At 39.3% G+C, this 72,089-nt stretch overlaps 1 protein-coding gene across 1 annotated transcript; it reads left to right on the top strand.

Moving 5' to 3' along the window:
• The first annotated feature begins 17,797 nt into the window (after positions 1-17,797).
• LOC137503355 (uncharacterized) lies at positions 17,798-65,608 on the top strand. The gene is made up of 4 exons (XM_068230912.1): positions 17,798-17,864; positions 23,656-23,786; positions 25,662-25,757; positions 65,423-65,608. The coding sequence occupies exons 2-4, from the start codon at positions 23,721-23,723 to the stop codon at positions 65,606-65,608; spliced, it is 348 nt and encodes a 115-aa protein (XP_068087013.1). The 5' UTR covers positions 17,798-17,864; positions 23,656-23,720.
• The last annotated feature ends 6,481 nt before the right edge of the window (positions 65,609-72,089 follow it).

The raw sequence follows: 72,089 nt of genomic DNA, 5'->3' as shown, positions 1-72,089 counted from the left end.
TTTTCCGTGGTTTCCCATTTACACACCACGCAAATGCTTGAGCTGTACCTTAATTAAGGCCACGGCTGCTTCGTTCCCATTCCTAGACCTTTCTGGTCGCATCGTCGCCATAAGACCTATCTGTGTCGGTGCGACCTAAAGCTTACATAAAAAGAAATAAACTGCGTGCCTTCTATAAGGCCACCTATGTTATTGAACTTGAAATAATGTTATGCAAGTCACTTGGTTTTTCAACTATGAGATGTCTCTACCATCGGCCTAATTGCCACCTCTGGCGGGATTAAGGACAATTATTTCTAAAGAGAAAGCTAACTTACAGAGGTGGCTAACCTTAGTTTTGAAGATTGTTTTGTACTTGTGTCATGGTTGTCAACAATTCTGCCCCCCTCCCCTCTCAATTTCCTGCACTATCAACCGATTATAAATTATGTGAATGTTAATTTCTCCAGCCAAATAAAATTTGGGGTGTGTACAAGCATCCAGCCTATCTGTAAAGAGCTCTGGATCTTCCCCTCTAAATACTATAAACGCTGGGCGCTTCAAGGCCGTATTTTCATTGTTATGGCTCCAGTTTATTATGTGCGGCGTATACTAAAGCGGCAGGGGTCGCAAATCGGCGTTCGGAAGGCCCAACAACTCAAGGTAATGGTAGAACTTTCTTAACATGTGATAGCTCCGGCAGGTAGCTTGAGGGAAACCTTTCAAAGCTCTTTAATTTCATGTACATTTCTAATCCAGTTGGTTTAAATGTAAAATTTCCGCCAGTCTAAGGACTCTGCTTTATTCCCTACTGGGAAATATGTAATGTAAAGGGACAAGAATTATCACCCTCTGTTGATTACCATTCAACTCGGTATGGAGTGACTAAAGTTTTTATCCTCTAAAATTATAAACAGTTTTTGGTATTTAATGTTTATCATTTGGACACCCCGGCGCAAAATAGGCTTAGCCTCTGTATCTGTTTGCCATAAGCCCACTTAATGTTTCAAGAGATTTCTAGAAGGAGTGCTGTATTTTCGCCTCCCTGCATTTTGTTTTCCCCCGATGTTCATCAACCTTTTCCTTTTTACATTATGGCCATATAGTATGGGCACTTATTGCCCCTCTTTATATTTCCGAAAAAGGAAATGGAAATAATTGAGCAGAAGTGACTGTTAATACGTCATTACAAGATTGCCATTGTATAACCTTGTGCGCTATAAGAAATTTATGCCTCTGAGTGGCTGGACTGTATTACAGTTTGGAGCTCAGACTCTTAGGCTATGGAAGTTAATGGAAAAAACTTACTCTTATAAAATAGTGTGCCTGTTTCAGAGCTATAATACTCATCCCTCTACTTTTGGACCTGATTTTGGACTATAAGTCGTTGTTGCTGGAGATAATGAGTTCATTATTATATTGTTATTGCTTATTCAGATAATCTATTTACCAAATTTTGAATAAGAGAAACAAGAAGGAAGGAAAAAATTCTAAATTCTGTGCATTAAATTATGCTCTTGTCAATTCCTTGCCCATCATTCAGCCCAGCACCTTTTTACACCCCTGTGATCCAATAATAATAATAATAATAATAATAACAATAATAATAATAATAATAATAATAATAATAATAATAATAATAATAATAATAATAATAATAACAATAATAAGGCCGAGATTGTTCCAGGAATGCGAAAAATATCTGAGGCAGATTGGTATTTGAGACCAAGAAATTCCTGACAGGAGCGCATTCAGAAGTTTGGTGAACAGGGACGTATTTTCCTTGCATGCAAGGTATCCATTGCATGAGTTATAATAGCGCAAAGGACTGTATGAAGTATGATTTTAGATTGTTTCAAGGCAAGTGTTATTAATTTCATCTCTCAGAAGTGCAAAAGTTCCGCACAACTGCACTAGTTCCGTTGCTTGACACGTGTGGGGCTGGTGTAGTCTCGCCATCTAATTTATTGTAAAAAGAAAGAGACAGCAAATGGAGGAGTTAAGGACGTAACGCATTCAATTTTAAAATTGCGTTCAGTGGTAGACATAGTTCTGAAACCCTCCGCATGATGTCACTGCACTCGAACCTTTGTCACTCTTTACGTGCTACCCGCTGCCGTCTGTCAGCAGCTTCGGAGAAAGTCGGAACGCCCAAGGTATGAAGATAACGGTCAAGCGGCAAGCACGGATTACTTCCTGGCGAGATGAGCTCTCTTCGGTACGGATTCCATGTGGCTGCTCCATTTCCCAAGACTGGCCTTACGACGATAGCCAGCCGAAAGTTTTATGGAGGTTTTTTAAAATGTATAGGTTAATCCATTCAAATATTTGCCAGTATTTCTCTACCTTGTTATATACAGAGGAAGAAGGTCCTTTCAGCCAGCTGAACTTGGTGAAAATAAAATTGCGTACCAGGCTCCACGCCAGAACTGCTTCACGCTTCACGCCAGAAAACGCATTTAGAAATGTTAGGATGATCTGTTACACATAATTATGAATTCTCTGAAAGTACCTTGCGTAAGACAGGTGTTAGGGACCTATGCCTACCCGGTATAGGTATAACCAATTGATCACATAATAAACACTCACAACTGCTATAAAAGAAACACTATATTACGAAAATACAATTTCACACATTACAGTCCATCAGCCATATTTTTTTTCCAAAGATCATCATAACACCAGCCAATCACTCATAGTGTAAACATGACATACTCCAACCTTTTGATACCAATCAAAACACAATGTTTACAGACAGAGGCGAGAAGGTATTTTAACTCTTCTTTCACTCCTGGTGAAGTTGCGGCTGCCGAGGATTACTGTCTCAGGAACCGTATCACTGGGTAAGTCCATCTCCTCACTCCCACCATCAACCTCCAATGGATAAAGGTGCCTCGAAGGACGGATGAGTTCTTCTGAGGATGTTTTCACCCCCAACTACCCTGGTCAATTTGTCTTTATCTGGAAATATAGCTGTCACTCTCCCCAGTGGCGGTGATTCTTCTCTTGTCATCACTACCAATGATGACCACATCTCCTACTTTCCAATGCCGATCAGACTCCTTGCCCGGTGGACAACACAGAAGGCTACCCAGATATTCCAGGCGGAATCCTCTCCTCAGTTCATTCCTCAGCTGTTGAAGGTACTGAAACCTTCTTGAGAGACTGACCTGATCTAGTTTGTCTAAATCTGTAGTAGCAAGCACAGGAATGTCCTGAAGAAACATTGACGGAGTTAGAGGTACCAATGCATCACGACTTTCCGAAATGTAGGTGAGAGGTCTGGAGTTAATTACAGATTCACAATCAGCAATAACAGTCAACAGTTCCTCATATGTCAAGATAGCCTTGCCTAAAACACACCTTAATAGTTTCTTGACCATTTGCACAATGCGCTCCCAGAATCCACCCCACCAAGGAGCTGGAGGACTAAACTTCCACTCGATTCTAGTAACCGATGTTTCCCCACCTATTTTTTTTCCAATCAGTGTTGCCGAACAATTTGTTAACCCAAGCAATGTTGTCCCATTGTCACTATAGATCACATGAGGCCTGCCTCGTCGGGCTATGAAGCGCCTAAGGGCTAGTAAAAACCCTGTAGTCGACAAAGTCATTACTAGTTCAAAATGGACTGCTCTAACAACTGCACATGTAAATATCACAATCCAAGCCTTGCCTTTGGATTTTAGAAATAATAGTCCAGCAAGATCGACTCCTACCACTTCAAATACACCTGCATCTCTCACACGATCTTCTGGAAGGGCTGGCATTTCAGGAACTGATATTTTCATTTCGAATCTTCTACATTGTATACATTTCCTGACGACTTTACGAATTGTTCTTCTTCCCTTTGGTATCCAGTAGTGCTCCCACAGTATGGCGAGTAAAATCTGAACACCAGCATAAGAAGCCCTCAAATGGTGTTCTCTGATTATCACCTCAGTCAGAGGGTGATTTGATGGGAATAAAACAGGTGTACGGAAATCGTATTCATCCTTTCTGTTGGTGATTTTTGTCTTAAACCTGACGAGGTCCAGCTGGTCTTTGAAAAGGGCCAATGTTTGTTGGTTGTCCCTTTCAGTAAAGTTCTCTTCTTGAACAATTCTCAACAGTCGTCTCTCCGCCATTGAGATTTCAAAACAATCCAATTCAGAAGCAACATTCTGCTCTACGTCCTTTCTCGCATTGTTGATGAACCGCAGCATCCGGGCCACCATTCTGACGATTTTTGAATACTGAGAAAAGAATCTTTTCCTGGGAGACAAGCATAGTAGTCGTAACAAGGCTTTTTTTCTTTCTTCATTGACCTCCTCTTCATTAATTTCTACTGCGCGCGATGGCCAACTGTTCTCTTCCAACTTTAACCAAGCGGGTCCCTCCCACCAACGAGAAGAAATCAGCTGCGAAGTAGAGCAACCTCTCGAAGGTAAGTCTGCTGGGTTGTCTGTGCCTGGTAGATGAAACCAACGCTTAGGATTAGGTAATAATCTAATTTCTTTCACTCTGTTGGTGTCGAACACTCCCCAAGCTTCCTCTCTTCTTATCCAACATAGCACAGAAGAAGAGTCACTCGAATAGTACTCCGGGATGTCCGTCAGATTCGGACTTTCTTTCACAGAAAAAGCGAGACGTGAGCCTATAGTGCAGGCTAATAACTCCAGTCTCGGCATCGTTATTTTCTTTAAGGGGGCTACCCTTGATTTTGCTGCGACCAGTCGCACTTCAAACTCTTTTCCATTGAAAGATCTTAAGAAAATAACGGCTGCATAAGCCACTAGACTGGCATCACAAAATACATGCATACTCCATGACGATTTGTCCTCACAACTAGAAAATCTTCTAGGCACTTTAATTTCAGCAACAGAGGACAACTCATTCAACCACTTATTGAATTTGATTTGGGTGTCTTCACTTAACGGACTATCCCAACTTACTTTCTCTCTCCAACTTTCCTGTAGTAAAACCTTAGGTACAATGGAAACCGGACAAGTAAAACCAATAGGGTCAAAAATACTTTGAGTCATTGACAAAACTGTCCTCCTTGTGAGAACATCAGAGTCATTCAACTTCATCATTTTACATGACAAAACATCAGCTACGGGGTCCCACTACAAACCCAAAACAGGTGTCACTTTAGGTACTTCATCCTCCAGAGTCAACCTGGTGTACTCCCACCCTCTTAGGTCAAATTTTCCTTGCAACAATAGCTCCTTAGACTCATCCACAAATTGTTTAAGTTCTTCTTCTGTGTTCACGGAAGTGACGCAGTTGTCCACATACAGAGATGTTGTCAGTTTATCTGCGGTTTCACGGAAGCATGAACAGTTTTTAAATGAAGATCCAATACCGCTACAAGTAGCAACGGACTGCAGTTAACTCCAAAAACAACCCGTTTATGGCGGTAAATTTTGAGAGTTCCCTCAGCAAAATTCTCCCACCACAGGAATTTCAAAAAGTTTCGATCCCGAAGATCCAATACCGCTCCAAGTAGAGACGGACTGCAGTTAACTCAAAAACAACCCGCTTGTGGCGGTAAATTTTAAGAGTTCGCTCAGCAAAATTCTCCCACCACAGGAATTTCAAAAAGTTTCGATCCCTTTCCGCGACTGCCATTTGAAGAAAGGCCTTCTTTATGTCTGAGATCACGCCAATCCTGTTTAAACGGAACGGGTTCAAAATTGATGGAATTACTTCTAATAGATTAGGTCCCTTCTCCAGACAGTCGTTGAGTGAAAGTCCTCTTTTCGATTTACATGAAGCATTAAACACCGGCCTCACTGCTGTAGTCGATTCTTCCTCAAAAAACTCTTCGATACTTCTCAAAATTTTCTTCCCTGCTCAAGCGGTGTGTTGCAGAAACCAGTCTTTTTAATGCAACATCCTTGTTGTCTGACAATAGCTGTTGATCTTCTTTCCATTTAAGCGCGACTTCATATCGTCCTTCCTCATCTATCTTAACATTTTCTTGGAAATGTTTCAATATTGCTATTTCAAGTTCCTTCTTTGACAACGTTTCGGTCGGATCACAAATTCCTATGCTTTCCAAGTTCCATAGTTCACCCAAAGAAGCCTTTCTCACAAACAGAGAGCTCACCATAGACACTGTGTTAGAGTTCTCAGTTGTCTTCCAGAGCTGTCCCATCACTGTCCAACCAAATGTAGTTCTAACAGCAACCAAACCAGACCTCAACTTGATTGTTTCCCCGGTCAATAAACTTTCCACGTTGTCTGCACCAATGGGTAACTCAATCTCCGATGGCTCTGGACCACAATCAGAGAGCCAAATTTTCTTTTCTCTGATCTCATCCATCCAAGGACCCCCTTTTAAACGTGGGATTGTACCACAAATTACCTTTTGTCCCAGCACCTTAATGTTTTGTGAAATTGAATGACGTAGGTTGACAATAGCTCTCCTATACAGGTTATGATCGTTTGCACCGATTGAAGCACCTGCAAAAATCTTATGTCCATTTTTTTCAGTCTTTGATGGAATATACCCCATTTCCACGGCAGTTTTCTCCAATAGATAGGATCTCTGCGAGCCTGTATCCAGCAATGCCCGTACAGTTCTTTCTTTCCCTTTATGATTTAACCTAACTACAAGAGTTTGTAACAGTACTTCCGAAACACTGGTTTGGTGTTAAAGGTTACAGATGGGCCACCTGACAACTTTGAACCCCATTCTTGGTTCTTCTCATCACCCTTATAACCCCTTTTATTCACATCTAATTTGGGACATATAATTGCCTCATAATTATCACTGCACACGAGACATTTTTGTTTCGTAATGCAATTAGCAACCCTATGTCCCACCTTCAGAAATGAAAAACAAGCTTTATTCTCTGACAACCTTTTATGTTTATCCCTTAATTTCAATTCTTGAGCCAGATGACACCCTTTGCTGTCATGCGGTTTATTACAGAAGACACACTCCAAACTGTTTCCTTTTCCAGCAAAAAGTACACTAGCAGTAGCTAAACCTTGCTCCTCCCGCTCCCGTTCTTTAATCTTAGCACTCCTCGATTTATTAGAGAGTCCAAAACCAGCTTGAGCGAATGTAATTCTCTCTTCACTGTCTACTTCACCCTTCAGAAAACCAAGTAAAGCGGTCAGTTTGTCAGCATTATCCAGATCCGTTTTAGTCGTTGATGAACTCCTCATCCAGACACGTAGTACTGAACCCTTGGTTTACCATTCCATCGTTGGTCGACCACAGCTGCTACAATAGAGCAATATTGAACTCTTAAATCTAGGGGTCGTTGCGGGAATGTTTCGGTCACGATCTTAACCAAACGATGGGGTTCAAAAGAGAGCCTAACTACTTGAAATGAGGAGCAAATATGTGCTTACTAAATTTTATTAAATTCTTAATGGAACAAAAAAATATTTATATAAATATATATAAATCCCTGACAAAATTAAGGTTATCCACCAGTCGAATACCCTTTCGGATACGGAACACCCGCCGAATGGACCCTTAATCGAACCAAATTGATTGTCAGTTGCATTGGATAGGTTGCAAACTCTTATTGGAAAGCATGGTGTTCACTACAAGTTAACAGCAGCATTCACAATTGAAACCAAAATTCCACCATGTATTTGTCATTTCATGACACCCTTAAGTGATAAAATAATCCCGATTCTAAACGTGCATCACCCAAACAGCTGTTCAGAAGGAACCAACAACAACAGGGTCCGAGAGGATCTTACGTTACTTCGTTCTGAAGGAACAAAACTGCGAAATGCAGGAAACACTTATTTATCACGCATTTAGAAGAAATGCCAAACACTGAAGTTAATTAAAATGTGGTAAATCACTTGAAAAATATTATTATAAAACCGACTTTCAGGTTATGAATGGTTACGTTACGCTTAATAAAATTACAAGTCCACATGATTAAACAAAACAAATTTAAAGAATTATTTCCTATTTAACAATGACTACCATCACAGATCCATCTACTTATTGTTGTCCCAACACAGTACCTAGTAAGTTATCAATTGATCGAACTCGACTACGTATAAAAATGAAAGAACGACAATGATTGAAAATAAAATATATTACTCGCTGACGAATCGAATCCGCATTTGTAATTCAAGTCTCATACTAATTCGTTGAGTGTCAACATGCACACTATCAAAGCGAAACGGACATCATAACGACAAACAATTAGGTCCGTAAAATAAAACAAAATACCGAAGTTATTTGGACTCAAACTCGCATGGAGAACTGCAGTAAAATATTCAATCACCGTTAGCTCAGTACCCAATGTTGGATAACCCTCATTTTGCCGATAGCGGTTCCATAATCTTAGGCAAACACCTTCCAGCTGTTGAGGGATGCGCACAAGCTTGGCCTCGTTATTACCGAGCTAACTCTCTTCACATTTCGTATTCTACTGCAGATACTACCTTCGATCAGGTCACTTCGCAAAAACATCTAATCTACGACTTGAGTATGTACAGCTGACATCCCAGACCTATCGTCGGGCCTACTTAACGTCTGTACACCCTAACACTAACCTCTATGTACACGAACCTTCCTAATTCTATCGTTGAGCGTGAACTAGGAGTCTCATCATCAGTATACTCCTAGGATAACATGTGATGTCCTAAATCTATTGTCGGGCGGAAACTGGGTCGTATATCAGGCATATCAGGCGAAATCGTAATTTCAAACAAACTCTGATATTTCGGCTGTAAATCTGGTCGAAACTAATAACACACAGCGAAACAGCTCTTGCCACAGAAAGAACGCAAGTCGGGAAAATGCAACGAGTCCCTATCTTGTTACTAAACGTGACCATTGAAAAAATATCGCGTGGCGAACAATCCACGACTCAAACACGATCTCAGCATGCGCAATGAAGTTTAGAAAAGAGTAACACCTTCCAACACACGTCTAACATTTAGTGGAGGTCAAACAATCCACGACTCAAACACGATCTCAGCATGCGCAATGAAGTTTAGAAAAGAGTAACACCTTCCAACACACGTCTAACATTTAGTGGAGGTCGTCAAAAATAATAATCATTACCAGCGCAGAAATCCATACTATAATTTTAGGGTGAGGCCCTCAAATCGCCTACCGTCATTTTTTCCAAATATTCATATCCATGACTATCCAGTGAAACGAAATCCAATTAACCAATACAGCCAAGCATATCGCTTTAAAACGTCCAATATCTCATCCCACAATTTTTCCTATTTAATGATAAATTACCGCCTTGTAATTTATGAACTTTACTGATTGGAAACTTGTCATTACAGTCAAATAACATCAACCGTGTGTTCGAAATACTCTTCTATCCTTGAGGTCCTATTATTCTAATATTCATTATATTGACTTACGTAACTACTCACTTGAAATTTTACTACCAAGAGTTACCATCTTCACAAAATCGTTTTTTACTTGGGATCTTATTTGAAATTTACTGTGCTTCACACAATAATTATCTCGAACCGACCTTCTCCAGGTCCCAGCTTTCGGATCGTTAGCGGAATATACTACACCCTGCCACATAAATCTCACATTTAATATACAGCCTGTCTAAAAAATCCTTCCTTGGCAAATATAGCCTGTCTCAAAAATTCATTGACATCGCCTTCTCATGGGGTATTACGTAAAAATCCAGGCTCCCTTTTGCCTTCAACATTTCTACAACTCGTATCTCCACATATATAAATTCTTCGCTCTCAATCCATTTTTCTTATATATCAAGACCTTTCCAAACCTCAATCCTCTCGTGAAAAACAACATACATACATACATTATCATTATAGACTGTTATGCCTTTCAGCGTTCAGTCTGCAAGCCTCTGAGAATTTACTAAACGTCGCCACAATCTTCGATTTGCAACTCGTGTTGTGGCCTCATTTAGTTCTATACCTCTTATCTTTAAATCGTTAGAAACCGAGTCTAACCATCGTCGTCTTGGTCTCCCTCTACTTCTCTTACCCTCCCTAACAGAGTCCATTATTCTCCTAGGTAACCTATCCTCCTCCATTCGTCTCACATGACCCCACCACCGAAGCCGGTTTATGCGTACAGCTTCATCCATCGAGTTCATTCCTAAATTAGCCTTTATCTCCTCATTCCGAGTACCCTCCTGCAATTGTTCCCACCTGTTTGTACCAGCAATCATTCTGGCTACTTTCATGTCTGTTACTTCTAACTTATGAATAAGATATCCTGAGTCCACCCAGCTTTCGCTCCCGTAAAGCAAAGTTGGTCTGAAAACAGAGCGATGTAAAGATAGTTTCGTCTGGGAGCTCACTTCCTTCTTACAGAAAACTGCTGATCGCAACTGCGAGCTCACTGCATTAGCTTTACTACACCTTGATTCAATCTCACTTACTATATTACCATCCTGGGAGAACACACAACCTAAATACTTGAAATTATCGACCTGTTCTAGCTTTGTATCACCAATCTGACATTCAATTCTGTTGAATTTCTTACCTACTGACATCAATTTAATCTTCGAGAGGCTAATTTTCATACCATACTCATTGCACCTATTTTCAAGTTCCAAGATATTAGACTGCAGGCTTTCGGCACAGTCTGCCATTAAGACCAAGTCGTCAGCATAGGCCAAACAGCTTACTACATTTCCACCTAACTGAATCCCTCCCTGCCATTTTATACCCTTCAGCAGATGATCCATGTAAACTATGAACAGAAAAGGTGAAAGATTACAGCCTTGTCTAACTCCTGTAAGTACCCTGAACCAAGAACTCATTCTACCATCAATTCTCACTGAAGCCAATAGTCAACATAAATGCCTTTGATTGATTTTAATAATCTACCTTTAATTCCATAGTCCCCCAGTATGGCGAACATCTTTTCCCTCGGTACCCTGTCATATGCTTTCTCTAGATCTACGAAACATAAACACAACTGCCTACTCCTCTCGTAGCAGTTTTCAATTACCTGGCGCATACTGAAAATCTGATCCTGACAGCCTCTCTGTGGTCTGAAACCACACTGGTTTTCATCCAACTTCCTCTCAACGACTGATCGCACCCTCCCTTCCAAGATGCCAGTGAATACTTTGCCTGGTATACTAATCAATGAGATACCTCGATAGTTGTTGCAATCCTTACTGTTTCCTTGCTTGTAGATAGGAGCAATTACTGCTTTTGTCCAATATGAAGGTACCTTACCAACACTCCACGCTAATTTTACTAGTCTATGAAGCCATTTCATCCCTGCCTTCCCACTATACTTCACCATTTCAGGTCTAATTTCATCTAGTCCTGCTGCCTTATGACAATGGAGTTTATTTACTATCCTTTCCACTTCCTCAAGCGTAATTTCACCAACATCATTTTCCTCCTCCCCATGAGCTTGGCTGTTTGCAACACCACCAGGATGATTTCCTTTTACATTGAGAAGATGTTCAAAATATTCCCTCCACCTCTCCAGTGATTCCCTGGGGTCTATTATGAGTTCACCTGAATTACTCAAAACACTGTTCATTTCCTTTTTCCCACCCTTCCTAAGATTTTTTATTACTGTCCAGAACGGTTTCCCTGCTGATTGACCTAGCCTTTCCAGGTTATTACCAAAATCTTCCCATGACTTCTTTTTGGATTCAACAACTATTTGTTTCGCTCTGTTTCTTTCACCTACGTACCAATCCCTGTCTGCCTCGGCCCTTGTTTGGAGCCATTTCTGATAAGCCTTCTTTTTACGTTTACAGGCTGCTCTCACTTCATCATTCCACCAAGATGTTCGCCTTTTCCCATCTTTACACACAGTTGTTCCTAGGCATTCCCTTGCTGTTTCTATTACAGCATCCCTGTATGCCACCCATTCACATTCTATATCCTGAACCTGCTTACTGTCTACTGTTCGAAACTTCTCACTAATCATATCCATGAACTTCTGTCTAATTTCCTCGTCCTGGAGATTTTCTACTCTTATTCGTTTGCAGACAGATTTCACTTTCTCTACCCTAGGCCTAGAGATACTTAGTTCACTACAGATCAGATAGTGGTCTGTATCATCGAAAAATCCCCGAAAAACTCTTACATTCCTAACAGATATCCTGAATTCAAAGTCTGTTAAGATATAGTCTATTATGGATCTGGTACCCCTAGCCTCCCATGTGTAGCGGTGAATAGCCTTATGCTTGAAGAATGTATTCGTAACAGCTAAACCCATACTAGCACAGAAGTCCAGCAAACGCTTCCCATTCCCATTATCTTCCATATCTTCCCCACATTTACCAATCACCCTTTCGTATCCTTCAGTTCTATTCCAAACTCTCGCATTGAAATCGCCCATTAGCACTATTCTATCCTTGCTGTTCACCCTGACCACGATGTCACTCAATGCTTCATAAAACTTGTCAACTTCATCCTCATCTGCACCCTCACATGGTGAATACACGGACACAATTCTTGTCTTAATTCCTCCCACTGTCAAATCTACCCACATCATTCGCTCATTTACGTGCCTAACAGAAACTATGTTGCGTGCAATGGTATTCCTGATAAAGAGCCCTACCCCAGACTCTGCCCTTCCCTTTCTAACACCCGTCAAGTACACTTTATAATCTCCTATCTCTTCCTCATTATCTCCCCTTACCCGAATATCGCTTACTCCTAGCACATCCAGATGCATCCTCTTTGCTGACTTAGCCAGTTCTGCCTTCTTTCTTCCATAAGCCCTATTAATATTGATAGCTCCCCATCGAATTCCATTTCGTTCGCCAAGTTGTTTCCAAGGAGTCCCTCGCCTGTCAAATGGGAGTGGGACTCCATTACTCCCATAGGTCCGAGGCTTACTTAAAGTGTTCTGAGCTCGGTAAATTCATGAAGCAGGATGCTGCCCTACTTGCACATAGTCCAAGTGAGGATCTCTCCTCTAACGGGTTATGGACCACCGGTGAATTGTATAGTCCTAGCCGCCTGAGCACAAGGAGGGCCAGGACTGAGAATATGTCCGAGATGCCCACTCCCATTCCATAGCAACTGGTATCCCGACTCTCGGGACCACTTACTAGGCCACTCAGCCGTTGCCCATGGTTCACGAACTAGGACGTGACTACAGTAACCCACAAACATGAACCAACTTTTATAAAAATATACTTTTTGATTTTTACTGTTACTACAACTTTCGGACCTCGTGAATACAACAACACACCGTGATTTTCCATATCATCGACATACACGATGTCACAAAATTTTACTTCCCATGAATAAAACAGAACTTTATCGGATCTCACTGGAAATTTTCTAGACGCCCGCAAACCTTGCAGAACATACTTGTTAAATCCACTTTTAACATAGGAAAATTTTATCCCGTGGTAGACATTATTATTATTATTATTATTATTATTATGACAAAAATTTTCTGAATTCAAGCGATATTTGAAATTAAGACATTCGCCACGACTACTTTATCATTGTCACCTTCCCAATTTTCCTCAATTCGGACAATATCTCAAAGAATATTAACACAAGATTTAAACGTCACATTTTATTGTTTCATGACGTGAATTTTACAACACTAAAGATTTTCACACGCTAACCAGAAATATAACACATTCGCCCGATCAATATTAAATACCAACCCGACACACGCCGTGAAATTTGGTTGGGACAAACAACATTCTAACTACAACTTTAATTAAAAGGTTACAGACCTGTGATCTTAGCCATCATCCTGGAGTTCTGGCTGCATTTAGCTAGCAAACCTCTCGTCTAGCCTTCCATGGCTAACGTGTACATCTCCTTATAAATATATATAACTTAAATTACACAATACTTTATAACGCACTTTCGACACGGTCGCCCTTGTGACGAGCTCGTTCCTCAAATGACGACTGACTTGTTCACCCTACTAAAAAGTACAGGTGTTCCAACAGATAAGAAACCAGACACTGTAGCTCTCATCCAGACTCTAACAAATATTATACGCACGTACTGAATACAAAGAGGAACTCAATTACCTATTCACCAAATATCTAAACCTTCAAAGTTCCTATTAGCGGCAGCTCAGAAAATTTCTATCATCTTCCATTCTTACAGTATATTTGAACCATAGCCACGAACATGTAATAAGTTATTTGGAGACCACATTTTCACACTTTTCTGCCGACGAGGGACGTGGGCACCGCCGCTCCAGAAACCAGACAGACACTGTGTAATGTTCGAAGGGAGATTTCTTTTATATCCTATGGGGTGACGCTACTCACACGATGAAGCTTGATTGTACAATCTGCTAATTCCGCTTCCAGGAGACCGATTTTCCTGAAATTTGTTCCATAACTTCGGACAGACTTACGATTTATTTCTGTGTTAATTTCATAATTTTCCCATACTCGCAACAGGCGAAATAAATTATTTCTGCCTGGGCGTTTCGTGGGTTTTATTCATTCATCGACCTTGGCACGTGTCACTAGTCCGTGGATCGGACGCGGATTTGCCTCTAGGCAACCCTGGGTGTTCGGTCTTCACGTAGGGTTTCTGGACTTACTGTGTTGCCAATATCTCTCGTTACGAAGAATTCCTTGAATTTGAAAAATTGTTGAATGTTCGAAGTCCACTGAAGAGTCCCGGCGTTTCTCGAGCTTGCGGCTTGGCTTGACACGGGCAGCTCGTTCCCACGAGACAGCCAGACTCATGAAATGCAAACATGGCCGCTCTCAAACAGGTAACTTTTATTTGAAATAAATATTGAGAAAAAAAATAAAAATTTTCTCCTCGTAGAATTATGGGTTCAGTACTTCCTCAGGCAAGCAAGATTCTACTAACGGAAAGAGCATCGAGCCTTACTTATCTCGAGTAACGTCTATTGATTCTAAAGCTCTGAGCTGTGCTTCTAACTAGTCGTATAAGCTAGCAAGCATAGGCTTCTTCCTTGTCTGAGAAACATTTTTTACTACAAGACTTATGAGTTCCCTGACATAGAATTCTGTCAATACATCTTCTCTTCCAAACCTACGCTTAAGGGATTCTACAGCCTTAGAGTAATTTTCAGCTGTGTGGGGGAAAGTGGTAACTAAATCTCTAGCTCGGCTATCAACCTTCGTGGACTGGATTAGGTATTGAAATTTATCTTCATCCTCAATTTCAGAGTCCTCATGAATGCGCCGAAATTGTCCCCAAAATTTCAACCAATTCCTAACATCCCCATCGAATTTCACGAGTTCTGTCTTTGGTAATTTCAACTGCCTTTTGTTTTTATTCTCAGCTGATACAGTTGATCTACCTGACACTACTTCCAACACATTGGCATTGTTAGCTTGTAACCGCAGGGCATATTTTTGTCTTGCATCATCTAATTTGTCTCTAAAACTGTCTATAGATTCGTACTCACGTTCATACTCGTCATCTCCTTCTCTGCCAGCAATAAATCTAACACTTTTTCGTCCAACGGTGCCACTTCCTTTCCTAACCTTTCCAATTTATTTATCAAGGATTGCAACGTGTCTTCTTGTATTTCTTGACTTAAATTTTGCAAGAGCAAATTGTACGTTTTCGTAAAACTCGCTCTAACCGGCCTCCGAGCTTTCGTTAACTTCTCCATTTCAACACAATCTACAAGTTGTATAAATTAATACGTATCCTGGCAAGGTCGCCACAATTTTGTTAGGGACCTATGCCTACCCGGTATAGGTATAACCAATTGATCACATAATAAACACTCACAACTGCTATAAAAGAAACACTATATTACGAAAATACAATTTCACACATTACTGTACGTCAGCCACACTTTTTTCCAAAGATCATCATAACAACAGCCAAACACTCATAGTGTAAACATGACAACAGGAACCTCAGCTGCATATTCATATTCCAATTGCAACTACACCAGAAGAAGAATCTGAGTCTTCTCATTTATGAGGTACGTTGTAGTTATTCATCCATTTAATGTTTCAGTATTCCCCTGATATAGACCTAGTTCACAAAATTTCATATAGTGACATTTTACCGTATCTTAATTGGTGACTTCATGATAATTGGCAACACTGAATCTAGCAGCTCCCCAAGTTGAGTAGAGACTACCCAACGTATACTTAAACTGAGCAAACAGATCTATTCCATTTGTATATTTATTTTATATTCAATTTATGCTTTCTTGCATAAACAAATAAGGAAATAACCCAAATGCACGTATTAATATCACCATACTCTTAAGAGTGTTAATGTGGAGAAAAAAGTCATTCCATTCGACTGAACACAATTTATAGGCCAATCTAAGAGAAAAGTTGGGGCTTATAAGGTGGAATAAAACATTTAAACCGGGCGAGTTGGCCGCGCGGTTAGGGGCGTGCAGCTGTGAGCAACCATCCGGGAGATAGTGGGTTCGAGCCGCACTGTCGGCAGCCCTGAAGATAGTTTTCTGTGGTTTCCCATTTTCACACCAGGCAAATAACACACCACAGCCAATTCCTTCCAACTCCTAGTCCTTTCCTATCCCGTCGTCGCCATTCGACCTATCTGTGACGGTGCTACGTAAAGCAAGTCGTAGGTTGTGGGAATTATACACGGGCACTGGTAAATAAATACTTTGTCTACACACAAAACAATCAATGTCAACAACATGAGGCACAACGAAATCACACGCACTTGGAGTGGAGTAGCAAAATCATGTTATCACATGCTAACCGACACGAGACTACGGTATTGTATTCAGTACGCATAGGTTATCTTAAGATGAGTGTATTGGCGTAGAAGAATAATCAACTAAAATAACAACATCTGTTAAAATTGTTCATACCACATAGAAAACGCTCGTAAATTTCAAAGTGCCGTAATACGACAGCCTCTTGTCAGAAGATTTACTGGCACGTAAAAGAACTCCTGCGGATAGAATTTCGGCACCTCGACCTCCATGGAAACCGTAACAATAAATGGGGGCCGTAAAACAGTTCAGATATTACTGTTCATAAAATAACAGCTGCTCAACCCTTTTCCTGTGAGACAGTTCTTATTCTCGGTCACTATCTGTCCTGCCCCATGTGTAATGATGTCTAAAATGAGATGAATGTAGTAGTGGTTAAAATTAGGTGGTAATCGACAGAAAACTATAGAAGTTCATAATTTCAGTGATTACTCCCCTTATTATAATGTAATATTAATGGAAATATTAAGGGAATTAGATTTTACACACCAATAGAGCATATCAAAAATTAACGGGCTTGTGATAAAACACCTGCATACATCCTACCGTCAGTGGGTAGGGCCTGACATATCCCTCTCTGATGAGTGCAGTGTCAGGCATAAGGAAAAACATTGGTTTTATAGAGTAAATACTTGTATAGGCTTATATATAATATTGTAATATTAGTTAGTTACTCAGGATATTCCTTATTAACAAAGACGTTTCCACAGAATTCGTCTTCCCCAACTCTTTGACAACTAAAAAGGACAATTATCATCTTAGAGAAATGTTTTCCCGTGGATAAAACAGGTTAATCATTTTTTCTCTTTCAAACAGCTGATTCATACGCCCCTCGAACCATCGAGCTTTAAATAGCGTAAGAGGTGCGGTGCGATTGAAGGCTATATGGTTTGTCGTTCATATTAAGACCTAAGCAAGCACCAGCTATCGTAAAATATACGTACTAACTCGCGCCGCTATGCTGTTACTAAGATGCTCATAATAATCTACCTCGTTCATTGAACGAAGTGCCGCGTGAGCTCTTTCCATGTAGATAGCACAAATTAACTACCTCGTTCATTTGAACGACTTCGTTCATCGAACGAGGTGCCGCAAGAGATGTTTCCAAGCAGACAGCAGTGGTTTTGTTTCGAAGTGGCCAATTCTACAGCTTATTCCGTTAAGTGAGTTACGGGTTTTCTTCATTGAGGAATTGTGATTTCTATCATTTTACACTGTGTCCACAACCTCTAACATATTGTCGGTAAGGTTCAAATTCAATAATTCAGTTTTGTTAAATGTATAGATCTCAATTGAGAATGAAAATGAAAACCTACAACCTGTTTTCCAGTCAATGACCAGGTCAGGAATGTAATGAATGAAACTTATATAGGCTTTTATTACAATGGGGTCGCCACTCCCAAGGTGATGTATTGATGAGTGATAAATGCTATGAAATGATAAAGGAGAGTGTTGCTGGAATGTAAGATGACAGGGAAAACCGGAGTACCCGGAGAAAAACCTGTCCCGCCTCCGCTTTGTCCAACACAAATCTCACATGGAGTCACCGGGATTTGAACCACGGTATCCAGCGGTGAGAGGCCAACGCGCTGCCGTCTGAGCCACGGAGGCTCCTCAGTTGAGAATATTGGAAGTTTCAGCATTCTACATATTTCAAATATATAATGTTCTTAATGTTCTTAAATTTTATTTTTAATTAAGCATTAAAAATGAATACCGGTACGCATATAACTGGCTTGCTTTTTAGAAAACTCCCAGCCTTTGCATTGCAAGTGCCTGCAAGTTTTGTGTAGTAGCCAGGGTGCAAAATCGCGTAGGGGGCTGGGGGGTGAAGGGAGATATTTCACCCCCACCGACGATTTTATCTCAGACGTTCCCCCACTAAAATTACCCGGGGGATCCTTTTATTATTTAAAAAAAAAACCTGGAAAATGTAGACCACATAATTTATTACTGAAATTAATGATTTTACTGGCTATATTTTCATAAAAACATCAGAAATAATTCAAATGACTGCCAGACCTTGAGCAGTGAAACTACGCAGTGGCACGTGCAGCCTATTGTTGATGTTTCACGCTGGCAAATTCATCTGAAACCCGGACACAAATGTAAATTACTTGAAGTTCTCCTCCCTTGTCATTTCTATATCTATCAATCAATCAATCAATCAATCAATCAATCAATCAATCAATCAATCAATCAATCAATCAATCAATCAATCAATCACTCAATCAATCAATCAATCAATCCTGATCTGCATTTAGGGCAGTCGCCAAGGTGGCAGATTCCCTATCTGTTGTTTTCCTAGCCTTTTCCTAAATGATTTCAAAGAAATTGGAAATTTATTGAATATCTCCCTTGGTAAGTTATTCCAATCCCTAACTCCTCTTCCTATAAATGAATATTTGCCCCAGTTTGTCCTCTTGAATTCCAACTTTACCTTCATATTGTGATCTTTTCTACTTTTATAAACGCCACTCAAACTTATTCGTCTACTAATGTCATTCCACGCCATCTATCCGCTGATAGCTCGGAACATACCATTTAGTCGAGCAGCTCTCCTTCTTTCTCTCAATTCTTCCCAGCCCAAACTTTGCAACATTTTTTTAACGCTAATCTTTTGTCGGAAATCACCCAGAACAAATCGAGCTCCTTTTCTTTCGATTTTTTCCAGTTCTTGAATCAGGTAATCCTGGTGAGGGTCCCATACACTGGAACCATACTCTAGTTGGGGTCTTACCAGAGACTTATATGCCCTCTCCTTTACATACTTATTACAACCCCTAAACACCCTCATAACCATGTGCAGAGATCTGTACCCTTTATTTACAATCCCATTTATGTGATTACCCCAATGAAGATCTTTCCTCATATAAACACCTAGATACCTACAATGATCCCCAAAGGGATCTTTCACCCCATCAATGCAGTAATTAAAACTGAGAGGTCTTTTCCTTTTTGTGAAACTCACAACCTGACCTGACTTTTAACCCCGTTTATCAACATCTGTCCATCTCACAACATTTTCGAGGTCACGTTGCAGTTGCTCACAATCTTGTAATTTATTTATTACTCTATAGAAAATAACATCATCCGCAAAAAGCCTTACCTCTGATTCCACTCCTTTACTGATATCATTTATATATATAAGGAAACATAAAGGTCCGATAATACTGCCTTGAGGAATTCCCCTCTTAATTATTACAGAGTCAGATAAAGCTTCACCTACTCTAATTCTCTGAGATCTATTTTCTAGAAATATAGCAACCCATTCAGTCACTCTTTTGTCTAGTCCAATTGTGCTCATTTGTGCCAGTAGTCTCCCATGATCCATCATATCAAATGCTTTAGACAGGTCAATCGCGATAGGTCGATAGCGATAGCGCGGTAGCGCGAATTTACACCACTCCTGTACTTCTTGGAGTGTGTGTGTTTCCCATAGGTATCAATAGGAAAATATTAACTTGAGCAGGGTACAAACTGACAGATTTGTTCTGTTAACTCAAAGCCCTTGTAGAGGAAAGTTCCATTAAAAAAGCAATAAATCATGACAAATTGCGCCTCGCCTGGCCTTTCATAAGACAGCGACAGTCTCTCATGAACTTGTCAGCTGATTGGAATAACATTCTAATGTTTATCGTTCCCCTTATAACAGCAAAATTCAAACAAAAATATCTCAAATTTACATTTTTCTGGGTGGAAGGGTAATTAAATTACAGGGGAATTTTATACCCCCTCCCCCCTGCCAGGTACTGCCTGAAATAAACACCAGTAGTTAAGCCCTATGTTCCTTCTCCCACCTCACCACTTCTTTCTGATTTTGCACCCTGGTAGTAGAAATATATTGTATATCTCAATTTAGCGGAATGAGGATTTTTTTCTGAAGAGCAACGCAGATGAAGAAATACGGATGGTAGTTTCAGAAATAAATTGCGATATGTAAGGTGTAATTTTAATTATTGTTTTGCTGTGTTATTTACCTCTGTGTGCAATTTTATAGTGACGTTGTGAATGTTGAGTTGTTCTTTATTCTGTATGCCAGGACATATGGTAGTAGATTTCATAATCTTGAGAGGTTTCCATTTAGATATCTGTATCTTGTTATATCAGTGTTGTTATGGAGATTCTTCTGTATCACAATCACCATTACCCCACAGCAGCTATATCCGGTATTTATTCGTGATGATTTAGGTAACAGTTAGCTGCCTCTATGATTTATTGGTGTGTAACAGGTTTTCAGGGTTGAGTAGCGGTGAGTTTGCATGGGTTCGAATCCTAGGATCTGCAGTCCTGAAAAACGTTTCCATCGTTTCCCCATTTTATCGTTAATTAACATTAATTAATGACATTGCATACCTAATCTTATTCCTTTCCCTTGGAGTTGTTAGTGCAACATTAAGCTGCTACCAGGAATGGAAGAACAATCTTCAGGAATAAATTCTGGCTGTTGTAACTAAAATGTAGTTGCTTAAAAGTAAACCCATTAACAGATTATTAGAATAACCTGTGATGGCCCGAACAAGTAAACACGGCACACTTCAGTATTGATCATAGTTACCTGAATAGGTATGTGTTTACGTAGAAACCTGTTCCCTGGCAATGCATAAGAATCAACTCAATTTGCCAGAGGAACGAAGCTTGTAGGAGAAATTTTAGTATTCATTGTTAGTGCAGTATGTTTACATTTCCAGTAAAATATCACAAAGTGACTAACGAACACTGCTGTTGGGTGAAATGAATTCACTGAGGCACCACTCAAGGTATTCAACATAGACAATTTTTGTACCACCTGGGGAACAATAAAAACTGCTTAACATTTAAACCAATTGTTTGACATGGAACTCCCTACATGGGGCACTCTGGTAAACCCCACTTGGATGTGTCATTAGACATGGCATGCACAGAAAAATTAAGAAAGGACACTTAAGTAAAGGTTGGTGGCATTGTTCGGTGAAATTAGCTGATAGCAGTATTGTATAAATTTTTGCCTTCAGTTCAACAGAATTTTCTTCATTTGCCATTTCCAGTCTTCTGGGTAGAAATGTGAATCAAAAACCTCCTCAGTTTTTTTCTCTCCACCACTCCTTCCCTTCCTCGAATATTTTTTCTACTTTTACTTCACTCTTGTCTGTACTCTCTTTCACCATATCCATTCACCCCTCTCTGGGCATTCGTCGATGTCTTTCTCCTATGACTTTCTCTGTAAATACTTACTGTGGAGCTATATCCTCTTCCATTCTTATCATGTGTCCATACCATTTCAGCTTATCAGTCTCTATCTTGCCTTTCAGTTCAGGGAATCCAATTCACTCCCTCATTTCTATGTTTCTAGGGGCCGATGACCTTCGATGTTAGGCCCCTTAAAACAACAAACATCATCATCATCAGCGTCATTTCTATGTTTCTGACTTTATCCCTTTATGCTCTCCCTGTTATTTCTCTAAGGAATTTCATCTTGGCCTCTTGCATTCTGCGTTCATCTTGTTTTGTTGTTGTCCATATGCCTGATGCATGTCAAATTTTTTGTGTAATACATAGGGTGAAAAATTTTCTTTATTCCATTGGACATCCCAGTTACAGACTATACATCTCACACATTGGTAAAATGCATTGGCTTGTTGAATTCTCTTTCCAATTTCATAACTTATTTTCCCATCTTCTGCAATTATTCTTCCCGAATACTTGAAGCTTTCCACAACTGCTAATGGTCTTCCAATTATTTCAATATTCCCACATCCTTCTCTATTACCTGTCGTCACCACTACTATCATACACTTTTCCCCACCTATTTTCATTCCATATTCCTCCATCTCCTGATTCCATACAGTATCTTGTTCTTGTGCTTCCATTTCATCTTCTTCACATATTACTGTCTCATCTGCAAAGAGTGAGGCCTTTGCCTCCTTGGTTCCCATTTTTTGTTGTGTACTTTTGTGAATTTCATCCATGACTGTAATGAAGATTGGAGGGGATAATACACATCCTTTTTGAAGTCCTGTTTCTACTTTGAACTAGTTTGTTTGTCCTATCATAGTATTCATACTACTTATTCACTTTTCGTTCATGGCTTTTGTAATTGGCTCTTCACTTCTGCCTGTCTTCTTTTTTATCAATGCATCCGAGACCACTTGCCACGTTACACTGACATATGCCTTCTCAGTATCGATAAATATCATCACTGAATCCAGCCTAAATTCCCATCTGTTCTCCATCACGTTCTTTGGGATCAACAGATTAACAAATGTAAAAATTATGTTTACACTGAGTAAGGAGTATGACACCGTATGGAAGTGAAACACAGATAATAACTGGTGCCAACAAAAAAAAGTTGAAGCCTTTTAAATGCCGTGTTATCAGAAGTTCTTGAAGATCAGACTGATAGAACATGTCTCAAATAAAGAGATAGTGAATAAGCTTAATGAGAGGAGAATGATTTAAGAGAATTTGATCCTGGGAAGGAAAATTTTGACAGAACATACCTGAAAGAAGTGTGAACGTGTTCAGTTAGCTATGAAGCTGATTCCAAAGGATAAAAATGGTAGGACTTTTCAAATATATGGACCCCGGTGATCGGAGTGATATGCAAAGCGTACAGTCACTGAATTTTCCAAAAGTTTTGTGCGTTGGATTTTTAACAATAAAGGTCATCTTGTTGCGGTTTCACTTCCATATAAAGCTGTATGTTATATAGCTATTAATACGATATATGGTGTCATGTAATACTAGGTGTCCTTTGACTATGATCTTGATATCGACAGATATGTTAACTTGTATTTCCTATGGAAGAGATCAGTGTTTTAGAAGTCATGTAAAACTGGAGGTCCTTCACTTTGATCGAAGTATCAGTCATAGAAAACTTTGAGGTCCTATAGGTATGATCACATTATCAACAGTCCTGTAAAATTTTGGGTTTTTCAGTGTGGTCATAATATTAATGGTCATGTAAAATTACAAGGTTGCTGCTTAGTCTGTTGACAGACACAAAATATCAATGACATCAATAAGGTAATATAATTTTCTGGTTTATGTTTCAGTGTAAGGTCATTGGAAGTAATCAACAAGTGCAGTACCTTCTAACTACTTCAGTTTGCAGTGCAAAATGGACCTTGAAGCAAAGATCAAAGAGGAACCAGCCTGGCTTGAAGGAACAACAACTGCATCACTTGTAAGTCTCATTCCAGGTAACTTTATAGAGGTCAGAAATTAACCCTTAAAAACTGAATAAGTTTGGCAGGGGCATAATGTTTTATGTGCTTCCTCAGTATTATCACCAACGGTCACCACTTGCTGCATGAGCATCTATGCATAGTACGCATCTGTTTTGTTTCTTTGTCTCCGATTACACCACAAACAAAGTGCTACACAAAGCTGCCAACTCTTAGGAAGTTAAGGTTGGGGTTGGATTAGCCTGTACCTTTTACTGTCAGTATCAAAATTATTTTGGTTTAGGGGTTGCACATCTTCTATTTTCCCCTCTGATTGTAATAGAGGATGGATGGCCATTGTTTTTTTTTAACCAAATCTTCCAACACTACTGCACCACCATTACCACCACATGTTAAAAGTAATGACTCCTATTGTAATTAGTGTAGAAGAAGTTAAATGACAAATCTTTCATCAAGTTTTTGAGACTGGATTCTCCAGTCTGCTAAACAAAAAGTCAACACGGGTGTGATTATTCTGCATTACCCTCATATCCACAATGTGCTGGAATATGTGTGTGTTAAAGGAAGAGCAGATTGGCCTATGGCATATGAGGGATAAAATAGCTCAAAATCTGAATGTATGTTCTCTCAAAGTAAGTATTTTGCACAGATGTTGAATTAATTTAGAAAGGCAGAATTGTGCTTATCTCATTTTGTTCCTCAAATACAGGTCAGGTTCTATGTTATATAGAGATCCATATCTATGGGCTCTAGAATGCACAATATGACCTTTCTTAGTGCGCTGTGACACTTCAAGGCCTCAAGGCACATTAAACAAAAAAATTTTCTTTCCTCATTGTATTTATTTCCCTCTCCTTCTTGTGCATCCTTTTCATCCATTCCTTAGTTTGGCTACTAGGGTTAAGTCGGTTTTTTCTGGAACTTCATACTTTAATTCACTTTTATTAGTAAGCTAACTTATATTAGAACATAAGCTTTTGATCACAATCCTTCCCCCCATTTGGTGCCGACAAGGTTTAATGATTCGAAGTGAGTATTTAAGTGTCTCGTAGTAGATCATAAAAGATCTTCTGAAACTGCAGATGTACACTTCATCACTGCTGACTCTCCACTGACAGTGTTCTCATCCCCACAGTTCTTCACAGAGCACTACATAACATGCTTGTAGTAGTGAAATATTTCATTTCTAGTTGCTTTGACTTTCGGCAATAGCACATCTTTTGCTGGTATGTGACTGTGATAAGCCTGCTTCTTTCATGTTTATTTTTTTATTTTACACTTGGAAGCATTGAAATATGCTGTTTGATACAAAACTGTCTTAATGCTTTATGTAGCCCCTGTGATCTCAGCAAAACCAGACTAGAAAATGTGATTCCATTCTTTCAAGTTATTTTAATCTGTTTATAAACAAACTGTATGCTGAGAACAAAAAAATATTTAAAACCGTTGTAACACTTCTGATTGGTTCAAACAACTTTAAAGATTCGATTGATATGATGGTACATATGAAAATAGTTCATACAATTTAGTGTTTTTGCCTATGGCTGCTTCCTTCAAAATTCTGTGTGAGATGGCCCCAATTCTATCCCTGGTAGTATATCTTCTGATATGGCTAGAAGATGTTTCTTATTTTATATTTTGTTCTCAGTCTCATCCTCTCTCTGACATGAGGAGTGAGCAAGAATAGTAACACCATTCTCAGTACAGCCTTTCGTTATAACAATCCTCTGCTGGTAGAAATCTTCCTTAAACATGAATGAAATTCTGAAAGTAACTTTAATACTGGAAATTAATGAATTAACATGCTCATTTCTTGGTGACTCTTTTTGTAGATGAGTGTTATGAGCATACTTAATATATGTTATTTTCCACAGGAAAATTTTGAACATGTATCAGAAGTGATAGCTGTGAAAGAAGAAGTAAAATCAGAGTTAACGGAGCCAGGGTCATCGCAGGATAACCCTCTTGAGGTAATGTACATAATTTCATAAGCCATTGTCAGTTAATGGAAATGGTTAGAAAATTGTTCAACAGATACCAGGGTTTGATCCTTCATTTCATTGTACATGATTGATAGTCCTACAGAAACTGTATTTTTTTTATGAGATTGACTGTTGACTTACCTGATTTTTACTTTTCCTTCAAGTTGTTCCACAATTTTGCATTATGAATTGTGCAGCTGTTAGGATTATTCCAAAGACCTGTACTTTATATCACTTGGGAGCTGGTATCATTCCTACTTTTACTTTTGAATTTGTAAATAGTTTCGAACACAAAGTAGCTATTACATTCGTCGTCTTGTTACTGTTACAGGATATTTTATTAGTTGTTTCCAAATGATTCACCTTTGTTATCTTATTGATTATATTACTTATTGATTTCTAGATAATACAGTAATTTGTGATGCAAGTTGTAGGTGATATGCTTGTTTACTGTGAGCATTCGCTTATATACAACACACATTGTAGCCATCTCGTTGCAAGTGAAAAATATTCTTATACTTCCTAATGTGGTCTATGGTGTTACTTGTCCATTGTGACATATAATATTACTTAAACATGCAATGGAAGAAATAAGCCATTCAGGAGTTTTCTTACCTTTCTCTTTCATAATTCGTAAGGGATAGTGTTTGTGAATAGGCCTTGTAAGTTCACTGTTACTCACCTGAACATTCGTTACATGAATGAATTTGTCATTACCAGGATACACATTTGATCACTGTCATCGTCCACTTCATAGTATACATGCCTTCTTCTTTCAGTATGACTGTTGCTATGGGGTATTTCATTGCCCTTTTATTGAGATATTCATGTCACCACCTCTTCCACAAGTTCTGGGTTAGCTATTGAAAATATAGCCTTGTGGACAAGGTTGTAATGGGAGAGGAAGTATAATCATAATCAGAGAGTGTAGTAATTGGCTCTCCTATACGGAAATAGGATGTAGTTAGTTAAGAAGTGTCAAAAGGGTTATCATGTAGCTTTCGTGAGAGGATGTGTTGTAAGAATGGTCCATTCTTTGTTGGTGAAGCGATAAGAATCCGTCACTCATCTGAGGTATTATATCGGACTCTTGACAGCTGCTTCCCAGATTCCACCAATGTGTGGTACTGTAGAAGTGATGAAATGTCACGTCATTCCCATGCCTGAAGTTGTATGAAAAGTTGGTTTCCTGGGGGTTGTTTTGCCAAAAGGCCTTGATTTTTATAGCTGCTCTGAAGAAGTTTGTGCAGTTATTGCTATAAATGTTCAGGGGTTGACCTCTATGAGAAATAAGTCAATAAAGTGCATAGGGAAATGTTGTGGTGAGATCAGGTATCATGTCTATGTAGACAGCCTTGGTAGCTAGGCATTCTGGTCTTGTTCGATTTCACACGATTTTTTACTAGAATAGGGCCAGAATAGTCTATGCTAGTTTTATGGAATTGGTATGTTGGGGCTACAGGCACCTTTTGTGTATTTCGCATGAATTGTTCTGAGGTATCTGCATTCAACTTAGAACACTTGAGACGGGTATGAGTGTGGCTCCTTTCCGTCCTCCTTGCTGATGGAATCCTAAACTTGTCTCTCAGAGACTTGGGTGCCAGAATGAAGTAGTCGAGGTGTTCCGCCATCATAATTATATTTGTGAGATAATGCAGAATTTCTAATGTTTCTTCTTCACTGGTATTGGAGTATTGTGCAGTTTTCCACTCCCAAGAAGATGGCATTCTTGATCTATGTTTGGATTCATAGTCTGTGTGTAAGTTGATAGTTTCCTACACAACATTAATCTAACATTTGTATATAAGGTTCAACCCTGATACGAATAGTGGACATCAGTTTGACTCCGTGGGTTGTTCACGACAATCTCAGATAATTATATGTTACAAATTTCGTGATTGGTACATAATGAAATGTACATTAATTGACCAATGTTACAAAAGTTTATTGAAATCCCTGTGTTTAATACACGTTGGGTTCTTAAAATTAAGATATACATCTTGTCATACTAAGTTAGTGGGACATTTTTTGCCCATTGCATGGGCATGATCAGCCATGATCTCATGTCTAAGGGATAAAAATCAGGATCCTGATTACTCTAGTCAAAGTGTTACATAGAGGAACATGTGTTATAAAAGTGAGGAAACTTGTTGTGAGTTCACAAACAAAAATTTACTCAATTAAGACACGTCTAAAAAATATTTGGTGAGAGGATATATATGTTATAAGAGTGGTCCATTCTTTGTTGGTGAAGCGATAATAATCCATCACTCTTCTGAGCTGATATATCAGACTCTTGACAGCTGCTTTCCAGATTTCACTAAAGTATGGTGCTGCAGGGGGGATGAAATGCCATGTCAGTCCCATGCCTGCAGTTGTGTGAAGAGTTGGTTTTTTGAGGGTTGATTTGTGAGAAAGGTCTTGATTTCTTTAGCTGCTCTGAAGACGTTTGTGCCATTATCGCCGTAAATGTTCAGCCAACAGCGCATAAGCTCAATGCTCCGCCCATCTCCTCTCTTTCACCACACCCCCTTCCTTCGATACCATACAGATACGAGAAGTGCAAGTGTCATGCGTTTTGATGCTGCTAAGGCAACTAGATCACACCAGAAAGGTCGACGGGGTAAGTAATTGAATACACAGCATTTTTGTCAGATATAACCCTTTCTTCTCTAATCCTAAAAGTCCTTCTACCCTCCTCTCATTACATATTCTTTGTCACACATCCCTCAATAGCAGATTTCAACATTGAAGCTGTAGCCAACTTCAAGCACGAGCGTCCCCATTTGACTAATATGACAAGAGGTGGCTATCACATTGGCTAGTAAAGACGCACACGGCAACACACAGTCGTGAACCTTTTTTCACTTCTTCAACTAAAATAAGAAGACTGTGCCCTCACCATACAAATACGGGCTTAACAGGGTGTCCACCCGTATGGAAAACTGGAAACCGGGGAATGTCGGAGAATTCGATAAATAGAGGGAAAACCAGGAAACTTCGGGGAATTCGGAAAATTTCTGGAAATTCATTCTTCTGCCATATATTTGTTACTAGAAGCACATTTTTTCAGTTTTTATCACATTACTCTTGGGCATGTCTTTTATACCAAGAATAAATTGTAAAGAAACAATTTATATTTTGTAAATGTGTAATGCTACTGCCTTGTGAGGAATGACAGACTTGGCAGAGGGGGACGTGGGGTCTGTGCTTTTGTTTCTTCACGCTTGAAACTTCAAATTATCTGCCAGTCGCCTCAACAGTATGAGCAAAACCTGAGTACATATTAATAGAGATACAGGTCTCTACTCTGAAATGCTTAGTAGGTGCTCTATACAAGCCACCTAAATCTTGCCGTCTGAATGACTTAGAGACTGATCTTAACAGACTGTTACCTCTCTACGAACATCTTATAATGATGGAACACTTCAATACAAACCTTCTAGATCCACATTATTCCGAAACCACCCATCTATTGAATATGTTTCCCGCATGCGGCATGGTGATCCTCCCGCTTTCTCCCACTCACCTCACTAAAACTTCACACACACTACTGGACCCAATAGTAACGAACAAGCCTGACAGAGTATTACATCATGGCCAGACATCTCCTCCTGGACTGTCAGCCCATGACATTATCATTATGTCTTATGCACTGCAATGTCCCAAACATAAACCTAAGTACGTAACTTACAGAGACTATAGCCGTATTGACAATGAAAAATTATTGGAAGGCCTAATTTCGATGCCGTGGCAGAAGTTAACTCATGAAACCATCATTGGCGACATGGTCACCACATTCAATAACATGATACTACAATTTCTTGACAAGCACGCCCCTCTACGAACATCACTCGTCTGTAGAAGGCTCTCCCCGTAGCTAAATGATGATATTAGAGCAATGATGGCTAAGCAGGATGCAGCTCATAGGAAATACAAACGTTACCCGACAGAGGAAAACTTTATCTATTACAAATGAATACATAATAAAATGACTCTGACAGTACGAAACGCTCAACTACGGTATGCCCATGACCTTATAAAACCTGACATAAGACCCGTTACCTTATGGAAGTCAATCCAAAAATTTGGACTAAATAAACTGGACAAGGTAGACGATTTGGAGATTTCTCTTGATGAATTGAATAATCGCTTTGTATCCTCCCATGTTCATTTAAACGAAGAAGCAAGAGAAAATCTTTTGCGGGCAATTTACAACACGCCACCCGTATTCAGATTTTATTGTAGTTATGTCTAACACCTGCAAGTGAAAGCAGCTTTCCTGCGAATTAAAACTAAATCCATAAGGGTAGAAAATATATACATTATAATGCTAAAGAAAATTATCGTTGCTAATATTCCATTATTGACATTCATATACAACTTCTCCCTTCAAAATATTGTATTTCTAAATGTCTGTAAAATGGCCCTGGTACAGCCCTTCCCAAAAACAAAATATTCTAGACTAAACAGTGACTACAAACCTATTAATATACTGTCTATAATAGCCAGGGGACTCAAACACATTGTGCATAATCAGATTGCGAACTATCTCAATGACCACGACATACTAGACCCACACCAGTCAGGTTTTTGACGAAATCACAGTATGTGTACTACCTTAGTAAGTGTGACTGATGATGTAAGACAGGCTGTTGATGAGCAAAAACTGACAATTCTAGTATTATTGGACTTCAGCAAACCATTGCCTCTCTAGGCACAACCTACATTTAACAAGACCTTATCAATTGATTTTTAAGTTTACACAGGGGTATTGAGTACCCTTTCTGCTGGGCCTTTGTGAAAAATAATATTTTCAATTACTGGCCCAAAAATCAAAATTATGGAGGCAGGAACATGCGCTCCCTGAAATCAAAGATTAAAACCCTACTTGGGCTAGTGGCCCAACGACGCAGAGGCTAGTCCCACACTACTGAGGTGACTAGATGGAGGACAATTTAGAAAATAGAAAATGGTTAAAAAGCATAGTCACCCCAAAAACTCGAGAGTGTATCACGCTCTCTATTCCCGAATTTCAGTTAAGTACACTTGATTTACTCGAACGTTTACATGAGAAGAAAGAGAAGTTTACATTTTAGGAAATGGACTGTTACATAGTTAAAGATTGGAAACTTCCCCTCGAGTCAGCTCGCAGAGATAACTACTGAGATAGAAAAATGGTGGCCATTACCTTAGCTGATGTTTTGCCTGCCGATGGATGAGGCCCCCTTCCCCTCTTTTAGCACACACACTCAATAGCATGACGATCAGTAAGACAAGTTGACTCAAAACAGCGTCAGCTTTTATTCCCGAGAGGAAGGTTCGAGATGGCTCTGGGCTAAGACCAGACACACCCCCTCAATTTTATTGGACAATCGAAAAGTTAAAAGAAGCCTATGATTGGTAGAAAAATAAGTACACAAAATTTTTATTGGCCAGAGTCCAACGCTGTCGGGATGAGTAAGAAGTGTTGAAAACCTGGAAGTATCAAAAACAAAGGAAATCCGTTCAGTTCAGAAAACCTATAAACACAACATTTTTTTAAATTTCTTGTTGTTCCCCTTTACACCAGAGTGCATAACATCAGTTTGTTAATAGAGACATCTATGGGGAGAAGTCCAAACTTCTTGAAATAGCTTTTGCCAACTGTGATACACAAAAAACCAAGTGAAATCCAGTCAGTTTAAGAAATCTAAAAATAACACATTACTCTAACACTTTAGTAGTAACATCTGTTGACCAACATGCCAACTTCCTGCACTAGTTGTTTCAATTTTTATGTGGTAGATAGCGTTCTTCAAGGCACTTCATTTAAATGCATAGGGTTGAGGCGTACCTCCCGGTACAGACGCCCTCCCCCAAAATTCCTTCCCTGGGTGACACTGTAGAAATTTGCAAAACAAATTATGTTGGAATTTCACGGATGGAAAACTTCTTGCTGAATGTTCAATTTAGAAAAAAAGTTTGAAAACCATTCTTGAAGTCTTTCTGAAGTTCTCAAAGTCCGTGATGCCTAGTTCAAGTTTGATGGCAATAGCGACTGACACTGCCTATACCCGGGTGGTGTCCCCCGGGACCCCCCATGTACCCTCAGACATGCCTCTCCACTACCTTGAGAGGGTTAGCCGTGATGGTGTCCACCACAGACAAGATATAGTAATGCTGCTCCAAGATGGGTAGGCGGTTGAGTTATCGCACCCCAGTCCTTGCTGGAAAGGATTGAGCTTCGGCGTGCTGTTCAGAAGGAGACTGGACCAGAGTGCAGTGGGCCCTTACCCTACACCGGCATCGCTCGCCAGATGTTGCGACATGGCTGCCATCGGCTTAGAGGGCACTGAAGCAGTAATTTGTTCGATGACAGATTGTTTGCTGGAGATTGAGGGTCTTTATTATTTTGCAGGTTTTTATGAGGCGGGCGGCGTAGCGGATGAGTGTGTGTCTGTTTTCCAGGGTTTGGAGACTGGGGCTAGGTTATGGCCACTAGGCCATGGACAAACAGAAACCCTTATTGGAGGTGAAGGGTGTACAAATCTAATTGCAATACATGATATGAATTTCTTACGATCGGGGCAGAAAGCCTCCATATTTCAAAATAAGTTACCTAATTAATTTTATGATTTAAGATGATTACTGTAAGGAATATAACCTTTGCATACTGCCAAGCTTTAGTGGCCTATGTACTAAAACAAGGAATTTTTTACTGGTTTCACCTGAGAAAGGTGAACCCTAAATATCCTCTCATTGGTTGGGTTGCTGACCAATAAGTTGACAGCGGGTTAAGAAATCGAAAACAATACATGGCCCACAAAGTCTGGGAGCAAGCTTGCCCACAGGTACATTTTTTTTTACCATAACCTGTTCTCCAACTTTTAAATTGGTAGGCCTCCGTCCACGATCATATTCCTCTCAAACTTTTTCATGAGAAGCTTTAAAGTTACTCTTAGCCTTCTTCCATAGATCTCTAATATAATCGGGATCTATTGGCACTGGCAACATGTCATTAAGTGACCATATATTAGACAGCGGCATGTGGGAACAAAATTAAACATGAGGGTGATTATTACCTTAAACTAAGCTGGTCGCCTCATGTGTTCAGTAATATACTCTCCATAATGCAATATTCGTTGCTACTTCCTCAGTGTTCGTAAATATGAGCTATCATCCCATTCTGTCACTTAACAAGGCTAGACTATTTCTTAAATAGAGCATCCTGTGGCATTAAAGCCTATTATTAACACTCGGTCATTAAATCCACGTTCATTACTTTTAACATAACTTACTTTGATATCATAAGTTTAGTTCCTAATGTACATGAATAACATTTGGGTGACAGTTGATACTTCATTGATGAAATGATGCAAGATGAGGTGTCATTATATAAAAAATTCACAAAGGAATGCATCATATCCATCCCAGTTAGTCTTTTAGGTTCTAAGTTAAACAAAGTGGTCTATAATTTTTAACACTTTATTGTTAGTGCACTACGCTGTTAGTGGCATTCAAATAATTGAATACTTACAACATATTTCAACTGATAGAAGTGCACTCATGTTCATAAAACAGAACACCTTTAAAGACTAGAGATAGGAAATTCATATTCACATGACATGTTCATTAGTATGTTCTGCAGAAAGGATTAGCATTTCAGTCACCCAGGTATGACATGTGCCCTGTTGCTTAGTAGGCACTTTATCCTCGAGGGGCACTGATAACTTGTTCCACGTGTGAGGGCATCAACGCGTACAAGGCGCAAATGGCATCCTGGGGTATAGCCATCACCTGGTCCCACAGTTCATCTTTGGTGGTTGGCAGCGCCGCACCCGCCCTTTCACCATATCCCACACATTTTCGATTAGCGACAAGTCCGATGATCAGGTGGGCGAGGGCAACAGCCTGACATCCTGTGACAACAAGAGGGCACGTGTTCGTGCAGCAACATGTGGTCGCGCATTGTCATGTTGAAATATGGCGTCTGGGGTGTCGTGCAGAAAGGGTATGGCTACGGGTCGCAGGATATCGTTCACGTAGGTCAAACTTTTAACAGTGACCTGGACATGCACCAGCTGTGATTCATGTTTGTACCCTATAGCACCCCACACCATAAAGCCTTGAGTTGGCTCTGTATGTCTTGTGTGAATGCAGTCAGTGTGATGCCTCCCCCCTGTCTGCGGCGAACGAGAATGCGGCCATCATTTATAAACGAACAGAACCTGGATTCATCCGAAAAAACTGTCTGCTGCCATTCCTGTCCCCAGTGACGTCGTTCCATACATCATCACAGTCTAGAATGTTTATGCACATTATACAAAGGTAGGCGGAGAACTGGACTACGCGTCAGTAACCCAGATCGTAATCAACGGGGACGGATTTTCATTCCTGATAGTGTACGATGTGTTACACTGTACCACTGTTGCGCCGTCCGACTCGTTGGCTGAACGGTCAGCGTACTGGCCTTCGGTTCAGAGGGTCCCGGGTTCGATTCCCGGCCGGGTCGGGAATTTTAACCTTAATTGGTTAATTCCAATGGCACGGGGGCTGGGTGTATGTGTTGTCTTCATCATCATTTCATCCTCATCACGACGCGCAGGTCACCTACGGGTGTCAAATAGAAAGACCTGCACCCGGCGAGCCGAACCCGTCCTGGGATATCCCGGCACTAAAAGCCATACGACATTTCATTTACTGTTGCGCCATAGCCGAGGAGGATGCCAATCTTTGCTGCAATGCCATCGTAATGAGGTGTCGATCTTCTCGGGATGGGTCTGGTTGGTGTGACCGGACCCACCTCGTTGCTATCTACGACCTTCTATGAACGTTCTGTACACATCCGCTGCACTGCTGACACACTCCTTCGCACACGAGCTGCAATTTCCCAGATAGATGTATCACGTTCTCTCATGCCCATAATTCGCCTTCATTCAAAGTGACTAATCTGACAGTACTTTTCTTGCATACGTCTGCGAGGCATCAAGCACCTCTGCTCAAGTCACACTGATCCATTACCTTTGCTTTGTAGTGACAACGAGAGCCGCAAGCACAATTTACCAGTCCGTGGTTATGCGCAGGGATATCGATATTGGACTTTGAACCTGAGGATCGACATGTTTCAAATGCTAATCGTTTCTTCAGAACATACTAATGCACATGTCCTGTGAATATGAACATCCTGTTCCTAGTTTTTCAAGGTGCTCTGGATTTTATGGACATGAGTGTATTTCAATCATTCACAAAATTTACCAACACCAATTAGTAGATGAGAAGTGCTAAGAATCTGTAACAACACAAAATAATAGAAAATATTATTTCAAGAATGAAGTCCTTCTGAAAAGGAAATTAATATTTAAAAAAGGTTCTCAACATTTTATGATGGAAGTTGATAAAGTCCTGGCTGGCAACGTCTCACGATTGGTCCCTTTAGCACCCATTAGGGTGTGGTTGGATCTCCTCTTTTAGTGGCACATTCTGGAAGGAATATCCTTTGCAAGGTGCACCATGATGGAAGTAGAGATTCCTCTTACAAGCAGCATGATGATTCCCCTTTTTTCTTGTCTTGCAGGCTTCTTCTAACAGTAGGCTTCCTCACACACACACTCACACACATACACACATACTGAAACTAAAATGGCACATTAATATGTGTTCCAACCATGCCTATTTAAATGTCAGTCGACACGTAACTTGCGGGTTCAGATGATTTGCACACCACACGTGTTCTGGAATTAATATTGTAGTGGTAATGTCGTGCAGAAGACGAAATAATGTGTTCTCTTTGTAAGACATCATGGCTAATAAACGGCGTTTGGCATAGAATATCTTGTAGAATTGTAGTGGGAAAGCGAAGTGAAGTTGTGCTCTAAAGTAAAGCAGTATGAAAGCAGTAGAGCAAAATATGAATAAGTTGAGCATCGTTTACACACTGCCTTTATCAGCCCTATGTCTAGAAGGTGTGATTAGTTGGAAACCAATCATACATTTCTTCACGTCTTCTTAAAGTATCATGGTTCAAAATTGGTCTTGTGAAGAATTCTGAAAACTTGCCGGGTGGTGTTAGCCTTGAAAATGTTAACTGTTCATATCTGTCGCATGCTAACCTCCTGACCAATAAGAAAATAGGGATGGGTCGCCACGCGACCATGCAGCTATGAGCTTAAAGGCAAATTTCTCCAAAGTAATCAGATCCTGGCCTTCACCAGAGCTGTTATAAATGACCCACTGACCGAATTAAATTAAGCTTTTGAGGTAATCTCAATTTTAACTCCAAGTATGCCATTTTTGGGTACAGTGTGTTGTAGATGAAATATTTCTTTCCACAGTATATACTGCTGTATAAATTATACAGAAGTAAGTAGTGGTGTGACGCCGGTTCTGATCCACTTTGGGGCGGGGGGGCGTGGTCTGTGCTCTGATTGGTGGGTGGGTGGGGGCGGGGCTTTGCTCTGATTGGTGGGGGTGGGTAGTGCTGGGGGGGAGGGTGGGTGTGTTGGTCTGTCTCTGTGGGGGAGGTGAGCGTGCGTGCAGGGTGGTGGGGGCGGGGTGTGGCCTCCACCCCCTTGGCGGGGTTACGTTTCCCCTTTGTGCAGCTGTGTGTGTGTGTGGCAGGTGCGCGCTCCCCTCCCGCTGAGTCAGCATCGTTCCCCCCTCGCTCCCCCCGCTGAGTCAGCCTTAACCGCGTTTCCCTTTGTGCAGCTGTGTGTGGCAGGTGCGCTCTCTTCCCGCTGAGTCAGCATGGCGTGCAGATGTGCTCCCCTCCCGCTGAGCCAACATCGTTCCCCCCTCGCTCCCCCGCTGTGTCAGGCTCGTTTCCCCCTTCCTCTGTTCTTTTGTGTGTGGCAGGTGCGCTCTCCCGCTAAGTCAGCCTCCCTTATCTCTTATTTAAAACATGCATGCAGGTGCGCTCTCCCGCTGAGTCAGCATTGTTCCCTTCGCAGGTGCACCCTCTTGCCGAGTCAGCATTTTTCTCTTTGTTATTTTTAAAGAAAATGTGTGCACGTGTGCTCTCCTGCTGAGTCAACATCGTTATCTCTTATTTTTAAATGCATGCGGGTGCAGCAGGAGTGCTTAAGAAAAAGTGGGTGTTATAAAATTAGGAGCGTTGTTGGCTTGCACGTACGCTTTCAGGGGGAGCGCTCTCCCCCCTAGCCTAACCACCTACAGTTTCATCACGTGCGCTCCCCTGCTAGTAAATAAGCGTGTAGTGCCTAAGAGTAGGGATAAGAGATTGAGTATATATGCTGGAGGGTTTTGTAGACTGTATCAGAGATTCGTCTCAGTTATTGAAGGGAATACTTTTGAACAGCAAAATGGTACGAGTGAAGCAGACGTTGCCGCGATGCTATAAACCTCTGGACTTGAGGTTTAGCCTTCAGCAGCAGCAGCATCAACAACAGGAGGAGAAGGAGGAGATGTTGCCTACACCACCACCGATGCAGAGCTTTCCTCAAGTCCAAACACTATTGGACTTGAGCTGTGGTAGCCTTCAGCAGCGACAGCAACATTACCAGGAGGAGGAGATGTCGTTGGACTTGAGCTGTAACGGTAGCCCGCGACAGCAGGAGTTGCAGACCACACCACCATTTCGTAGTAGAGTTCAACCTCAGCAGCATCAACAACAGCAGTGGGAGGAGGAGAAGGAGATGTTGCCTACACCACCACAGATGCAGTGCTTTCCTCAAGTCCAAACACTACTGGGCTTGAGCTGTGGTTGCCTTCAGCAGCGGCAGCAACATTACCAGGAGGCGGAGATGCTGTTGGACTTGAGCTGTAACGACAGCCTGCGACAGCAGGAGTTGCAGACCACACCACCACTTCGTAGTAGAGTTCAACTTCAGCAGCAGCAGCAGCAGCAGCAGCAGCAGCAGCAGCATCAGGAGAAGGAAGAGGAGGAGATGGACTGCAGTTTACAGCAGGAGGAGGAGGAGGAGCTGCACAATAGTTCCATTGTAAAATGGATTGAGGAAGTGGTGATATTAATAAGAAAAGAAGAGGAAGAAGAGGAACGGCAGAAAAAAATCTTTTCCTCTTTAAGGAGGAGGAAGAGGAAGAAGAAGACCTATATGATGAAGAAGATAGTGATGATGATAATGATGAAAAGACATTCATCAGAGAGATGAAAAAGATTTTCAGTTTTGATTCAGTTGCTCAAAGGGGGCTTGAGGAGCAAGGATGTTGCAAAGCACCCAATTTGGAAAGAAGTAACAACGGAGAATTTTATACTTGTAAAAATTGTAAATGCATAAATATTTTTTAAATATTGTTTTGTATTGTATTTTGTGCACTATTTTTTGTAAATATATAATTATTTTTTATATCTCTTTTATTTCTTAAACCTTTATCTGTATCCTTTCATTATTACCAACGAGCTAGAATAACATAGAGAGGCGGAAGCGCTGCCTGGGTGAACCTAATAGAACGAACGTCCGCCATGTTTCCTGTTGTCACACAAGCAAGGGGGCATGGCCTTTAAATGACGAAAAGTGTAGAAAATGCGCATTTTAGAATCGCTGGGGGAGAATTAAGTCTGTTGCCGAAAGCTTGAAGCATGAAAGCGAATACCGCCACTTCATCATATTGCAGCACGAGACCAACATCACTATCAGTTGATTGTAGGGTAGTTCGAAATCATCGCACAGTGACATACGAATAGGCCTCGAAATCGGAACAAGAGCGTTACCCTGCTTGGCTGTTGTGGTTAAGCGTAAATTAGAATAAAAACTATGGACATAAATATTTATGACAGGAAACCTTAAAATCATAGGGACCTATAATAGGTTACAACCTCATTCTGTTAATATTTATAAAATTATTGCTTCCTCATGAGTAGTGTGTTCCTTTCTTAATCTGTTTACCCTCCCGGGTTGGTTTTTCCCACGGACTCAGCGACGGATCCCACCTCTACCACCTCAAGGACAGTGTTCTGGAGCGTGAGACATTGGGTCGGGGATACAACTGTGAGGGAGGGCTGCACCTGCTATGCTGAACAGGGGCCTTGTGAGGGGAGAAGGAAGCGCCCGTGGCCTTAAGTTAGGTACCATCCCGGCATTTGCCTGGAGGAGAAGTGGGAAACTACGGAAAATCACTTCGAGGATGGCTGAGGTGGGAGTCGAACCCACTTCTACTCAGTTGACCTCCCCAGGCTGATAGAATCCCGTTACAGCCCTCGTGCCCCTTTTCAAATTTCGTGGCGGAGCTGGGAATCGAACCCGGGCTTCCAGGGGTGGCAGCTGCTCACGCTAACCAGTGCACCACAGAGGCGGCCAATGAATAATTTACCACAATAATCGTTTAGTATAATTATTTATTATAATATAGGGGGGATATCATGTTTCTCCCATTACCATATCATACTGGGATTACTAGCTTGAAAGTTGTCCATTCTGAAGTGTGGCGTAGTTTTAAAAACCAAGGCAACAGACATCTACAATAAAGGCTGTATACATTTCAAAAATAGCAGTAAAATGCTGTATTTATCATACTTGGTGTACGTTTGAACGAAATAAGTGATTTTTTGTGGTTACGTTTTCTTGGTGGTGGGCGTTCCATTTCCTTTATTTGTAAATGTGAATGAAAATTAAATAGGGCTGGAAATATACAGAGCATAAGCAACTGAATTGAGTGGGATACCGTTTATCTCTTTTCGCCCTCACAACGCATTGTTCAGTTAATTCCTTGTTCTTTAAACGAAATCTGAAACAAAATTCGACAAATAATTACCGTGGCTATCCGTACTTTCGCTAAGTAAACAATAAAATGGATTTAATTACAAACAGAAATTACAAAAAGGAATCTCGGCTATAATTCAGTAATACTGACTTAAAGTACGATATGTCCTTGGTTTTATTACTCCGATTAGTACAACCATACGCTGAGCTTACGGCTGGCATTCTTGAAAGCGAGAATCTATCTTTTCATTTCTTAAAACTTAGGGAATTAAATTGGCATGCACGATCTCCCCGTCACCTCAACATATGCTCTCGCGCCAATTCGCTTTGTTTTGACAACCGTTAACATGGCTGCCCCTTATCAACTTGCTTCAAGCAGGGAGCGCTGATGTCAGGTATACAGCCCCTCTATGTTATTCTAGCTCGTTGATTATTACTAAGAGCAGAAGGAAGGAAAAAGGGAAACAAAAAATGCACAACATCTTTTATTTTTTTATTACAATCTATTCCTTACAATACATTAGTTTCTTTAATCCAAGAATTATGAGAATCCTCATACCCTAACCATTTTACAAGCACTTTATTTCCTTTCCTTCGAAGTACGCGTTCTACTAGGTAGATGTCTGGATGTTTAGTCTTTTGCAATTCTTCTGTGTAGAAAGCACCAGCTATTAGATGTTGTTGACAATCTTTTAAGAGGTATGTTACAGGGTTAGTAGGTTGCACCTTATAAATAGTGAAGAGCTCAGTAGTCCAGTTAGGTGTATACCCTTTTTCAAATTGATGTTTTTGCTTGCTGATGCGAACAATATCACCTACTTGAAATTTTCTCTTTCTAGTATCTACTGTTTTAATTGCGTTATACACTGTTGCAAGCAGTCGATTGTCTTTTACATCACAAGGTTTCATTTTAATAGTACGGTGATAGGTGTGATTATAATCATGGATAAGCTTTTGTAACCTATGTATCCATGAATGAGTTCCTTGTTTAGTAAATATTCTCCACATACGTTCACGAAGTGTTCGGTTGAAACGTTCTACAACACAAGCTTTCATATTGCTGTACGTTGAGTAATGATTAATGTTGTGTGATGTGGTCCATCGTTTGAACTCAGCATTGTAGAACTCTTTTCCTCTGTCTGTTTGAATATGTTTAGGAAATCGTTTGCTCTTATTGTATACCTTACGCAGCACTGCAGCAACTTCTTTTCCACTCTTTTTAAAGGTTGTGCCCAAGCATATTTAGAATAAACATCTATAATGGTTAGCATATACTTAAAACCATTATTTTCTCGAGAATATGGTATCATTTCTACTAAATCCATTTGGTGTAGATCATCTAATCCTTTAGTAATAACCCTCCGCCGCATGTAACATCTGCGAGCGGGGCGGTGTAACTCTCTAGCAATATTAGCTCTGATGTCAACACTCATTCTGATGTGGTGTAAAACGAAGACTGGTTATTTATGCAATAATTCGAGCTTCTCGAAGTTCTTCAATAATAGATAAAATTTCGTTTTCGTGTGCAGTATGACCTGCAGATTTAGAAGCCATTAACAGCTGTAGACGTTGTACAAGCTCATTAGGATCATCCCAGTGTACATAGTCAACAATAGGTTGTTGATGATTATATTTCCACCTCAAACCCATGCCTGTTCGCTTTCTTTTTCTACATGGCGAACTTTCTGTAGAGAAGAGTGGTTTAATAATGTTTGTATATTTATACCCTCGATTAGACATTAACTGTTTACCCGATCGATGCTGAACTCTGTGCGCGTTTGTAGATTCTAATATTTTTACATAATTTGAAAGATCTCTCTTTGTGTATATACTATTATTGGGGAAGGATTTAAAAATTAATTCATAAAGACCTCGTGTGCCTTTATAGCTTTTGTTATTTATGACTATGTCGTTACCGTGGAAACGTATTTCTGAATCACCAAGAAACCATCTAGCTTCTTCTTTTCGTACCCCATAAACTCGATCTAATACTTTGCGTACACTGTGTGGTTGTGTAAATTAATCCAAGTAAGAAGAAGCAATATTCCCTATTATTGGCTTCTGTGCTTTAAAAAGGAATGGAACTTCTGCATAGGGTTGTTCTAGAAGAGTTCTTTCTTCGTTTCCTTTTGTTTCTTCTGTTTCTTTTGTTTCTTCTGTTTCTTCTTGTTTGATAGGGGGTGCTGAAGGAGAGTTGAATGAATTAGATTTTTCTGAGACGGTAGCCAGTAGAGATTTTAAGGGTTTGGATATAGGACTAAATGTTTTTTCAAGTTGATTTTCTTGTAAAAGCTCTCCTGATTTAAGCGCATCATATTTATATTTTACATTTTTAATAGCTTGCGCAAGATATTGATTGTCATATATGTCTTTCTTTATGTCAGATTGTACTTGTTTTCTCGAACGGATGCTGTTTTTCAAACGGGTGTTCGTTGAACGGGTGCTGTTTTTCGAACGGGTGTTCGTCGAACGGGTGCTGTTTTTCAAACGGGTGTTTGTCGAACGGGTGCTGTTTTTCAAACGGGAGTTCTTCGAAGGGCTCCTGTTTTTCAAACGAGTGTTCTTCGGACAAGTATTCGTTGAACAATTCATGTTTTTTCAAAGAAGTTCTGTAGATCTTTAGCTGTTGTTCTGTATCTATGAGCAGACAAACCCATAATGGTATTGTAATACGTTTTTCAACGCTTTTTATTCTATCATAGAGAAATCCAGGTTCGTTGTGTAGTCAAACACAATATGTAAAGGTAAAGTAGTCGTTGAATGCTTACCATCGTCTCCAACCAATTTAAATTGCAGTTTGTCTTTTGCGTGAACAGTAATTATAGTTCCTTCTCCGATTGTTATAACATTTTCATTATGTTTACACTGAATCTTGTTAGCTGCAGGAACAATAGACAATACTTCAAGTGTTCCCGAGTGTGGTAACGTGTATGTAAGATGTCCATTATTGAGACGATAAAAGGGACTGTCGTACATTGATGGTATGCTTGTTATTTGTAGAAGGAAATGAACAAGCAGCTTATTTTTTAAAGCCTGTAGTATAGATAGAACGCGTTCATTTACAATGCTTAATATATTATCTTTTGTTTCAACGATGGATTTTTGGATCCATTCGATGTTCTTTTCGTTTAACAAATTAAGCGTTTTAGTCATGCTAGCTTTGAGTGTAGCGATGTCTTGCTTATAGGTAACCTCTATGTTATCGGTGTGCTGTTTGTTGTACGCATAATCTTCCAGGTGGTGCAGAGTGACAACATCTTGAGCTTCTTTGGGGTTTGAAACACCAGATAGTCGTTTGTCATTTATATCAATAGTCTCTTCGTTAATATGAAAATGAGCAAAGTGATTGTTAACGTTATTTTTAAGTTCGTTGATATCATAGATTACTACATCAGTTATGAAATTTTTAAGATTAGCTATGTCTTGCTTATGGTAGACCTTTATTTTATCAATATCTTGTTTGCCGCATGCATAATTTTCTAGATGCTGTAAAGTGACGACATCTTGAGCTTCTTTGGGGTTTGAAACATCAGATAAACGTTTGCCTTTTATGTTGATAGTATCTTCGTTTATATCAAAGTGCTCAACGTGATTGGTAACGTTATTTTTAAGTTCATCAAGATTATTGACTACTACATCAGTTATGTGAGTTTGAAGATTAGCGATGTCTTGCTTATAATTAGTCTCTATATTATCGGTGTGCTGTTTGTTGTACACATAATCTTCTAGGTGCTGCAAAGTGACAACATCTTGAGCTTCTTTAGTGTTTGAAGCCCCAGATAGTCGTTTGTCTTTTATGTTAATGGTTTCTTCGTTTATATCAAACTGAGCAACATGATTGCAAACGTTATTTTTGAGTTCATTGATATCTTTGACCACCACATCTGATATACGGGTTTTAAGATCAGCAATATCTTGCTTATAGGCAATTTCTATGTTATCAGTATGTTGTTTGCTGCATGCATAACTTTCTAGATGCTGCAAAGTCACCACATCTTGAGCTTCTTTGGGGTTTGAAACCCCGGATAGACGTTTGCCTTTTATGTTGATAGTATCTTCTTTTATATCAAAGTGAGCAACATGATTGGTAACGTTATTGTTAAGTTTATTGATATCATCGGTTACTACATCAGTTATATGAGGGAGATCAGTGATGTCTTGCTTATAGTTAGCCTCTATGCTATCGGTATGCTGTTTGTTGTATGCATAATTTTTTAAGTGGTGTAGAGTAACAGCATCTTGATCATTTTCAGGGTCTGAAACATCAGATAGGCGTTTACCTTTTATGTTAATGGTTTCTTCTTTTATATCAAAGTGAGCAACGTTCTGTTTAAGTTCATTAATATCATTTTGATGGTTGGCTATCACACAGTCTGTGTATTGTTTGTTATATGCATAATTCTCAAGATGATGCAACGTAACAACATCTTGAGAATCAATTGGATTAGAAGCTTTAGATATGCGTTTATTGTGTATATTGAGGTTATCAGTGTTTACTTCTATAATGTTATTTTGCTTATTTAAGTTTGATTTGAGTTCGTTTACAGCTTGGTTTATGCTTTCTACAACAGCATTAACATCTTCCTGACTAGATGCATACAGTTCCAAATATTGTTTATTTACCGCATCAAGAGGTTTTCTCGGATCTTCTAAACCGGTTAGTCTTCTTTTCTTAACATCTATATCACTCTCTGTTTGAATATCAAAAATATCAGCGTAAGTGTCAATCTTACGTTTCAATTCATTAAGTTCTTTTACAACTGATTCGTCTAAATACTCTTTAGAATGTGTATAATTATGAAGATGTTCCAAGGTCACTGCATTAAAAGCTGCGTTTTGATTTACTATTCCGGTAACTGTAGTGGATCCTAATTGCAAACTTCCCACTCCAGAATTGTTAACAATTGTTTTCTAGAATTCGTTAAGAGAATCTACAACACATTTTTTATTACATGCATCATTTTCAAGTAGAGGGTCGGCTACACAACGTAGTCGCTTATTATTTAATGAATAATCTCCATCTTCAGTGCGGTATATGTTATTGGCTACAGCTTCAAACAAAATACCATCCACATAAGCCTTAGTTGGTATATCATCTTCCAGTACTGGGTAAGATACAGCAACCTTAACATTTCCACATACCTCCATGATGTTTACACTCACTACTCAGTAGATCAAATGAATATGATCCATATTATATTCGCAGTATTTATACCTTCCGTGTATCGAAATACGTATCGAATCCATTACGATACCGTCCGTTATGTAATTCACTATCTTTATCGATAACAAGGAAACTGTATCGATTTTCATTCCAACACTGAGCGCAGAGTTCTTTGAACTCATCGAAGCTCATATCCGTATTAACATGATCATCGTACACATGCTTTAGGTTTCCAACATCTTGTCGAAATAATATAATAAAATTTGCGTTATCTCGAAGTAAATGTTTGGGTAGACAGGTGTAAGTTTGACATAGATAAAACACGTCAACACCAAAATGTCTAGCCATACTGAAATATGTTTTCATAATACTTTGTTTATCGCACGCTACATCATCGAAAATAATCACAGAGTGAGGTTTTGTTTCTTCAGGACGTATAACATCTTCGTTTTCAGAATAGCTGTAATAGGAGATACTTGGAATGGAAGCCAGCACCTTTTCTAAGCGAGCATATTTACTTTGCTGTAACGATTTCGAATAGACGTAGACGTTGGCGAAACGCAAACCATTTGGGTGTTCCAACAGATTAATCATAAGATTAGTTTTTCCACAATTCGATGGACCACATATGATACAACGCAAAGAGTTTGGAAGGAGAACACTGTGGCGTCGCACAGCATTTTGTTCTCCTCCTCCATCACCGTCTTCTATTACACGAACAGGTAGAGAGATGGTTTGTTTTACCGTTTTAACCATAGCGGACTGAATTATATGCATCACCTGCATGCTTATATATATATGCTTACCTTGAGGTGAAAGCTTTCACACGATGTTTGTCACTCGAACGAGTAACAACAACGTTACTAGTACAAGAAAGAAGAGGAAGAAAAATAAGAAGAAGAAGAAGAAGACTTGTTGTGGACGTGGGTTATTGAATAAAATTATAAACAAAGGTATTGACCACCTCCCATTTGAAGCACACATTCCAGGTTACCAGTATTGTGGACCAGGCACCCGACTCGAAAAACGATTGAAACGTGGTGATCCAGGCATCAATCCTCTAGATAAAGCGTGCAAAGAGCACGATATTGCGTACCAAGAAACTGATGCAAATCATCGACGTGAAGCCGATCGAGTATTAGCTTCTAAGGCTTGGGCTCGAGTCAAGTCACGGGACGCAAGCGTACGGGAAAGGCTTGCGGCGTTAGCCGTAGCTGGAATTATGAAAGGCAAGGTAAAGCTAGGAGCTGGAAAACAAAGAAGACAAAAAAGGAAAAACCATTTATTATTAGCTATTCAGAAAGCTCGCTCTGCGCTCGCACGTCTAGGACCAGGTGTCGGCATCAAGCAGGCAGCTTCCGCAGCACTCAGAGCTGCACGCAAAGCTGTAGGAAACAACAACAAGAACAACAACAGTGTAGGAAAAAGAAGAAGAGTTATCCCATTACCACAAAAAGTTGGGGGGGATTATTCCACTTATTCCACTATTCGCAGGCCTGTCAGCCTTAGGAAGCCTAGCGGGAGGAGCGGCAGGTGTAGTGAACGCTATAAACAAAGCCAAAAAGCAAGAGAGCAACTGTCCGAGATGCAACGTCACAACCATGTCATGGAAGCAGTAGCCTTACGGGGCGGAAAAGGCCTCTATTTAGCTCCTTACAAAAAAGGATCGGGTCTATACCTCTGAAACTGCCATACAAACCGCTCTCTAACATTGAATTACATCAGTATGCCTTACAGTTAGGAATTCCTTATTTTCGTGGTGTTTACATGAGAGACACGTTGCCTAAGTACGCACACAAAAACGAGAGTTGTATTGTAAATCTAGAACCCTCTTCCCTTTCAGGTTCACACTGGGTAGCAATATATAAAAGAGGGAAGCATGCACACTATTTTGACAGTTTTGGTGATTTGAGACCACCTTGTGAAGTATCACGCTATTTGCGTGGTTGTAACCGTATTCTATATAACTACGAACGTTACCAATCTTTTGATAGCGTTATTTGTGGACATTTATGTCTACAGTTTCTACTAACTATAAATACTGCTGATAAGTGTTGACAACACATCATTCATCATGAAGAGTAGAAAGGAGTCGGTGTACACGTTGACTGGAAATGGGTCGGAATTGAGCATGGAACTATCTCCAGCGCTTGTTTTAGATGACTATTCGTACGAAGTAGGCATGAAGAGTTTGTATACCTCATACACGATTCCTAACATAACTAAAAATAATAATCTTCTGAGAATTAGGTATGTAGGTAAACATAAAGATATCAATCATGATATAAAGATACCACCAGGAATGTATGAAATTCAGGATCTTATAGATGTTTTAAATAGAAAGTTTGCACGAATAGGAGATACTCCTGATCAAACACATGAATACGAAAAGAATGGTACAAACAGACCCAACAGTAATTTTACTTTAACCTTTGACAAACATACTTTAAAATCAAAACTTTACAGCAAGTATACAATCGATTTCACCGTTGACGATTCTTTGGCACCTATTCTTGGTTTCGGGCGAACTATTTTGAAACCAAACACAACTAATATCTCACCTTCCCCTATCTGCATTTCGAACATTAACGTTATCCGTGTAGAGTGCAATATTGCAAGCGGTGCATTTTTAAACGGAAAACGTACACATTCCATTTACGATTTTTATCCTAACGTTGCTCCAGGGTATAAAATAGTTGAGCAACCCTTACCTATCATTTATTATCCTATTGCCTTACAAAGTGTAAACAACATCACTGTGACTCTCAAAGATCAAACTGAAAATAAGGTTGATTTTCTTGACGAAAACCTTTCGGTTACGCTTCATATACGACCTATCGAATGAACACATGGGAATCGTCTATAGAAATACAAGCGATAGAAGTGGTAGTGGAGAACATAAAGCTTCGAACCACATCTATCTAAAGCCATTGACATTAAGCAACAAACGATATCTGGAATCTTTAGGATACAAAGTTCTTTACCCTTATAAAGATATAAAACTAAACAGACACACCTCGTTCTCACCTACAGTCAGCTAAGCCTTTAGAGAGTAAACAACATATTCACCATGTCTCAAGCGCCAAAAGAAGAAAAACTGTTTTTCAATCATTCTACTTCGGGTACTGCAGGATACAATGATGAAATACGAATCCCCTATTACGCGAGCAAGGATTCTATCTCTTGTAATCCTCACGTTATAAGTACAGTTACAGGCGGAATCTTAAAGTTATTACAAACGGATACACGTACACCCAATATGTACAACAGTTACAAACGAAGGTTTTAAGTTTTAGTGCTATCAGCCCTTATAAAGGTAAAACACACTCTGTGTTTTGCTCATAGTGAACTAAACTTTTGTATGGTAAACAACACCTCCACCATGTTTCGTACGCTAAACATAGAAGAAAAACCTGTTTTCAATCGTTCTATTACTGCTGTTAAGGAGCGAACCTATCGCCCTTACGCAGGTACAACATTCGGCTACAATGATGAAATACGAATCCCAGCACGCAAGCAAGAATACCATCTGTTGTCTTCAAAAAGTTATCTTCACGTTATAGGTAAAGTTACAAACGGAGCAGGAGCTATATCCACTACTTCTACCCTAGATAGCAATTTCGGTGCTTTTCTCTTCAGCGAATGTCGATATGAACTTAATGGTACAGAAATCGATCGAACAAGGAATTTGGGAATAGCAAGTACTATGAAGACTTTTGCATCAACGAAATCTACAACCAATCTCCAAAATACTGGTTGGTTCCCTGTCAGTCCAGGTTATGCCCTAGCTGACCGTACAACAGGTTACTTTCACATCGTTATGCCTCTTTCTAATATTTTAGGTTTTGCTGAAGATTATCAAAAGTGTATCACAGGTTGCTCCCACGAACTAGTATTAATTAGAAGTAGCAACGATAATTGCACCCTCACATCTACAGAAGATAATGATAACTCTAATATAATTATTGAGGATATTTACTGGAAGGTGCCTTCACTCTCTCTCTCCCACCAAGAACAAGCACGCATGCTTAACATTGTAGAAAGAAATGAGAACTTGCAAATCGCATTTCGATCGTGGGAATTGTATGAACTTCCTTCTCTGCCTGCAACCAAACGAATGAATTGGACAATAAAAGCATCTTCACAACTAGAAAAACCACGTTTTATTATCTTTGGATTTCAAACTAACAGAAAGAAAAAAACCACTAACGCTTGTGTGTTTGATCATTGTAATATTTCTAAACTAAAAGTCTTTCTCAATGAGGAATATTATCCAAATGAAGACATACGTGTTAAAATAAGTGCTGGAGACTTTTCCGAACTGTATGATATGTATACAAAATTTCGAGCTGCTTATTAGTCATTAGAGGAAAATTAAATCGTTGGACCTATGCTTGATAGACTAGAGTTTAAAACATTGGCACCTTTGATTATTATCGATTGTTCTCACCAAAATGACTCTATTCGCTCATCTCCAGTCGACATTCGTGTAGAATTTGAAACCGACGCCGACATTCCTGCGAATACATCTCTTTACGCACTTCTTCATGACCGAATTGTGGCTTATAAACCACTTAGCGGAGAAGTTACCATAAAACAGATGTAGACTTGAGAAGAAACACTCACCATGCTTGCATACTTCTCTGTTATTATGGAACATACTATACTAGAACTTAAAAATAGGTATGACTGAACAATAGCGTGGTGTCGTCATAAATCAATGCTTCCTTCACCGCGCTCGTGTCGCCATCTATAAAGTGTTTATTGATGGAGTTACTATAAAAGAGATGTGGGCTAAGAGGAAACCTTCACTCCATGTGCGTGTACTTCTCTTTCATCATGGAACAGTCTCCACTAGTTCTCATCGATCTGAAACCTTTGGATAATGGGCGAGTTGAATGTGCTTTCTGTGAATACACCAAGGATGCTGACTTTAGTTGTGCAGCTTTAATTAAATTCGACAAACAAGATAAGTTTATAAAAAATTTAAAAGACTTACAAAACAAATGTTTCGTTGTGGTGAACGGATTGGGTGAAGAGTTTAAAACTGTTTTTCTAAACCTGTTGCTGATTTGTCAATGTACGGATGTTCGAAAGCAGCCTTGACAGCAGAAGAAACCAGTGATGATGAATACTTTCCTTGTGAACTACATCAAGAAGAAAAACAGAAATGTGCGTTATGGCATAATAAACACATGCATGATTGGCTCTCTAAAGAGAGTAATGTTATGCGTATGGTGAGTGCTTCTATAAACAAATATCGTCATAGTGGACTTAAATCATTCAACACTCTGGACTGGTGTTATATGCCTGATGAGATTCTGATTTCGCTTGCTGATCATCAACTTCCTTTTCTTTGGAACATACTGCCAGATGAATTCAAGGAAAAACATCCTGAATATGAATATTGTTATGAACATTACTTCAACAACGATCCAAACGCTACTACTCAAATAGATGGTACTCCCAGTATGAAGAAGGACTGTCGTATGTGTAAACAAAAAAAGGTGAAGGAGATGTATTATAATAGTCCTTGCTGTTCAAAGGAATAAATAATAAAAAAGATAGTGTAATTATGTTTATATACACATTTTTTGTATATGTGTCTTGATTAAATAAATATCATATAACCTCTTTTGTTTATTATTTATTTCACCATCTTCCTTATTGTTAAAATAAAAACAAGCAATATATATAAATTTATTATTTTTTATTTTTACAAACTAGCTCTTTTACATTTAATTACATATATAATCACTTCATTTATACTTTAATAACAATCAAATAGGTACACAAATAATTTATTAGTTCCTGTACATACATTTTAATTAGTACATGAAACATCATACTTCTTATACTTCTTTACTATCACCATCAATGCGGTAATGACCCCACGCTAAAGTTGAAATACCATCTCATTGGATGTATCCTTTATCATCATCTGGTGTTAAAACTACTTTGTTTTGACACACAGTAAACACATGATGAAGATTTGATTGTATAGAATACTGATTTTTCATCATATGCTTATTTTCTCTGAAACACTCCTCATAATCATCTATTGTCAAATTCGCTGTAGATTTTACACCTTTGGCTTTTGTTACAGTTTTCTTTTCTGTTTTTATAGCATACATTTTTGCTCTAAGTCCAATAAATTTACAAAACAACACACCTGACAATTCATCCTTCATGTAGCCTATTTCACGTCTATTCATTCTAGGAATTCTGTAAGGATTATCCTCTGAATAGTCTCCTGTATCAAACCATTCAGCAATATCTTCCTTTATATCTGCGTAAACATCCTTAGTTTTTATATGATAAATAAGGCTATCTGTATCAGTATACACTAATGTAAGGTCCCCCTCCTTTGGATACTTTTGCTTCATGTACGCATAATAAAAATCAACTACCTTTGTTTTAGATAAGTCTAATATCGTCATTCCTACAAACATTGGTTTATCGCTCTTGACTATCACCCTTTCCATTTCAATAGCTGCACACGATTCATCAAAAATGACTCGTTTCTTAAAGGTAGGTTGCGCTATTAAACGCCCAGCACCAAAAGGTCCATCCCAACGTGTTGTCAATTTAACATCCCTACACTTTCTCACATTCATTAGTGTGCGACCAAAAACGGAATTATTCATTAACTTGAAAAAGTTTTTATCAAGATCGTTTGTGCTTTGCTTACGTTTTTCTGTATTCAATTCAATGTAAGGTTTCATCCAAGGAGCTTGATTAAATTGTAGTATTCTGTAAATTTTTAAACATTGTTTCAAGTTTCGATAATGCAACAGATACCGATGTTTATTATGTAGTGTTGTCATAAGTTTAGGAGGAGCCTTTTGTGCAGGAGATTTCCTAATTTCAGGACAAAGTGGAAAATCGTTATGCCAATCATGTATTTCTTTACGGTATAATAAATCCACTTCTAAAATATAACCTATTTCAGATTCATCATCTACATTTAGCACATCAAATTCATCTACATTTTCTACCCAAGAAAAAATGCCTACTGGGAGATACTGCATCATAGCCCACCCATATAGGTTATTTACATCCAAGTACAGTAAATAAGAGTCAGGTATTTCTGGGTTGTAATCGCTCATGTATTTATTGTTAGCTTCAACATACCTATGAGCACAATATACTACTCCTCCTCGAATACCTCTTTCTACAAATTGCATCATATCCACATCGGTGATGAGTTCTATGTGAACTTTTGCTGTCTTTAGAAGCGAACTCCAAGCTAAACCAGGAGCAGTAAAATAATGAGCAGGATCCAACCCATAAGTCTCTCTGCACACCTTTCTAAAGTTTTCAAAAATATCTGCTAAAAGTAGCTTATCAGTTTTCAAATACAAATCTGAATAGTCACCCAAAGTAACACAATTAAAAGTTTTCCGTACACGTTGTGCTCGTTCATATTCTATCTCAGAAATAGAACTACCAGTAAGCAAACTACCAAACATATCTTTTGGTGGTAAACTTCTTTCATCTAATACGCTTATTTCCTTTACATATTCGTAAGGAAAAACACCTTTTTGACACATCAATTCGAAATGAACAGCATCTGGAAAATATTTCCGCGTGATATGTTTAGCATCATTGTTCATGTACAAAGCATATTTCTCTAATGAACTGCCTAAGAAGTTGAATGAATCAAGAAATCGTAATTGCAACGATCTGAAAGCTTTACTATCAACAACAGGAACAACTTTAGTAAACGACTTATAGCGTTCTGTATTAGTAGGTATTAATGTTACCCTTCCTGGATTAAATACCTCACTCGCATTATCATCATTCTCCTCTACCTCTACAATCTTCTCACACCATTGTTTGATAATAAAATGACTATCGTATCCACTCAAATTATGAAAAAAGACTGGTATGTAATTCGGTAAGGTGTACTGTAGATTACAACACTGGTGACTAGCACCACGAAATTTTCCAGTTAAGTGGTCATGATCTTTAACATCTGTTGCGACAAATTTTTTTTCGCAAATATGACAAGTAGTTGCTCCTAAATATTCTTCTTCCTGATCTCTATTAAGTTCCTCTATCGGAACTACTTGAGCATAATAATGTGCTATATCTTGAACAATACTAGATAATTCTCTAACAAACCATTCGCAACAATCGTCTCCGCGATATAAATTAAATCTACTGTATGTTTCATTGTAAGAACAATGCAAATAGTAAGCGATACTGTGCGCTCTGTGATAATTCAAGGGAGCTGTATAGGAAGTTTCATTGCTTGGCATAGCCGTGTCAATCGGGTTCAAAACGCATTCGATGTCAGCATAAATAGTAAAAGGAACTATTTCTTTATATTTATAATGAATGAACTTGATTATTTTTTCATGCTCTTTCGGCATTTCTAACTTTACAGGATTAAATTGACTGCACGTAACCATGTGGTTATCTAGTCTGGGTTGTGTACCAAAGTATGATAAACAGCGTTCACACACATAGATCTTATGATTATGTTTGTTAACTGTTGAAGACACTAACTGAGATAGAGATTTGATCCACGAAAAATGGTATACAACGTTATCTTGTTCCGTTTGGAGCAGCAATAGGTTTACATGCTTCCTTGCAGAACCCTCTAATTTCTTTATAATGTAAATAGGTACAGTTGTAAACGGTTGATTGCTATCTTGTCCTGCATACATCCACTTTCCATTTTCATACATTACTCCATACACATTCACTGATATATCGTTTTGGTTTTCAAATTTAGACAACTTTTGCATTTCCATAGGAAATGAAATTCCTTCTAAGTTTAAAACACTTCTATAGTGTGGATATGATGATCGACGCTCGGTATGCGTTCTTGCTGGGTTAAGAGCAGCTACAATTGACCATGCAAAACAGTCATCATCGTTGCATTGTACATTAACAACAGCTTTCTTATCCCGTATGGCTTTAGGTAATTTCAAATGGTGACCCGCATGAAATCCTACATATGAATTTATGTTTATTCGCAGTTCCAACAGCGACTTAAAAGCCCACCCAGAATCTCTCTCTGGATAGCGACTCAGTTTGGTTAAGGTCTCTTGCACAACATTTTCTTCATACCAGTCTCGTAAATCTGTTGCAATAGTAATAATATGATTTTTGGTGTTGGTGTGAAGTTTAGTTGTCTGATCCGAACTAGGCAATATGTGTTCAGATATCAATGATGTGTTTACTTTAAGCGCACTACTTTCTAACGCTTTTTGCACATACTTTTTAAACCATATGTAACACGTTTCCAAAAACAATTTAGGATCCTTCAACTCACAACTATTTCTAATTGACCCTGTAAACATACGCATCCTGTAACTAGTTTCTAGTAATGTCCAAGCCATACAACATTTTTCTACTCTTACAGTTACTTTGCTTAAACTATTGTTTTGTATACAATTCTTTAGACTGTCAACTAGATTTACCCAATATGTATTCAATTCATTTGTATTTTCAATTAACGTGGGTTCATAGATTGAAAGATGAGTTGATGGAATAACGTCTACAGACACATTCAACCCTCTGTCCAAACCACATTGTTCTAACATACTCTCTACGGAGGTGAATGTGTCACTTAAAAATTCTTCAAATTTATGATTGTTTGTTACATTATCCAAAGAAAAGGAAAGTTCTTCTGACAACCTCAAACGTTTTGGTTCCATCATTGTTTACCTAATTTCTCTATTTTTAATAAAAAACAGCAATAACAGTTATGTACTTCCGCATGAATCCACCATTGCGGAAGGAATGTATAATGCTACTAGAACAAGGAATTAGTTTCAAATCACACTTGTTCTCAAGACTTCATAACAAATGCTAATGATATACCTTACTGTACATATCAATAAACATTAATACATTTGACATAATTTCTTTACTTTAAATAGACAGTAATGACAGTTGCTGTACACAGTATGTACATCCGTATTGTAGTTCAATAACTGTTTTTGAATCCACGAATACGGGGAATGTATAACGTCACAAGAACAGTGAATTAGTTCGGAATCACACTCATCTTGAAGACTGCATAACAAATGCTGTTGATATATCTTACTGTACATATCAGTAAACACTATCACATTCGATTCAAACCTTAGAGTTTTGTAGTTATAACCAGAAAATATTAAAAAATGAGCATTTTTATCCAACCCTGGAGTCTGTAATATCACACGTAACGCACACTCATCAACATTTTTCCTGTGCTCTTGATAGTATTCTTTCGAAGAATCTGATGTGTATACAGTAAACGTTAAGGGTGTAATATTGTTTAACCAACAGTCTTCTTCTTCTTCTTCTTCTTCTGCCTTACAACCCTCAAGACATGAAGAAACTATAACTAACTGTTCGATTCCTTCTCTCTGTCTTACACTTATATGCTTATATTCCATATTTTAGGCACACATATAAACAAAAAACAGCTTAGGCACACATATAAACACAGCTAAAAACTATGGTAGATAAAACATAGGTAGGGAAGATTCTAGCGCCTTCTCCTCCTCAGCAGACAACCCTTCCCCCTATACATGCATGAACAATGTTAGAATATTAAAGCAAACATTTTAAACTTTCTATTTAACAAAATCTACCTCGTTACGTGAATTTATTTTGCCTTTATATATGAGCTTCAATCCCCTTTGATTTAATTCCTCCACGTCGTTATCGGTTAGTTTTTGGTACTGAGCTGGTAAAAATACTGATGTTGCCACCTCTTCGTCACCAGATTTTTCTAAAATATCTGCAACAATTCGCCTCCCGTACCGAGTTTTAACAGCTCGGTACGAGAGTACATTGTGAACTTCATTGACCGCTAATTGATCTAGCGGTCTATACTCGCTTCCTCTTGATTTGGATAAAGTAGAAAGTTTCTTCAACAAGTCCATTACTTGATGGCAAACAGTTAAATCACACTCTGAAACCAAAAAAAAGAAATCCTAATATTATCCTCTCTATTCAATCAAGTTATAACTTATTACATTGCGTTACAAAGAAACAGAGAGAAAAAACTTACCAAAAGATTAGGTGTGAATCAAATCTCTGGTCAATCCCGAACAGCGCGAGCAGCAATCAAGGATATATGTAATAGATCACTGATGTACACAAGCAAGGTTGCAGAACCAGCGAATACGTTTCCACAAACGAATGCTGGCTCTATATATACTAAGCTCATCGCAGCAGGAGAGCGCACGTGCAAACCAACTCAGCGGGAGGGCGCACGTGCATGCATGTTTAAAAATAGGAGATAAAGGATGCTGGCTCAGCGGGAGAGCGCACGTGCAAACCAACTCAGTGGGAGAGCGCACCTGCCACACACACACACACACACAAAACGAGGCTGACTCAGCTGGGGGAGCGAGGGGGGGAACGAGGCTGACTCAGCGGGGGAGCGAGGGGGGAACGATGCTGACTCAGCGGGAGGGGAGCGCGCACCTGCCACACACACACACACACACACACACACACACACACACAGCTGCACAAAGGGGGAAACGTAACCCCTCCGCCAAGGGGGTGGAGGCCATACCCCGCCCCCACCACCCTGCACGCGCGCGCGCGCACACGCACGCTCACTTCCCCCACAGAGACAGACCAACACACCCACCCTCCCCCCAGCACTACCCACCCCCACCAATCAGAGCAAAGCCCCGCCCCCACCCACCCACCAATCAGAGCACAGGCCACGCCCCCACCCCCACCCCCAACCAATCAGAACACAGACCACGCCCCCCGCCCACCCCCCACCCCACCCCCACCCCACCCCCACCCCAAAGTGGATCAGAACCGGCGTCACACCACTACTGAAGTATTAAAAGTGTATTATTTTGATACATTGATGCCTTGTTGAATTAGTAAATTTTTTTGTAGAAATCCTATGTGTGGTGTGAAAACTGCATTTTCATTATAAAGTGTTGTGTAGAACTTTAAGGTGAAACTATCTATAGACTTGTACAGTGCTTATGCAGTGTCGTTCTACATTGTTAACAGTTAACTTCTCTGAGATGCCCAGCTATCTTTTAGCTGTTAATGTTATTACTATAATTGGTTTTACAGTAAAATAATGATAATCATTACATTTACTATTTCTTAATTGATATTTCACCCATATGTCATTGAAATGTGTTTGATCCAACCCAGTCTCCTCATTTCGGTGATGAATTGACCCGTGAGTATTTCTCTATGCCCAGATACCTTTGATCCATGATTCCCGTTAACAATATATACCCTGAAATTTACTAGTATTTTCGTACACTTCTCTGAGTATTAGCTTCCAAATATTCCATGCGATAATTCTGGACGTCGGTTTATCTTCACATAAATTTGTACTTTGTTTCTTAATATGGATAGATCTGTGTTGATGTAGGACAGTCAAAGTTCATAGAACTATTGGGATAAACCTTTTTCTTGATTGTTGTCTCTTTTCCTTTGTCCCTCAGTGAGAGTCTTTCCTTGTTGTATCGTGTGGTACCGAATGTTCTCATTGTCAAGAAATGTTAGTTGAAGTGAGTTGTTTTACTCTAACTGAAGTTCTGTTAGGTTCAACCTGCGTTAACTTGATCACCTCAAGAATCATGTTTTTGGCTGTTCTTCTGAGCAGGGACCTTTCATGGGGTTACTTCGGAATGTGTTGCAAGAATATAAGCATAAATTTGGAAGCATTGTCTATCGTAATTCAATGCCGATAAGCTTGATAAGTCTCTTAAAGAGATTCTTGGTGGAGGGCATACAGATAAGCTGCGAAGAAGTAAGGGCTACCTCGATCCTAGATCCGAAGAGCATACGTAGGCAGCCCATCTTGACTTCAAGGGAAGAAAGCATGCTCTGCATCCAATTATTGGGATTTTACTTTACTCTTTACTTTTCCAAAGTAACCCCATGTTTCGTAAAATTTTGGACGTGTATATGAAAACTTATGTCCAAATGTGCGTGTAAATCTGGGGAACTGTAAAAGCTGAATTTCTAAAATAAAAACTTACTTTTTAACATACTGTTTGAAATTATATATTAAGATACTCTCACAATAAGTATTGGAAGAGAAGGAATTCAACCAATTGCTTCCTTGTTGTAATGAATAACTGGCCATGTAGCTCTTGGCCTGTATTTATAAGATGCTGGGCTCGAACCCACTGTCGACAGCCCTGAAGTGCATGTTTCACATTTTCACAGGAAACAAATGGTGCTACTGTACCTTAATTAAGGCCACAGTTGCTTCCTTCCCACACCTAGCCATTTTTTACCTCATCATCGCCATACGACCTATCTGTGTCGATGTGAAAGAGAAATGGTAGAAACCACCAAACAAACAATATGCCGTAGGTTGTGTTCAATTAACTTTCATTAATAAGGCTTAAATTTATGATTATAACTGGCCACTGTTCTTTGACTGATAATTACATTCAAACTTTTCACCTTTTTGTCTCTTTGATAAATCAAGGAAACTAAATTTTATGTACATAGTCAATGAATATTTACATTCTCATAAGTTCCATAGATTCATACTTTAGGTATATTTGTTGCTTCAGTTGAACTATTGTAGTTAGAATACATCTATGTGTGGCTTAGAATTATTGTAGAATAGTTATTTTATTAGTAAATATCATTCTTCTTAGAAGTGAAGCTTCCACGGTGTGAAGAATTATTTAATTTATTTTCCGGGTTGAACCGTGTTGTACTTGTACGCATATCACGTACAGTTTGCCGACGTTTCGAATACATTGCAGTATTCTTTGTCAAAGCGACTGAAATACCCCTACTCGATCCGAGGTAATCAGTCTCCCAGGCAGAAATTACACTACTTGAGTGGCCTTGATCTTGGCCTTTTATATCTTTTATATCCAAGATCAAGGCCACTCTAGTAGTGTAATTTCTGCCTGGGAGACTGATTACCTCGGATCGAGTAGGGGTATTTCAGTCGCCTTGACAAAGAATACTGCAATGTATTCGAAACGTCGGCAAACTGTACGTGATATGCGTACAAGTACAACACGGTTCAACCCGGAAAATAAATTAAATAAATATCATTCTTGCTTTATTATTATTATTTTCATTCTATTGTTCCTGTTAACCTGTTGCAATTTGGATAATGTAAGTCCGGTTTAGAATTGAAGAGTAGCTATGTTAATTAGATTTTAAGTTGGTCGCTTTGGAAAGGCCAGAACTCTCATGACATCAAAGATGTCTGTGAACTTATCTGCCAGGTTACATCCAGCAGGAATGGTGTTGATTTCATTGCGTGCGCAAGCGTGCAAGATTGAGTTGCTGAGGTTCAGCGCTGTTCAGACAGTCTTATGTCAATTACACTCGACGTTGCATCCTCTCGAACTTGTGTTTTCTCTGTCACAATCTGGCTGTGATGACGTGGATAAGGAACAGCATTGGCAGGAGCTACGAGATCATGTTGCAGAGTATCCTTAAGATGAGTTCCACTTCTCTGTGATGATCTTAATGCGCATGATGGTCACTAACAATTTTTATAGCTGTCATGGTGGTAATACCTTCGGTATCTGATATGATGTCTGAACTCACATTTGAGGTTTCTCTTGTGGTGACTGCAAATAGACCTTATCGTTGTTCAGCACCTCCGACTAAGAAAGGATGTGAATGTCATATCATCTGACTGTATTCCACCTCTGCATAAAGTAGGCATAGTGGATTTAAGGATCTCTATGCCCCCGAGAACATCAAGTGGTGGAAGCTTAAAGACTAGAAGAAGACCCTAGCAACAACATACATTTTCCTCTTGTTGATCTTAATGCAATTGAAAACATGTGGACACATTCTACAGATCTTTCACTGCAACCGTCACATTAAACTTGGGTACGATATAACCTAGTTCCTGTTGTATTGAATATCAAACGTTCTTATGGATAATTGCAGTCCAAGAAGAGTTGTAGCATAAGACAAAGGCATACTGTATATAAATTGGCTTTCACAAAAGACTCCAGAACACAGGGAAAGAATAGTCTTTGCGGAACCTGTGGCTAAGAAATCTGTCGCTGAATCGAGGCGCACTGACGGTAATGACCCGTGTACGAGGTGTGTGAGAACTGTATTTACAGAAAAATCAGGGATGCTGTTCGTGTAATGTTGAGAATGATGGTGCAGTCAGATTCTCGGGGAACTGTTTCCTTTTGAGGAAATGAAAGTGGCTCTGTTACTTCCGGTCATGCAGTTCAGATTGATGAACTTGCTCTATTTGCTATGTCAGAGAGTCAGCCGCTGTGCGTCAGAAAAGAGAAGGGAGGGGAAGTAAAAATTTTAGACAGAGGTAATTCTCGGTGCGAATGCACAAGTTTCTCGTTCTTTTCGCATAGTCGCTTCCAAACTCCGGTAGGCAGTGTACAGTTTGTTCTACACGAATTGACTACTATGTGATCCCTATAGAAAGAGAAGACATCTTGTAACAAGAATACAGGCAGCTTTCCAAACCGTTCGCCACACACTACACATCCTGGACATAGTCCATAGTCACTCACTACTACGCCATAGTGAACTATACACTAAAGTAGGAGGGGCCTTATTGAACATACACCGTAATCAAACCATTGGGCGTGTTGATTCCTTCATTCAGTATTTCATTGAGTTTACAATATTATGAGGGAAGGAATACACAATCTTCGAGCATGTTAATTAATATAGAATATTACTGCGACAAACAGACGAGAGGAGAAACAATCTGGTGCTTTCCTTGACTAACATGTGTGTCTTAAATACAGTGTGTTCTTTAACTGTGTGTGCAGTTACGGCTATTTAATAAATGGACTGCGGATATTGCCTGTTAGAGACAATCCTTTCGAAGTCGTATGAGGAAGCATTATCTCTGTCTGCATCATACATTCCACAACTCTTCCCTACACTTGTCTTCCGTGAAACACGGCAGCAGCTCGTCAATTTGTATCGCGCACCAGGAAGTAACAATTTAACCTTATTTTCTCAAAAAGAATACCTTCCCCTCCCCAGTCTGATTGAACCAATGTTCTTCACTGAACACGAAGAGCATCCTTGATTTTTTGTCGGTGTAGTTCTGATAATCACTGTACACCACTGAGCTCAAAGGAAGGAGAAAATAACTATTTTCCAGCTGACCAAAATTGACACAAGTATTGAGCACTCTGTGTGCATTAGAGGCAGAGATGACCAGTGATTACTGGACAGAGAGGAAATCCTCAAACACTGGCTACAGCATTTGTAGATATTTCCTGCATTGAAGTACCACATCACCCTATTCCTGATGGTATGTCCCATCTTATGCATCACATCAAAGGAAGTAGACAGTGCCATTAGGAGTATGAAGAACCAAAATGCGCCAGGACCGGATGACTTTCCAACAAACTTCTGCAAGTTATAGCAATTTAAAGAACTCATTATCAACTGGCTGACAAGCTTCTTCAGTGCCAGAGTTGACTTTGGCTCCGTTCCCAGTCATAGGGCTGTAAACATCCTTGTGCCTATTTATAAGCAAAATGGCGATCCAGCAGAATGTGAAAATTATCATCCAAATTGCACCCTATTGTACATGAGAAGATCTTTTAGAGTAACCTTCTTTATTGACTGGGTGAAATCATCGGCATTATAGCCAACCAATGCATCTTCATTAAGGGTGCTGGAAGAACTCATGCAATTTTCACTGCCAGAATGCTAATTGAAAAACAATGCGAGCATCAGCAGGCAGTGTACATTGCCTTCCTTGATATTGGAATTACTTTTGGCCGTGTTACTACGGTTTGTTGCTGAGTACGGTGTTGAAAGTTGACAGATTTAGAAAGGTAAGAAGTAGCAATTACACAACATGGGAATGTGTATACCTCATTAGTCGATCTGCATCGCAGCCGTCACTCGTGAAGCATATGATATGTCACCAATGGTTTGGTCATGTCCTTTTGCAGTACCTGACGCAGTTGACAATTTCACCTAATCCTTTGAAATTACTTTGCAATATGAAACATTGAAAGTAGTATACAAAAATGTCAAACTAGAAATGCTGCTGGAATGGGTAAAATTTCTGGGCATATACGAAAGTCAATTCTTTGAGATATTGATTAGAGTATGTATGAATCAGCTGTACCATATGAATGAATAATTAGTGTAGTAGCACTCTGTGTATAGAGAAAATGGGCTAAACTTAAAGCCACTAATTACACACTAGTCGTCATGACTTGTGTTGCATGCAAGCACTTGGAATGCATTCTTTCTGATTATGTTATACACATTTAAGAAATTACCAACTGGTTCGATAGAATGTAGTTCAGGTTTAGGAAACATTATTCAACTGAAGCTCATCTTATAGATTCCAGCAGGATATAGCAGATATTTTAGATTCACGAGGTGAAATGTATCACGATTTGCTTATCTAAGGATTTTCGTAGGGTAGATCTCGGGAAACTACAGACAAAAATTAGTGCGTTTGGGATAGATAAAATAGTGGCTAAATGGGAGACTATAAAGACGTGGCCAGATTATTAAACATTAAAAATTTGAGAATTGAACAGATAAGATGTTACCAATTTTTAAGTTGATGACATTAGTACTTGGTATGCACCCCCTTAGCTTTCATGAGCGACTTGATTAGACTAGGCATACCCTCAAACAGTATTTTACACTGACTCCTTAAATCGTCATCATGACACCAGATCTGAACGAGCTTCTCAATAAAGCCAATTTTTTTCGTTATATTTGTTTTCCTTGGACTTTTCTTTGCTATCGCCCAAGGATGTTCTATGGCTGGACTGTTTCTACGCTTAGTGGCAAGGAGGCCCATCTTGCATAGAAATAAATTCACTTTGGCCTAACTACTCTTGCACCTGAGCTACCAAACGGGTTCTTAATGCTATATTGTTCACGTCTCATAGTTCCTTCTACAATATAAAATCGTCCACAGCTGTACCAAGAAAACACACTCCAGACCATCACTGAAGTTGGATGCTTCACTCAATCTGGATGGAATGCTTCTCTTTATCTTCTGACATATTGACTTGTCTCTTCTTTGACAGGAAATACCGATTCGTCACTAAAACAAACCGGAAATAAGTTACACAATTAAGCCTAGCATTAAATGCAATAAGCTGTACAGTTTGAAAGAAAAATTTCATACATTTACTGTACTGTACAGTCACATCACTTAGATTGGGTTAAAATGGAATAATGAATGATAATTTAGGAATTACAGTAATTGTCATAATTTGGATGACCAAGAGTCTTGGAACACTGGAACGTCTTTGCAGCCATAGCAGGAGTAATCTTCGCATTTCCTTGAGGTCGTCTTGCTTTCATTTCAGCATTACAGCTCTCGCCTCAGAGTACTGGCTAATACACATGACCCATACTCTTCTAATGTCATACGTAAATCCAAACTAGTAACCTAGCGGTTGTTTACTGACAAATTAATCAGTTTTGCTTCCTCTTTGGGGTTAGTTTCTTCTTTTGCCCACAGTTTCCAACACGTTGTTGACATTTTGTCTTCCTCTTCTCTTCACATTTTAAAATTCTACTTACAGATTTCTGTGATATTTGCAATATAGAAGCTATTTCTTGTTGTGAATGACGTTTCTCAAGAAGTAGCTCTCTGACAATGCCTTTCTTGGCAAAAGGTCCTTTCGGTTCCCCATAACCTCAAAATTTGAGAGTTCTCTAGAACCAGTCTTAAGAAATATCAATTGAACTCGTGAATAGTATCAATAATACATGTAACTTACTGAATGCGCAGTCTTAACGATAGGTCGCATTATTTACTTCCAAGCAGCAACAATATGCAGAAAAAGACAATAAGCAACAGAACATGAGCACTAACAAAAATGACACGAAACCATGTGAATAATGAAATTACATTGTGGTTCTCACTGTAGCCATTGTATGAAAAAAATAAAATAGTGTGGACCAGGATATACGAACTGGTAACTTTGCCACCAAACAAGTTCAAGGATTAGGCTATAAAGGTCGACAGTGTACATACAGGTAGAAATAAGACTTTTACCATTAAAATTTGGCCACGTCTGGTGTATCTCTACAAAATACGACTCAGGACATAAGAGTAGGTGAAGCTTTATTTGATCCTGTAACAGTTATGGGATTGGGTCCCACTGGGCAATATTATGAGACCTATATTTTCTGATACGTAAATAATATGAATAATGAACTGAAATAAGTGATGAGGCACTTTGTAATAAATAGATTTCAGGATTGTGAGTAACGGAAAAAAGACCTTGACAATATTGTAAGATGGACATTGGGCAATGCTATATTTGTAAACATGGTGAAGAGTCAGTTTCTTTGTTTCACAAATAGAAAGAGTCCTCTCGGTTTAATTATTGTGTTGATGGGTGAAAGTTCTTCATGGGGATCTCTGTAAGTACCTAGGTATTCATAATAGGGATATATCTGCATTGTGGTAATCATATAAGCATAATGAAAATAAAATTTACAGATCTCTTAATATGATTATGAGGTTATTTAGGGGTTTAAAGGAGAGGGCATATAAATCTCCATCAAAGCCACAATGAGAGTATGAGACCATCGCCAGTATTACTTGAGTAGAGAACAGGAAATGATCCACAGATATAGCTCCATTTCCTGTGGGTGATTCTAACAAAAGAGTTGTGTTACAGAGATGTTGCAAAGTTTCAGCTGGGGAAACATGGAGAAAGGAGACAAAGGAGACAAACTGTTTCATTAAGCAGTATATTCTGAGATGTCATTGGAGAGATGGCTTGGAATGAAATTAGTTGATGAATACATTTAAGTCATGTTCTTTAAGTGTAGGAAAGCTCACAACATGAAGATAAGTTGGAATTCATGGGGACAACTTTTTGGCAAATATTCACTTACAGGAAGATGATTTAGTGAATGAAATAATATGTTTCATATATTCCCACAATCTTTTTTCTACATAAACAACCAACAGTCCGAATTGCTGTGGTTTGATTGATTCATTGATTGATTCATTCATTGATTGGGACATTGACTGATTTATGTTTTTTGGTCTTAATGTGATGTACAGAGAGGGATTATGGATATTTCTATGCTTATGGGTAATGATTTGGAGATACTGCTTATTATTATTACTATTATTATTTATTTTCCTTAAATTGTACATGTACACATACACAGAAGTGCATCCAACCAGACATGTATGTGTACATATACTCTGCTGAATATTCACAAATATGTAGGTGATTTTAAATTTACACATTTACAATGTTCCTCCTTTTGTATGCTACCTTGTCTACTGCTGTGCAACAGTGTGTTTCTTTTCATGTCCGTATCTATCTTATCAGTTGTCTGAAAAGCAGTGGCAAAAGGGACTCGGGATAAAATGCAGCAGGTCATTATGCAAGTTAGGTTCCAAAAAGGGTAAAATATAAAATAAATAAATGCAGTGTAAATTTTAATCTAATAGAAATTGTATACTATTATTTTAAGTAGCTGCACATGTTGTATACGTGTTGATTATGTTTGTAACACAATATATATTATGAGTAAAATGTTGTAAATTATATACATTTATTAAGGATGAGCTGTATGCTTAATAGAAAAAATAGCATATATTGTGTAATATTGTATTTACAAAATTGCCTTCTCTGTTCTTTTAAAATTTAGTGCTTGATAATAATGTATTTTTGTGTACCATTTGCCAACAAGGTAGACACCTCACTTGCATTAAAATGATTTTGATTTGATTGTTCCTTTCAATTATACAATTTTTAAATGGGAGGTAAATTAATTATACTCTTATTGGGCCACTATGAAATTTATTTTTTCACTGTTTCTTGTTTAGGCCTATATATTTCTTTCCCTTACTTCTTTATTCTACTTTTCTTATTTCTTACTGACAGCCTTCCGAAGGTACTAAGGAGGAAATATTCATAGAAGAACATGCTGATGATCAGCTGTTGCCATACATCAAAGAAGAAACAAAGTACGTACACTACAAATCCTACACAATATGGAATGTATTGAACCTATTCACAGCGGTGTTCAGTAGTGGTTGGTTTATCTCCAAAACTGGCCATTTTCGTTAGTTTAATGCTTTCTTTACAAGGTTACACTTAAACGCAAATATCTTAAAATTCTATTTGTTAAACCTATCTAAAATATTCAGGAACTGTAACATAATATTTAATGTTCCATCATGTAGTTTTATTGAATATATATCTACAAAAAGAATCTCTGTTAAAGCTAGATATTTTTGAAGTGTATTTGTTTACATCACCTTTAAGCAACTATGAAAAATTTGTTCTTTCCTTCACTGTCTCTCCATCACTTGTTCATCATATTCTTATCATCTGAAATGCAATCTGAATCTGTTGCCTCGAAATATTCTGGGTAAGTTTTCGTACGTTCATACCAACAGTGACACACAGAAAAAGCGACATTTGTAGATTAAAAATTAAATCTACAAATTCAAAATTGTTAAGTTTAATGTACATTGTAAACAATATAATTATTTCAAACTAACATAATCAGTTTCATTAATCAATATAATGATGGCTGTGTTCAATAATGTGATAACTCAAAGAATGTCATTTTTAAATTATTTTGCTAGATTCCTTTTTTTATGATCATTTCTGTTCTCTTGTGTGTTAAGTCAGATTCCTCCATTTGTAGACGCCAAAGCAGATAATGTGTTGTAGAAATGAAACATTGAGATCAGTAATGCTACAGCTTCAATATCATAGTGTTCAAATAAAACTTCTGCATTGTTGTATGCGTAAAAATATGTAGTATTGAACTTACGTTCGTTCCAATGTTGTGGTCACACTTGCTGATTCATTTTAGTGCTCATTGTCAGTCAAGTCCTTGTAGTGTGTTGATTGCAAACATACTTACACAATTAGTATAAACTAATAAAATGGACAGCTAAGAGTGGAGTTTAAAATTTGTGCAGGTTGCCTGAAAAATTCAGAATTCTTCAAGTAAGCAAGTTTATTATCTCGTAAAATTAGGTAAATAGGGTTACATTATTGCTTCATATCTGTGGGTTTAACCTCAAAGTGCCCTACACGTGACCCCGGGTGGTGCTAAGAAAGCAATAACTGTGCCTGACGCACCTATCTTTTTAAGGATCTCCCTGCAATGACTAAAGTATTTCATGGAAATAGCTCTTCTCGGAGTTACCAGTCAAGAAAAATTGGACCTTTTATCCGTGTATTCCAGCTTAACGTAGAAAGCATCAGCAGACCAAAATGTGACTACCTATCCAATGTTCTCCTGGATAATAATATACATGTTGTGGCTATACAGGAAACCCATACAGCCAATGAAGAATAGTTTCGGAAAAGGGGCCGCATTAAAGGTTATACAGCTCTTGGTGCAACATATCACAGTGCACATGCTATAGCTACTTATGTTCATGATAATATCCACTGCTCTTTCAAAACGAAGACGAAGACTTCCATTGTGTTGCTGGGCGAGTGGCAGATGTTACTATTTTTAACATTTATAAACCCCCAAACGCACAGTGGCCAGGTAACGTTCTACCTACAGCTCAACACCCTGCAGTTTATACCAGAATTGGGGCAAAAGTCATGGCAATTATTTCTTTCTGGTAGATGTGTGAACGGATCACAAACATACAGTATATGTGTCCTGTGGAAGTTCTGCAGGCATAGTGTGTACAGAACAACAGATGGCTGTGTGATAGCTGGTAGTAGCGCAGCGAGTGCTGTGAAATCAGTCAGTTGGCGAGTGTTATGCGAGATGGAAGTATCCCGTGTTGAGCAGCGCGGTTACATCAAAATAGCCCTTCTCCGAGGGAGAAATGCGATGGAATGTCACAGTGAATTAGTGGACGCTCTTGGGAATAATGCTCTACCATACCATACAGTAGCACGGTGGGTAAAAAAGTTTCAGTGAGGACGTGTGTCAACCAGTGATGAGCAACGTTCCGGACGACCTGTCAGTTTGCGGACCGACGTGCCACGTGCCGGCATCGAGCAGCTTCTGGATGAAGACGGACGATGGACGCTACTGGAGTTAGAGAGGACATGTGGCATCGAGAAACGCACCGTCCACGGGATATTGCGTAATGAGCTACATCTGCGCAAAATCGCATCGCTGTGGGTACCGCATGCACTGACGGAAGTCCAAAGGTGGGTGTGCCATGCAATATGCTCCGACCACCTTGCACGCCGGGAACAGGACGGCGATCAATTCTTGTCACGAATAATCGCCATCGTTGAATTTTGGGTCAGGGCTTACGAACCAGAACTGAAACGTCTGTCCGCGGAATGGTGACATGCTGGATCACCAAGGAGGCAGAAGGTCCGTCTGAATCCTTCGCCAGTCAGATTGATGGTGATCGTCGCGTATGACGTCAGGGGTGCCATTGTTCGCCACTTTGTTCCACATGGCAGAACAGTGACCGCACAGTACTACAGAGACTTCCTGGTGCAACAGGAACGACGTGGCGTTCGGGAGAAACGTCAGGATCTTGTGGACCGTGCAATGACCCTGCACGACAATGCAAAACCACATAAAGCAGAGTGTGTAGGGCAGCTACTGCGACGTTGGGGATGGGAAGAATTGGAGCACCCACCTTACTCTCTCGACATTTCGCCCTGTGACTTTGATCTCATTCGAAAGGTTAAGGAACCATTACGTGGTAGACGGTTTGCAACACGGGAGGACATTGCTAATGCTGTGCGCTAACAGGTGACACGATTCACACATGGTGCGGCAAATGCTGATGTAGATGGTATTCAGCGCCTCCCACATAGTTGGCAGCGTGTGGTGTCAGAAGCAGGGGACTAATTTGAGGGCCTTTAGGCCCAGGTTTGCCATGTCAACTTTATGTGTACTGTGTTGTCATTCTTTTGCACCGGGAAAGCCATATTGCCCTGTATACTACAGGAATACATTAGTGTGTTATGATATTTCAGTGATATTAATTATCCACACATGTAGTTAACACCTTGTCCTATCGTCTGTATATGTCACATTTCCCAACCGGACTGGTATCTTCAAGAAAAAAATTGTTGCCATGACTTTGTCCCCCAACCCTCGTATAGGCGACTTCAACAGCCATCACGAACTATTATGGAAGTACTCCAATTACAATGAATGGGGAACGAAACTCGTAGAATGGACAGAAATGAACAATCTCCATCTGATTTCTTACCCAAAACATCTTGGTACTTTCCAATCAGCTGCATGGAATAGGGATTCCAACCTTGACCTGTGTTTTGTTAGCTGCAATGTGGGAGGACAGCCCTTACACACCAGTCGTGAAGTGTTAAGACATTTTCCCCACAGTCAATATCGCCCTATTATAGTGGTATTGGCATCAAAATTCCTGTTGTACTGTCAATACCGCATGCTCGGTGGAATGTCAGGAAAGCAAATTGTTGAACATTCACCACTGAACTGGATGAATGCGTTCGGTGGATTGCTCCCAAGCACAACAATTACAAGCGTTTCATATGTGCAGTTATAATGGCGGCTATGAAGACTATGCCTAGAGGCCATAGAAAAGAATGCATCCCTGGTTGGAACGTTGAGACTGATGCACTCTATAATTAATATCTGCAGAGTGGTGATGGAGGCATAGCCGATAAACTCCTTTCCAGCACGGATACTACCCGGAGAGAACGGTGGATTGAAACAGTGGAGAATATCGACCTAACTCTTTCCAGTAGAAGAGCTTGGGGGCACCGCAGAAAACTTGGAGGAAGCACACCTTTGGTGAAGCAACAGCCTGGAGGTACTCCAGATGAAGTAGTATCTCACATCGTCACAACTTCCCGAACTCCATCAGATAAGAAACATACCAAATATAAACTGCGCCATCTCCAAACTGAACTCAAGAACACCACCCACATCAAGGTGTTCGCAACCGTTTAGAGTGCAAGACATCAATGCTGCTCTCAAAGACGTTAAGCCAAATGAAGCTCCAGGTTTCGATAGCATTCATCAATAATTTCTCATTCATTTAGAGAGGAATGCAAGAAGTTGGCTGGCAAGGTTTTATACCGCCCTTCTGCAGAACGGACAACTCCCGGCAGAATTCAAATAAACGAAAGTAATTTCCATCTTGAAACCAGGTAAGCCTGCCAATGACCCGAGCAGTTATAGACCAATTGCCCTTCTTAGTTGTTATAAGCTTTTTGGGAGGCTAATCTACAACGGAATCAGCGGAAAAATTTTTCATCATTTTCCAGTTGATCAAGCCAGATTCAGGCCCAATCGCAACTGCTGCGATCAAGTGCTTTCACAGACATCCCGCATTGAGGCAGGTTTCCAGAAACAACTCAAGACCTCAGCTGCATTCGCTGATCTTACAGCAGCATTTGACACAGTCTGGAGGGAAGGATTAATATACAAGCTTCTCCGAACTTTACCCTGTGGGACCATCGTGCAGGTTATAAGTAGTATGCCCAATGACAAAAGGTTTCGAATGTGTATGGGAAACAGTATGAGTAGAGAAAGGAAGCTAAAAATGGATTACCTCAAGGTTCGGCACTGTCTCCCCTACTGTTCAGTTTGTATATACCCGTTCTCCCAGAAACATCATCATGAAAATTCTGTTATGCTGATGATATAACAATAGCCACTCATCATCGAGACCTTAGTATGACAGAAGAAGTACTACAAAGAGACCTAATTTCACTTAAAACGTACTTCAGGAAATGACAACTGAATCCTAACCCTAGCAAAACAGAAGTGTCACGCTTTCACCTGAATAATCGCCAAGCTGGCATTAAGCTTCACATACGTTTTTGTCATCGTGAACTTCGGCACAGCTGGTATCCCAAGTATTTGGGCTTTGCACTTGATCGCACAATATCTTATAAACAACATCTTACGAATATGTCCGAAAAGATCAAAACACCTAACATTATCCTTCAGATATTGTGTGGCTCGAGTTGGGGTTCAGCAGCAAAGAATTTATGATCTGCTTTGGGACTGGTTTTCTCGTGTGCTGAGTACTGTGCACCAGTTTGGCTGAATAGCCCATATAAAAGACTCATTTATACTCAACTGAATGCTAGCATGCAGTTAATATCTGGTACCACGCAGTCCACGCCCCTTTATTGGCTCCCAATTCTGTCCGGAATAATGCTCCTGATTTAAGAAGATCACATGCTCTCATTCGAAATTTCAATAGAAAAGATCCCTCAACTGCCTGTTTTGGATGATATTCCTGTTCTCAAGATGGCGAGGCTCAACATCCATCTTTGGGTGATGCTGTCACGTTGGCTGATGGACATTTTAACCCTTTAGAAGAATGGAGAAGACGCTGGAAAGTTGCCATCGACAGTTCCTTACACAGCATCTTTTCTGGTGAACATTTTCCTGTTGGACAACATCTACCGCGTAACATTTGGACCACTCTGAATCGGGTGAGAACAAGTAATGAACGATGCAGGGATGCCCTTTATAAGTGGAAATATATCTCCTCACCAGAGTGCGACTGTGGTGCAGTGAATGTACACGGCGTCCCTAGACAGGTAGTCCCAGTGAATTTTTGGAACCAACAGAGGAAGCCAAACAGTGGATCACCCAGGTGGACATTCTGCCATGAAACCTTTTTTTTTATCTGTGCATATTTGTAAATATTATATACTTGTATATATGTATCTAACTTGTTGCCATACACAAACAACAACAACAACAACAATAATAATAATAATAACAATAATAATAATAATAATAATAGGTAAATAATATAATGATATAATATGCAATAGTGTTTTTTGAACTGCAGTTGTGCCATTGCTAATTAATTTATTGCTGTCACACCTTTGTTGGTTACTGTGTGAAATGATCTTTGATAATCCCTGGGAAATGGTTGTATAGTCTCGGATTGGTGCTCTGAGCCTAAGGTTTGACTTCAAACCAGATTAGTGATGGAAACTAAGATTTCTGAAAAGTTTATTTGATTTTATGGGTGGTTAGTGTCTACTCGGCTGTTATGCGACGCATTGACTTGTTCCTACTATACATTCCCAACTAAAGGCAAGACATATTCATTTCAGTCCTCAGAACTGCCCAGTACCAGCTTACACTCTCTCATTAGTCAGACTAGAACCTTTCACACATCTAAAGACCGCCCAATTAAGTCAACTCTACGAGGTTCAAATTGTGATGTTTCTTTGCTATTCTTGTGTAAAAGGACACAGTAGGCTACGTTGGAGAACAATCTTGTATTATGAACACCAATAAAAATTATGCTTGTGAATACTGTTCACACACATAATGCATATTTCTCTTATTTGATGTAGTCTGAATGAGCTTTCTACTTACTAAACATATCATGTGCAAAGGCACTCTCGGACCAGCAAAGCGACATGCATTTTGTGTCTTCTTTTTCCTTGGTATATAGGGCAGAAGACAGTCCATTGTATATCATAGATTTTAGATGCTTTTTAAGGATTCAGTCGACCGGATCTTATCTACTGCATCCCACCTTGTGTTATGTCTCACTTCAGGCGCTATTTTATGCTGACTCTCATTTCAGCAGTCTACAAATATCACGCAGCAACTTAAGTGAGTTCTTTTAAA

The sequence above is a fragment of the Anabrus simplex genome, chromosome X (genome assembly GCF_040414725.1).
Source record: "Anabrus simplex isolate iqAnaSimp1 chromosome X, ASM4041472v1, whole genome shotgun sequence".
Lineage (NCBI taxonomy): Eukaryota > Metazoa > Arthropoda > Insecta > Orthoptera > Tettigoniidae > Anabrus > Anabrus simplex.
This window is presented reverse-complemented; position numbering and strand designations above follow the sequence as displayed.

What these genes read in the sequence shown, in the direction of transcription:
- LOC137503355 (XM_068230912.1), top strand. Translation starts at nt 23,721, where the DNA reads ATGGACCTTGAAGCAAAGATCAAAGAGGAACCAGCCTGGCTTGAAGGA. An exon ending in GAACAACAACTGCATCACTT is followed by an intron (nt 23,787 to 25,661) that starts GTAAGTCTCATT and finishes TATTTTCCACAG; the next exon opens with GAAAATTTTGAACATGTATC. An exon ending in CGCAGGATAACCCTCTTGAG is followed by an intron (nt 25,758 to 65,422) that starts GTAATGTACATA and finishes TCTTACTGACAG; the next exon opens with CCTTCCGAAGGTACTAAGGA.